The following is a 64132-nucleotide window of genomic DNA, read 5'->3' on the forward strand; positions in this document are numbered from 1 at the left end:
ACAGGGAAATTTCGATTGTAAATGGTTAAAGCAAATAAAACAACTTTCTCGCCTTGATCCGATTCTTCTCAAAAGGATCATGGGATGGCAGACGATCAATCCACAACGAAAAAAACAAAAGACGAACTCCTTGGAAGATTAGGAAAGCAAGAACCCAAAACCAAAAGGGGAAAAAAAAGAAAGATATAAGCGGAGGGAATGAACATGATGAAAAAATTTCACGGCTCGCAGAGGAGAACATGAAGAAGTTATCCCATTTTCTTCCTCTTAACTTATAATGCTTTATTTTGGTGATTCTAAATTGAAACTAGCTATTGAGGTGTTTTATATAGAATCATCTGATTTATACTAAAATACATGGACTTAAGTGGATTTTGAATCACTTTTTTAGCCAAATGATTTTTTAAAAATAGAATCATCATTATGGAAGCCGATTCTAGAGAATTGTAGAACCAAACATAGCCCAATGAATCCAAGGCAAAGGTACGAGTTTAAATGGAAAGAAGTTTGTGTTTCTCTCATATATATAATATACTTCTCTATGAAAGGTCCATTTATGAGTATCTATAATCCTGAGAGGATTTTGTCTCTCTCATATATTGCTATCCTTTTTAGCATCGTAGTTCTAAGTTTCTGATCTTCGACGTTATTGTTTCTAAATCGGACTTAACTTCTAGAGGTGTCCGACAAATTAAGCTCAGGTTTGTGAGTCGAAAAAAAATCTTATACGAAAAGAAATCATCAACTATTGTTCAACTCTTTAGCTCAATTTGTGATTTTTGTGATCTAGTTTTTGTTGTCAACCAAACTAGCTGGAATTTAAAGATTAAGGAATACAAGGCAAAATTATGAGCTTGAACGGGTATAAGATTGCATTCCCTTCACACCTCTTCACCACATTTTTTATAGAATCCACCTCCAAGCGTTTTATGATCCGCTGTATCAATGTGCAAATGTTCCTCTTACATGTGTGATGAAGGAATATGAGAAAAATACAATACTTTACCGCTATCCTTCCACATTCCTCCCATCAAGCGATGTTGATCTCAACTAAACCAATCATATACCTAGCTAGTAGACCATTATGGTTTGATGTTTAATGTATGTTTAGCCCTTCTAGAATTAAGAAGCCAAAAAATAAGGGAAAATCACGTGATTAGTTGCTTTCAAGTTTCCCCTTACAAAAATAGCCACTCAATGTTTCATTTTATAAAACTAGCTAAAACTGAGTTTGCAATTACAAAACTAGCCAAAGTAGTGTTTTTTCATCTCTTTGGACATTTTTACCCTTAAAATTGACCGTATATGCATAGGGGTGAAAATGTCCAAAGGGTATAAAAAAATAATGACTTTTTCTTTCTAAACAAAATAGTGATTTTCTCGCTCGAAGTGATCAATTTTAGGGGTAAAAAATATCCAAAGAGATGAAAAATCAATATTTTGACTAGTTTCGTAAATGCAAACTCAGTTTTGGTTAATTTTGTAAAGTGAAACATTGAGTGGCTAATTTTGTAAGAGGAAACTTAAAAGAAGCTAATTAAAAAATACCAATTTTATCCTTGTATTCTCGTCATTTTAGATTTCTTTTTTTTATTATTTTGATAAGAAAAGTTTAGGATTATGGTTAATCTTTTTCCCCCCTAATTAGTAGGGATAGTAATATAACTTAATATAAGTAATTAAGTAATTAAAGTTTCAAAGTTATTTTAAACTTTTGAATAAATCGAAGATGTCATGTCATCACTTAACTAATAAAATTTAATAGCAGTGGCATCATTAATTACAAACAACATATAAAATTGAATTAATAATTAATAAAATAATAATTAAGCTAAAGTACCAACAATAATTATCCCATAATTATATGGTGACCGCTGATGCCCGGTAACAATCCCATGAACTGAATCCAAGATCCAAATCCAAATCCCGGCAATTCCATATTTTTAAGTAAATAAAGTGTGACAGGAGTTGTGGATGGAGTCAAGCAACCACAGAGACTAAAACTAATCCATTGTGAGCAGTTATTGACCGTGAACATTCCAACAACCATTGTCATTGAGAAATCTTGGGAAACTTTTGAGACCTCTCTGACTGATGCTCTGCTGCATTTGTATCAGTGATCAAGGCTTGTTGAAGAGGGGAAGAAAAAAAAGGAGTTGTATCACCAGAGTTGCAGAAAATCAAAAACTTGGGTAGATTGGAGGTGAGTAATCTTTCATGATCTTTATTTACGTTCTACATATTATTGCATTACATTCTCGAAAGAGCATTCCAGCCAAAACAGGCTGATTTTGCACATTATAACTCTCATCAACCCTGCTCTTGGTGGCTGGAGTTCTCTGCATTAATGGTTTTCTTTCTTTCTTTCTTTCTTTCTTTCTTTTTTTTCCTGGATGCTTTCATCTTAGGGTTGTACAAGACTCTGGGCCAATTCTTGTCCCTGACCCTGAACCCTACTGAAACAAGTCAAGTCTATTCCTACCTTGATTAGACTGTGTCAGAATAGTTGGTCGTAGCCCTAATTGGCCTTATCCCCTGTCCCTAGGCCAGTCTTGAACCCTAAACCGATCTCAAAAATTGAAATTAAAACCTAAGCCACAACCCAACCTAGATAGCCTATCTCAAATTTTTAAGAAACAAATCAAGGAATGTTCTTACCAACTAACCAATCTTGCATTGATATTATAGTTGTGATCATTTTTCTAATCCAAGCCCACCCTCAGGTTTAAAAAATGGGGCTTAGATCAAACCAGGCTGGGTCATCAGGGTTTTATTGACACCTACTATATGTGATCAAATTTAAATCAAATAATAATTTAAATATACATAATCTAACTTGTGTTAATTTTGAATTAAAATGTTCAAATATGAACTATCTAATATATAAAAAAAATTAAAAAAATTAAAAATCTATTTAATGTAATATAATTTTTAGAATTGTACACTTTCATTATTCTAATTTTAAAATATGTCTAACCAATATATAATACATCGGAAAAAAAATCTTAATTTCTACCCAAGGAAATCTTAAAGAGGGAAAAAAGGATTTTTTTTTTTTTTTAAATTACGAACACAAGAGTCTATATGTTATTTGCCCTAGTTGTTTTTATCATTGATGACCTAAAAAAGAAAATAAATATGTTTTAATCGTAACATATTAAAAATGAAAAATAAATCATTTACTTTCAACATAAAAAAATATATGTTTTTATTGCAAAATTACAAATAAAGTAAAAAATAAATCATTTATGTTTATTAAATTATTAAATCAAAATGCCTTAGGGCCTATTTGGTTACTTTGAGTTTGAAGATTTAAAAAATCTAGAGATTTCAAATCAATGGAGTCATGTTTCATAAAATTAACTGTTTGGTTAACCTAAATCTTTGTAATGAAATATGTATATTCATCCTGAAAAAACATTTATGGAGTCATGGTTCAAATGTTTAATCCTTTGATAGTAGGGATGAAATTTCTGGATTTCACCTCATACCTATAAATCTACAGATTCACGGGATTCACCCAACCAAACGGGTATAAATCTCCCATTTTTAATGTTTGGATCAATGTTAACATATAGGTTAATATTAAGGTGAAAATTAGGATCTTGATTAGGGCCAAAATCAGAGTCACAAAAATTAAGACTAGGATCAAGGACAAAATCAAGGTCATAATCAAAATCTAAATCTAAATCAGAACTAATATTAAAGCCAAAATGGTACAAACAATAATTCCAAGCCCACCCTTGACCCTAAAATCTCGAGCCCAAGCACCATTTGGGCACAGGATGGGTCAGGGCCACCAGGACAAGACTTGCACCTGTGTAATTCATCTTGATTAGGTTTTTTTCCAAAATCATGGTTGCACCGCCATAGACAAAACATTCAGTGTAGTTGACTAAACCAAGATGATAGAATGTGAAGAGGAAAGCCATAAAAAAAGAAATAAATATGAAAAAAGGGACGAAGAAGAGATATACAGGAACATGGATGCATTAATTATAGGTCACACGGCCAAAAGGCCAAGTGCAATGGTGTCTCTCACCTCTCATATGCCAACTATCTCTGACCTCCTGAATCAGTATTACAGAAGTTATCCAAACTTTGTACATGGTCTCTTCGCAGATTCTTACATGCCCTCTTCACAGATTCAGAACGTTCTACCCATGAAGAAGATTAAGGGAAAATTACATGAGGAGCTAGTTTTAGCTTTGTTTTGACAAAGACAGCCATCCATCCAATGTTTCAGTTCACAAAACTGAACAAAAACAAGTTTGGATTTACAAAACTAACAAAAATGGCATATCTTCTTCCCCTTAGACATTTTCACTCTCATCCTCCACCTTCGCCAACATCAGAATCTGCCATCGATGGCCATCACATCACCGTAACCCAACTTTTTCATCGCTGAGGAGACGATATCGGGCTGCGCATCGAACATCTTTCTGTAGGTGATCCCGGTGAACCTAACCAGTGAACTAAGTAGATGAAGAAGAAAACCAAAACATAGTTTTGTAAATTTTACTTTTAGAATAAGAAACTCTTAATCAATGCAGAATAGTGTAAAGTCATCGAACACAGGCAACATTCTCATCCCACCATTTTCATCTGCTTCAGTCAAACACCAAAGGACTTGACATGTAAGAAATCAATGATATCAGACTTAACAAAATTGCTAATCTCATGAACATGAACCATGCAATTAATCCACTGCTCAAATCGTGTTTGAAGGAAGAGAAAAAACACTTGAAGAAGAGCAAGACATGTGATGTTATGCCTCCTATTGTTAATCCTTAAAGAACTAGATGATTGATAGAAGGAAGTGAAGAAAATCAAAACCCTCAATGATGCTTAGCATTTAGATTCTCCATCATTTGCATCGTCAAGCAGTGTTTGTGAACATCGGAAGGGAAAATCAATTAGCAAGGTCAAAAGAAGGAATATCTCCACTGGTTTTGTTAGTTTTGTAAACTCAAACTTGTTTTTGTTCAGTTTTGTTAACTAGAACATTGGACGGCTGCTTGTGCTTTTAAAAAATATATATATTAAAAAAAACAAAAAACAAAAAACAAAACAAACAAACCAAAACTAGCTAATCATGTAACTTTTTCACCATGACATTTCTTAAAAATGGGCCAAAATGGAAAGAAACTAAAAATAATAATAATAAGAGCATAATAAACACAGAAAATCAACCTGAGCATTATGTTAATGTTCACTTACTCTCATCTGCTGCACCTAGCCTGCTGTTCGGTAATCTTCCTCTTCCATTTATATGTCGTGGACTTGAAGGGAAATCACTTGCTTGTGAAACATTCATACTGCTCCTCGAAAATTCCTGATAATGTGTAATCGCAGCAACATATAGAAGGTTTTTAGTATCAGGAGGAGTCAAATATGACACATCAACTTTCGTGTTCTTATTTAGGGGGGAAAAATATTTTTGCATTGCCCTGCAACAGATTCTTTTATACCCTTCCCACATAAGTAACGGTGGGTCTTGTATTTATATTCTCTTATTCCAACATATGCAACTCACCCATGATGAACAGGGAATAAAGATCTTGACCATTATATTAAGGGTGAGAAGGATATTAACACTGTATAATAGAGGGCTCATGACGACAGAGAAGTCTACTCATAGGATCACATCACCCATGGTAAAGGAATTCTCTCTTCCCACAAAAGAAGGAAAGCTTAATAAAAAGTTTCTAGAATCAGTATTGGATAAGTTAGATTGGACAAAGCAAATCAGAATCGTCCAAGGCCTAATCCTGATTCTAGTTGATGCATATTTCCTGATTCCAATCTTTTAAACAGGGCTGAGCATATTTGGTCTGATTCCTCAGTGGAAGAATTCTCTCTACCCACAAAAGAAGGAAAACTCAATCCCATATTTCTAGAATCAGGATTGGATGAGTTAGATTGAACAATTCAGATCAGAATTGGCCAAGGCTTATTCTGATTCTAGTTGATGTGCATTGGTCAATCTGATCTCATTCCTGATCAATTTCCCGCTAACCCTCTTCATTTCTGATCTAATCCAAATTGGAAACGACCAAGAATGATCCTGATTTTGAGTCTGGGTCTTTTAAACCTAGATTTATTTCAATAAGTCTCACCTGAACCCTGGAGAATCTTGATGATGATTGGGTAATCTTTCTGTAAGAAGGTAGCCCATACTTGAGATCACTAGAAGAGCTAGTACCCCACTTGGTTTCAGTTTTGCAGGATCCGAGATCTCTTAGCCGGTTCAAAATGGGCAAAACCACAGCACCCAAGTCTGGTCTATCTTTCCTCTGAAGCTCAGCACACTTTAGAGCGATCTTAGCAAACTCCAGAGCCTCTTCTACAGGCCAATCTGGCACTGTTGGATCTAGCAAGTCTTTAAAGACTCCATTCTCAATGGCTTTCTCTACCTTATGTGAGAGACCCATGGCAGGCATAGCAGTGATGATCTGAAGCAACATTATCCCCAAGGAATAGACATCTGATTTGATACACAACATTCCTGTTTTCTGATACTCAGGATCTATGTAACAGAAAGTTCCTGCTGCTGATGTCATGCGATACTGGGTCACACTGTCAGCAACAGAAGGAGGGACTAATCGCGCTAGCCCAACATCACTGATCTTGCTTACATAGTTACGGTCAAGGAGGATATTTGCAGGTTTGAGGTCCCTATGCACAAGGGGTTCTGGTTTGGTTTGGTGGAGAAAGTGAAGCCCCATAGCAATTTCTGCAGCAATCTTAAATCGTAGGCCCCATGGGATTGGTGTAGTGTTTCCCTTTCGGAAAAGCCTGTCTTCTAAGCTGCCATTTTGCAGGTACTCATATACCAAGCATCCGTATTCTGGGCAGGCGCCTAAGAGTAGAACCATGTTTGGGTGCCTGATGCAGCTCAATACCTCTACCTGCATGTTCATATTCACAACTGTAAGAATCTGAAGATACTTTTGACAATGAATATATGAAAGCAGGACCATATTTTCTTTCACCCATGATGAAGAGAATCTTTGTCATCCACAATTTTTTATGCTTGGATAGGGTTCTTGGAACATCAATGAGCGTGGGAGAGATAATGAGATCACAATGGTGGGTAAAGGAGTCCTCCCCCAACCCAAATGGTACAAAGACTGAATTTTCCATGCCACAGTAGAGGAGGAATTCCTTCCCCGATGGCCATCATTGCACTTGGATGAACGCCTTTAAGGAACCCAGAAAGCTTTGCTTGACCTTTGAAGAAATTAGCAGAGTAACTATCATGGCAAATTCATGGATTTCCTTCACCATGTCACAGACAAAGAAATATGTACTCCATCATGTAAAGTTGAAGCAGTTTGATGAGAGGAAAACCAAACTGGATGATGAGTTATCCTGTTAATACAGTAATTACTATATGAGAAAAAAGGGTATAAATGTACCTCTTGTTGGAATTGCTGCCTCCCTTTTTGAGCGTCTGGCCTGAGAACCTTGATAGCAACAGGTGTGTGATCAAGCCTGCCTTTATAAACAGGGCCATATCCTCCTTCACCAATCTTAAAGCTTTCTTTGAAATGTTGAGTTGCAAGTTCAATCTCCTCAATGGTATATTTTCTATACCTCACATCATTGCTTTGCAATTTAGATAGTGCTTTCATCTTTTCCTCTGCTTCCTGTTTGGCCTTCAATTCTGCATGTCTTCTCCTACTTGCTTCCCTTTCTGCTAGCTTTCGTGCAGCTTGGGCAGCTTCAATAGCAGCTCTGCATTTTGCTTTTTCCATCTCAGCAATTGCACGAGCTGTTTCTCCTGCAAGCCTGGCTTCCTCTAATTTCTGACGTTCTTCCATCTTCCATTGATGTATCTCTTTAGCCTGAAATCCAAATATCAACTTAACTATTTGTTCCCCTCACTCTTTGCGTTGGTAAGACTACACCATATGACCAAAATGAATATTAATTATGCAAGTCCTCACCTCATATAAGCTGTGAAAAATCACAGTCCAATCATATGTAATATAAAATTAGTCTCCCATTTTTTTTTTGAGGTCTCTAAAGTCTAAAATTTGACATCCTTAAAGAAACCTATAAGGTAACTATGATGATGTTTCCATTACCAACATAAACTCCAATAATTAATAATACTGCAAGACAAGTGGTCAATATTTTCGCAAAGATGCACCCATCAACTTGCTTTATTAGAAAAATTAACACGTAAGAGAAAAGGCTGTACCCAACAGCAGGATATAGAGCACTCTCAAATAAATTCCCACTTTCTTTTGATACACTTTTTCATCCTCTCTATCCCCTGCCCCCTATTTTTGTGCCACCAACCCCAACTGTTATCATTTTGGTTGTAGACCATAGAGCATGGCTGTACAAGGTTACATTGATTCAGACAGAAGCAGCAATGGACTCACCAGGCCATACTTAAAACTATGCTACAGTAGCACTACTACTTCAATAATGGTGGGGAAGTAGGTTAATATACTTTCACTTCCTTCAAGTTATGCTAGACTCAAACTGTATAAGAGCCTGCCACTGAGGTAGAAGCTCATTCCCTTCAGCAACAAAAATCACAACAAAACTATCATTTTAGGACTGTTTGGTTGCCTACTGAGAAGGGTCCAAGTAGGGTGGGAACGTTGTTCAGCTTTTCCAGAAAACCCAATCAAATTTGGCAAAATATTGAACGGGCAGTATCCGGGATAAAAAAAAAAATTCAATGGACAAGTCTTTCCACACTAGAAACCTGGAAAAGTCTATTCCACCCCAAACATCCAAACATTCCAAATCTTAGAAAATCTTTAAAAAAAAATTTACACTTCCCTTCACTATTCATCTATAAAGAAGAAACCCAAAAAGAAAATACACATCCCCCAAACACAGTTTCTGTTAATAAGACAGAGCTTGAAGGTTGTAAACCACCGTAGCAGCAAACAGTTTGAGGGTGGGGGTCAATGTATGAGTGTGGATGTTAAACCAACCATCTTTTTAATGTGTGTGTGTGGGGGGGAGGGGGGAGTCAGACCATTAAAAGTAATTGCAAAATGCCAAGGTCAAATATATGTAATGCCACATGACAAATCAGATATTTGAATTTCTATTTTTTTCCTTTGTTTGGTCCCTCAATTTGATGAGTCTGAATGCCAAAAAATCCTACGAAATGTATCCGCAATGGAAATGCAACTGGGTTCAAGTCACGTGTTTTATTACCTATGAAATCACGTATGTTATCAGTGACAATTTAACTCATCCAAAATTGGGTTCCCTGCTGATGGTTTTGATTCTTATGTAAACAAAGGGAAAAGGTTCTCTGAGCTGCTGGGATAGGGTATGCTAGCACCTATGTGTGTAGCATCTTTCCCTCCTCTGCATCAGATGAAGTGACCTTGCTGTCCTCCAATGTACGATGTCATTTCTATGCATTCCTCTATGCCATGCTTGCTCAGAGAACCTCCTCCTAGGAATAAAAAGTAATTAAGTTCAACCTTTTGCTTCGCTGTGATTGCCTCTTTGCATGCTGTACTATACATGTCCATGGTTTGCTTTAGCTCCAGCCTTAGCCTTCTCATTTCAGCCTCTAAATCTCGCTGAAAAGGACAGAAAATTTATTTCATCATAGTTAAAATTATAACAAAATAGAGCAGTAAGGAAACAAAAATATGCTGAGACTTCTGGAAGTGAAAAAATTTCAACTATAATGTATTGAGATGATGAAAGTGCACTTGGAAAACACACAAAACCATCTGTTTTCTCATATTAAAGGGCTAACTTGACAGTCATGGTTCCAAAAATGATGAAACCCTCCGAATTGTTAGATTTCGATTTTCCCATAGTTAAGGTTTCCACTGTGGAGTCGCCACGGATCAGATGTTGATATCAATGGATATCAGTTGATATGGTTAAAAGTAGATCTTTTCTTTTATCAAATACTTTTTTACACTGAATCAGGTCGAACATAGACTTATACACTCAATTCATATCAGTATTGGTACCAGCAATAACTAATATCAGTGTCAACAAATGAACTAGAACCTCGAGAGCTACCTAGGCAGTTCAACTTTTTGAAATTCCAACTCTATCAGAATTGGATGGATTTATAGTCAAGAATCAGCCTAAACACTAGAAAAAGCCTGATACTTTGAAGTGGGAAATGACAAGAATCAGAATTTCAATCCAGCGAACTCGAACCCATACTGGTTATTAGGACCTTGGTTGAGCAGTAACCAATATGAGACTAGAAAATCCCTTTCCATAAGGAGTCAAAGATCAAACAATTCAGGGATTGGGTAAGGCAGATGCCAATGTACGATCAGGTAAATATCAGTGTTGGGCACGACCGATACCAATGTAGGTACCAACACAGATAGTCTGACTTTTAAAACATGGATTAATTGCACGCTGCAGCAATGCTTTACATCCCTGCAATGCAGCAGTTGATATATTAACTCCTTCTTTACCTACCGAGGAGCTTGAAGAGAAGGAGCTGCCACTGGCAGTGGGACTATTAAGAGCAGACCCCGTGCAGAATTCCAGATTTTCTGAATCAATGTCCATGGACCGGAAACCCGTGCTGCAGCTGGAGAAGTCACTTTCAAGGTACAAGGAATCTTGGCTTGAGTTCCTTGGCATAGGGGAGTTGAAATCCATGTTTTCCATTAAAAACACGTTCTCTGCACTGTTCCTTGTCCGTCGTTGCAATCTAATCATTAATTCGCGATCCATGTTCCTTTCCAAAACTTTTCTCCCAGTTCCAGTTCCAGTTCCAGTTCCTGTTCTCCTCCACATGTCCCTACCACTCGCAGAAGGTGATCTGGTGCACCAAATTAACAACAAAACCATTTGATCACTGCCTGTGACAATAAGAATCGATTATCCATTCTCTAGCAAAGTCGAATTTTGGACTTACCTGACACCTTCTATGACAGGAATTTCAGGTGGTCGAAGCTGTGGAAGAGCCCTGGGAGGTGGGTGTAGTTGCGTGGGCAAAGAAGGAGTATGCAAGACATTAAGAGGCGGAGGCCGACTAGCTGATCTGATCGATGTCACTTTCCCCTTTGAAATAACGTATACCGTACAGAAGTCTGGCGCAGATTTGACCAAGCATGTTCCCACATATGGATTCCTAAATCTCCTGCGACAACAAAAACAGAGATTACTAAGTATTGATCTAGACACAGAAAAACTTGAGTTAGCGAGTAGCTACAGACCTAGTGATGGCATTTCTAGTTGATGCGCCAACAACAATGTTCTGAATGCATTGTATGTTGAGATAATCGATGATAGCCTTAGAAACATCGAATTCATCAAGCACCACCTCCCTGATCTGAACCTGAAAATCCTCAAGGCTTCAAACGACCATGGTTTTATTGGATTTACGTAAGCTTTTAATATTACATGAACTACACATTAGTGAACATACCCCTTTACGAGTGCAGTATCCACGGTAGGGAAGGAAAAGCTGTCGGATGTCCTCAATTGACTCTCGGTATGCATCGGGGTTAGCCTCGTTCAAACCCAAACCCTCTGCAAAAGAAAAATGAAATATTTATCTGGGCATTTCATCAAACAATGTGAACGCATATCCGTAACTGATTATTATAAGCATCATCATTCGGTTCAGAAATGATAATGAGAGAAAGAAAGGGTACCTACGGTTTTGCCAGCAGCGATTGGTAACGTGGATGAGGATAATGTTGGCATTAGGGTTCAAGAGATTATCAATGGCCCATTTCACAGCATATTGACTGTTCCTGTCCTTATCAATCGCCACGGCAACGGAACCGTTCGAAGTGCCGCTCATAACAAGAACATCTTCGGTTAACGGGTGAGCCATTCAATTACAGAATGACTATTTCGTTAGATGGTGTGGTTTTCGATACAGTGTCCACTCTTCACGGTCACTTTCACCAACACCACCACCACCTCCACCAGGATGTCGGCCGCCGCCACCACCTGCGTGGTGGAATAATGCAGACGCCGCTGACTTACTGCACACAACGGGATGGGGAAGAAGACGAGAACGGATGGAGCAAAGACATAGACTACAAAACTGAGCCGTTCCCTCCACCTGCCGCGTTCGCTTTCTTCCTCCGCGAACTGCGGGCGACCACCTCACCATGCCTGAAGCAAGACACTTGGCGCAAAACAGCAACCTCAAATCATCTAACCAACTCTTCGTTACCAATTTTTTTTTTTTTTTTCTCTCTCTCTCTCTCTCTCTCTCCATCTAAGCTTTTGACTTAATCAGGTAAATCTCTAGTTTGACACCGTGACAGTAAAACTCACGCTGTCTTGTACCGAACAAGCCAACTGTGCTTCAGGGTGTGGATCCTCTTCTCCAAAGGAGAGGAACCGAACCCCCTGAGTTCACGTCGCACTTCTATATCAAGTATCAACATCAAATCATCCAACCAATCAACCTCCTCGTACCATTGTCAATGTCTAAATCCAGGCTTGCCGTTGGGAGAGCACTGAGCACCTACTATTTCCTAATGTTTTTTTACCCCACATTTATTGAATTCGGATCATCACCCCGTCACGGAACACTGTGTGCTCTCTGACAGCTTTACTACCACAAATCCTGTGAACCTTATGGTAAAAAATAATAAAATAAAGGTCTAATTATTATTGGCCCCCTGTACTTTGATTTTATTATTACTATATTCTCTGTACTTTTCAAAATTACTAATCCAACCTTTAACTTTGTCTACAATTACTATTGCCCTTTACCCGTTAAGTTCCGTTAGTTTACGATGTGACATCTTTATATTTTTTCAAAATATCCTTATACTTATCTCTTTACTTATTTACCTTTTTGTCAAGTAGTACTTTTAATTAATTGTGAAAAAAAAATAACTAAATCCATTTTATTATAAAAATAATAATAAATAAATAAATAACCCCACCAAATAAAGAAATAATGATTGAATAAAACTCAAATAGAAACCGAAGAGGAAGGAAAATCGAATTCAACTCAAATTGGAAATTGAATATCATCTAAACTATTTTCAAAATAAATGAAGTTTAGTGAAGGTGAGAAACCAAATTTGATTTGGATTTTGCTCATTTCTTTAATTCAAAATAAATGAAGTTTAGTGAAGGGGGAAACCAAATCGGATTTGGATTTTGCACATTTCTTTAATTCAAAATAAATGAAGTTTAGTGAAGGCTGGAAACCAAATCGGATTTGGATTTTGCCCATTTCTTTAATTTAAAATAAATGAAGTTTAGTGAATGTGGGAACCAAATCGGATTTGGATTTTGTCAATTTCATTAAATCAAAATAAATGAAGTTTAGTGAATGTGGGAAACCAAATCGGATTTGGATTTTATCAATTTCATTAAATCAAAATAAATGAAATTTAGGGTAAAATTAACATTTAATCTGGTTTTTATAAATGGGGTAGCATCGTCTTTTGATTTCTTAATTTTAATGAAGGGCAAATTAGACATTACATATTCAAACTTAACGACTACTTAACACCGTTATAAGGAAGGGGGCAACAGTAATTTCGTAAAGAACAGGGTTTTATTAGTAATAAAATCAAACTACAAGGGGGCAACAATAATTATCCTTAAAATAAAAGAATAAAAGAAAGATCACATCTACCAACCCCTTAGGTCCCCTTGTATTTATGGTGGTAAAGCCGTCGGGGAGCACTCTCTGTGCTCCCCCAATGGGTAACTGATCCGGACTCACATTTAGTACGGGACCAACATAGGATCCACTGGAATTATATTTTGAAGTTATTTTATTAGTATTCAAACGTGAGTTCTACGCTAAATGTGTTGCAAAGAAGCATAGATTAACAATATACGCTCCCTCAACGGGGAGGTGGTCCAAACTCCCAGCCAGCCCACGTATCACTTGCAAAACCCCACTAAAAACTTAGTCGGAATCCCCTATCTGATGGGTAGAGGATTGTTCTCTCCTTTGATTTTTACATCATATGTTTGTGAAGGTCTATCTCTCAGCATTTATGATCCACTTTATTAATGTTTAAAGGTAAGTCCATTTCTATGCATAGTGGAGGGTTGTAAAAGGAGCAGAATCATCTGCCCCCAACAAGTAGAGAATCTCACTCATCTAGATCCTCTATTGCGAAGTAAAAGATTGTTGTCCCCTCATGTCCTTCTATCATACATTTAGGAATGAATGTATTTTTAAACATTGATAAAGCGAATTAGAGATGGGCCCCTCTATTAAATTGTGATAAGAGAATGTGAGGAAAGCACAATCAAGGGTAGAGGATCTCGACTCTTAAAAACCAAATGCAAATGATGATACAATACACTTAGCTTTACTTCTATAATTGCTTTGTAATTTTATTTTAAATTTTAAATTGTGAAATTGTTGAAACTTTTAAACATTTTGCTTACGTAGTACATGCAAGATTTTCTTATACGAATTATGTGAATTGAATAAATATTTGTTGATAAAGTGCGCTATGCCCCCCCCCCCCCATATCTAGGATCTTTAGGTTTAAATCTTTCAATCTAGATTTTAGATCTAATTATATTTAGACACTAATTAACGCATTGTGATAAAATTGTATTTTCAGTCTTGACTCCATTCATTATAGAATTTGAACGAGTGGAAAGATGGACGAACATGGGGAAACAAAATACCAAGAACGATCGATCAACTAGATGAAGAAATGAGAGAGAATTGATTTTCTAATTTGGAGAGTAAATGCCACTTTTGCCCTCATAAATAGGGTCATATGAGTTGTTAATCAAAAAGGCAATATATAGACTCCCTGGATTTGAAATTAATTACATCTACTACTCCTGGAGAAAAATTAATTACAAATGCCCCTTTGTTGTCAAGTATTGGGGTTAAATGATGATATCATCGGTTAACAAATATATTAAATACCAATTTTACGTTTCTTTCTTCTAATGCCCTTTAAATGAAAATTTAATTATAGACCCCCTAGATTTTGGATCAATTATATCTACTATCCCTAAAATTTCTCAATTTAGTATGTTTTAAGGAATCTTATACTATTTTCTACAACCCAAAAAAAAAAAGTCTTATACTATTTCCTTTAGGTTAGTGTAATACACTTAACAGCAAATGAACATTTGTAATTGATTTTTTTAAGAGTAACATATGTAATTGGTTCATAATCCAAGGGATCTATATGTAATTTGCCCTCTAATTGGCACCAAAAGAAATAAAAGTAAAATGGGTATCTAATATATTTGTTAACTGATGACATCATCATTTAACCCCAACACTTAACTGCAAAGGGCATTTGTAATTGATTTTTTTCCAAAGGTAGTAGATATAATTGATTCAAAATCTCGAGGTCTAATTTGCCCTAATCAAAATAAAAAATAAAAAAATAACGCTATATGAGCTTATGCTTATTATTCCAAATGCACATTGACCAAACTGAACTTTTATTCAGACTTTAATTTTGGACTTTTTTTATTCTTTTAAACAAAGATAAGCTACAAAACTGATACCAAATGCATTAGAAAAACACAATATATATTGTGAGAAAATGAGAATGAAAAGTGATACCAAAAAGCCCTGCTAAACAATATCCGATTATGCATTTCCTCCTATGTTTCAACTTCCTTCCACTATTTTTGTTTTATAACCTAATGATACATGTGTTGGATTCAAATATAAGTAATCCTAAAAAATATAGATAAATGATGAGCAAACACTTCCCCTCGGTATATACCTTACTATCTAAGTTTGCAAAAATTAGTAAATTAAGATATCCAAAAAATTATACTTCTTATAGAATTTTATGATAATTCTTGTGTTAATAATATGAGCATTGTTGGATTTTGTGACTTTGATTTTTCTACTGACTTGGACAAGAGAAAGTCCTTGACTGGTTTGTTCACTATTGGAGGTAACCTGGTGAGTTGGAAATCTACACTTTAACATGTGGTGGCACTTTCAACTACAGAGGCTGAATATATAGCCTTGGTTGAAACTGTTAAGGAGTGTTTGTGGCTTAGAGGGCTCCTTAATGAGTGTGGTTTTGGTAATTTGCATTCTCTTGTGCATTGTGATTTTCAAAATGTTTTGTATATTTCAATGAACAGTGCATATCATGAAAGAACTTAACATGTAGATGTAAAACTTCATTTCATTAAAGATGTTATTGCTAAAGGTCTTGTTAATGTTTGTAAGATTGATACCTCTATCAATCCAGTTGACATTATAACTAAAGTGGTGCATGTTGGAAAGTTTAAGTCTGCCTTTAACATGATGAAGTTATTATCTTTCTAATCTAATTTTTGTTTTGTTATTTTTTTATGAGTTCACTGATTACTCACAGATTATTGCACAGTCAAAATATTAAAGTCAATGTGGAGAATGTTGTAATATGTTAGGGTCATTAGTGTCTTTTTATGTATGCTGGGGATATGAGGGTCTTATGTTATTGTTTGTAAGGGTAATGAGGTCTTTTATCTCTTTAGTATATATTGTATCATTGGTTCTAGGGTTTCATATTCCATTCAATTCATATTCTTGTCTTTGTTCTGTTTATGAGGAAGAGCTCTAGTTCTACTATTGTTGGAGATGCTCTGTTGATGCTCATTGAAGGTGTTCAAGCATGAAAATGGTGAAGTCTACTGGCTTCTAACGCATGGGAAACAGTGGTGTTTAGTGTTATTGGTTAACATTGAAGAGAGGAGTTATTCTTGCTGTTTACCAGGTATAGTCTTTCTTCACTTGTGTTGTCTCTCTTGGTTTATGTCTTGTGAGCACTTGATGGGTAGTTGTAGGGTTGTAACCTTCTTTTGATATTGATTAGTGCAAAGCTTGTTGAGTCTCTGTACTCATCCTTTGATGTAGGTCTTTAAGATCGAACCAAGTAAACCTTGTGTCTTGTTTTGATTGTGTTATCTTGCTTATTCCGCTGTGTTAATGTATAGTTTTCTTAACACTCTCTAAGTCACCATTGTTATCCATGGCATCAATATGATGGAGGAAGAAGATGAAAGAATATTGCATTTCCAAAAATACCCATACTGGTCAAGTTTAGCAAATGGGCCACCTAGTTGCTGAGCCTTTGCTTACATGGGCACCGTCTCACGGGTTGGGTTGAGCCTAGGAGTAATACTCTTAATGGGCCCCTGCATGGAATCTAGGTTCCAAAATTCAAAATATGAGTCAGTGGGCCTATGATGTATAGTATTAAAAGAATCGTTTGTTGAATTTGGTCGTTTCAGCCCATAATCCCAACGTCTGAAGCCCATATAATCCATAAATCTCATTTCTGCAACTTAACTCCTTAGGCCAGCGGCCATATCAGGTCCATTTCTAACAAGGAAATGGACCATCCATTTCCTTGTAGATGTGTGACATGTGTCACAACATCACATCAAATGGTTAAAATCCATTTATAAATCACATCAATTAACTTTTTGATATGACTTATAAATGAATTTCAACAATTTGATGTGATGTTGTGACACATGTCACAAGGAAATGGATGGTCCATTTCGACAAGGAAATGGATGGTCCATTTCTGACAAGGAAATGGACCTGATAAATTTCCAGTAGCTTGGCTCATCGGCTTTCAACCCAACCCAAAGCAAACCTCCTTGTCCTCCTTTTTTCCTTCTCCATTTCTCATATGATTCATACGAAAACTAGAGTAATCTTTTTCTAAAAGATTAATTAGATACATAGTCTGCTAACTCTGCTCTGATTTGAAGCATATGAAGCCTTTTATAGCCTATAATTGTCCCATGTTGCTGTTAGACTCCCATCAGCATAGATCCCATCAGCATAGATCTCATGGTTATTAATCCCCTATCCCAACCCAATTGCTTCTTGAATCCTAATTACATTGACTCTAAACCTTCACTCTTCCCTACAATTTCAACCCAATGGTCATTATGGGTTTCATCACTTGGGGCCCAATAAGACCACAAATGATCTTCATCAAGAATCTTTGGCTACTAGCCTTATTGATGCTTCCCTCTGCTAAATTAATGGAGAAAATGGTATTGATGGCTTGCTGGAATTTTCCTAATTGCTGGACGTCTTCATCAAATATAAGCCCAATTGAATTGAGTGGTACACAGTTTTTTCCAATAGAGTTTTAGTAAATTTCCAACAATTTGGTTAATGGGTTTGGTTTCTTCGATTTGTGCCAAAATCAACCAATTCTAATCGAAACATCACATTCAAGAGGAACCCAATCTGTACCTACTAGGTTACCTTTATTCTGATAGTTGCAATTATCACCATCAATTCATCATTATTGTTAGCCTTTTTCTTTTTTTTGGGTCATTTTCTATTGGAATCCTATAATAGAACTATTCACCATCAACGCTTCCATTTCCAATCTTTAGGTACAATTAATGGTGAACGAGCAAGTATTCCCTATAGACCCCATTTCATTGCCTACTTGTTAAGAAAATACATCAAAGACACAAGCACACAGACAAAGAATTTACGTGGTTCACCCGAATGCTACATCCATGGCCGAGCAAATTTGGACTTTCACTGTGAGGAAGAAGAATAAGATAGTATAGCGTAACCAATTTTCTCTCCCCACTCTCTACCTCTCTCAACCCAAATTAAGAGACTATAAATAATTACAAGAAAAATGGGCAATTACTCTGATTTACCCATGTACCTAAAAGGAATGTCTAAAAGTAAATACAAGAAATTTCATGATCTCCAAGACCCATTGCAAAAGCTTATTTGTGTGCATTGTCTATATATGGAATCCAAAGTCAATACAATCTTTCCAATTGTGTTCAGGCTCTCAAAACGAGTCCAGGTTCATTTCATCACATGCATATTCAACATTGGCAATAGTAGACCTTCCAAAATTTTATCTTGCCAAAATTATAATTTTTTTAATTTGTCGATACACCTCAGCTCTTCCATCTTTTGACGAACAATTCAAATTTGAACTAATTTTTACATATGATGAAAATTAGTCTTTACCACAACAATCTCCCACTTGAAAAGAATTTTCAACTCTTATCTCAAAGATCAAAACTACTCAAGTAATCAAACTGACCATCAATGTTGAGCAAAAGCTCAACTTCTTCCTGTTGACCATGTTAGTTTACATGTCTGCAAGGTTCTTGTTACCCTCAATTTTATCTAGTTTCAATAGGCCATGCCATCCTCTAGACTTGACCGTTTGAAATGATAGCTCAGCTGAATATGTTTTGTTATTGAATGAAATGCTGAATTCTTTATATGATGAATTGCACTCTGGCTGTCACTCCATAATTTGCTCTTCTCCTACCCTCTTCCCAACTTTTCTATAAACTTTTAAAGCCAAAGCATCTATTTACTTCCCTCTGTAACTACTAAATATTCTGTCTTCATGGTTAAAGCGCAATCACCTTCTATAGGTTTGAAACCCAACTTACTGCAGTTCCATCTACAATAAAAATATAACCAATTGGACTTTTTCCACTATCTCTATCGCCTGAATGATTTAAATCAACATGACCTTACACATTAGTGTTAGAACCTCCAAAACATAAAGAATAATGAAAAGTAGTTTTAAGAAATCTCAAAATCCATTGTAAAACTCTTCAATGTTCTTTTCATGGGTTATGCATAAATTTGTTAGTGCTAGAACCTCAAAAACATAAAGAATAATGAAAAGTAATTTTAAGAAATCTCAAGATCCATTGTAAAATTCTTCAATGTTCTTTTCATGAGTTATGCATAAATTTGTTAACAATTCCCCCTGCATTTGCTATGTACGCTATCTTACTTACCATTGCATGCATCAAATTCCCAATTGCTAAATAATATGACACATTTGCAATAAACTTTTTTTGCTCCTTTCTTGAATGACATTGATCATTTGAAAGCTTAAAGTAACTTGCCAACTGAGTAGAAATTAGTTTTGCTTTGTCCATGTTAAACAATTTTAGGACCTTCTCCACATAATTTTCTTAAGAAAACCATACCTAAACTCCTTTTCGTCCCTTCTTATGTGCATGTCAGTAATCTGCTTTGCTTCTCCCAAATCCTTCATATCAAATGCTTTAGATAGACTCTCTTGAGATTATTAATTCTCTCCATGTTTGATCATGTAACAAGCATATCATCTACATATAATGCAAGCATTAAGAAATCTTCAATTTCAATTTTTTGAAAATAAACACAGTGGGTCGATTGACATCTAACAAATTTTGTTTCTGCATGAATTTATCAAATTTCAAATACCACTTCCTTGGAGCTTGTTTGAGACCATACCAAGTTTCTTTTCAGTTTGCACACCATTTTTTCTTTTCCCTTCAATTCAAAACTTTCAGGCTGATGCATATAAATCTGCTCATCCAAGTCGCCATAGAGGAATTTTATCTTAACATTTAATTGCTCAAAATGTAGATCTTTTACCGTTATTATGTTCAACAAAATATGAATTGAAATCATTTTAATAAAAGGGGAGAAAATTATTGGTAATCAATACATTTCTTTTATGCAAACCCCTTCACCACAAGTCAGATCTTGTACCTTTGTGTCCCTCCAATTTCACTCTTTATTTTGTAAATCCATTTGTTGTATAGAACATTTTTCCAACTAGTAGCTTTACCAAAACCAGGTTTTATTTTGCTTCAATGAGCTCATCTCATCTTTTATGGCTTGCTTCCACTTAACTCTAAATTTATACTGTATAGCCTCATGAAAACATTCTGGCTCACTAGCATCAGTGTATAAAACATAATTTAAAGATAGAAAATATTTATTTGGGCATTTGATTTTTCTCCTAGCTCTTCTTAGAACAAGGGTTATTGGTTCCTGTTATTGAAGATCACCAATAGTATTTTCAAACTCATCATCAGAATTCTTATTTTCTCCATCTAAATTATCATCCAAATTTTCAAGACTTCTTGCACTAGGTGTAACCCCACCTAAAACTTCTTCAAGTTCATAAAACTTGGTTTCATCCTCCTTTTATTGTTGTCTATCTTTATACATGCAATTCTCATTAAAAACAACATCCCTTCTTCTAATGATTTTATTTTTCTCAAAATCCCATAAAAGATAACCAAAGTGAGCCCCATCATATCCAATAAATGCATACTTAACGGATTTAATTTCTTCATATTTTCTTTGTCAACATACTCATAGGCAATAAGAGTTCTCAGAAAAAATAGTTTACATCCTTCCCTATCTAGGCCTCTTCTGGAATCCCTTGCTCCAGTGCACTTAATGGAATCCGATTTTTCAAGAAAACGCAATATTAACTACTTGCCACGCAAAACTGAAGTAATAACCTAGCGTGAATCCTTATGCTCCTTGCACGCTCCAAAATTGTTCTGTTCATCTTTTCCGCCACCTTATTTTCTTTAGATGTCATTGATGGCATTTCTAATATTCTGATTCCATTCAAGGCACAATATTCCTTAAAGCCTTCATCTTTATATTCTTTATCATTGTCAGTTTTGAGACATTTCATCTTGTTTCCTATCATAGGTTCTATAAGTGCTTTCTACTTCTTAGATTATAAAAAAATTCAGATTTTTTCCTAATTGCAAAAGCCTATGTTTTTTAATAGCATCATTAGTAAATAAAACAAAATAAGACTTTCCACAAATGATTTTACTTTGAGCTATTTCCATATGTTTAAGTGAATAAGCTCCAAAATTTATGATTTTCTTTCTCTTCCTCCTTTGTGAAAACTCACCCTTTTTTAATTTTTTATGACCAAAATACCTTCATACCTATTCTTCCTTTACCACGTTCTTTAGTCCCGTGATCAATTAGAAAAAACTCCTTAAGTCTCAAGTAACCAAAGAGGCTAATAATCTTAATGGAAATACGCATTATAAGTCGGAAAAACCATAAAAGCTTTAGCTTTCCGGCGAAACGAATGAATCAAAAGGACGGAAAGATTGGGACAAAACCGACTGCAACTTTGACACAGTAGGGCAAGGCATCTGTTCCACGGCCGATTGTGGATCAGGCCAGAAGTAGAATGCAACGGTGCAGGTGCTGCCCCACTTGCAACACTTGTAGAGTTCACATTGGGCTCTAGTAGTTAGGATTTCTACGATGTGAGTTTGGTGGATGGGTATAATTTGCCCATGATGGTGGATGTTTGTGGTGGCATGGGTTTTTGGAATCGGCTGGATGCGCCTCAAATTTGAAATAGCAATGCTCAATGGAGTTGAAGGTGTGTGGCAGAGATGCTAGTAAAAGTGCCTGTGACGCATTTGGGAGCCCTGAGTACTGTTGCAGCGGCACCTTAAATGCGCCCACATCTTGCCCACCGCAGGTATATTCAGAGATGTTCAAATCTTCCTGTCCTAAGCTTATCTCGTTCTATGTAAGAAAACAAATCCCCCATGGAAAAGCATATTAAATCCGTCCAACTGAGAAATTATAACGCCGATTTGAAATGTGTAATCCACTTATGAGTTGTAAGCTTCGGCTTATCTTTGTATTTATTGCTTTTATAAAGAGGAGAATGAAGGACAAGAAACAACAGTTACAAAGACCCATATTGAAGTTTCGCGAGAGAGAGAGAGATTTCTGGGCGGCAAAGCATATGTTAGATGGGTGAAGGAAGAATACTTTCACAGTTTCACCTAGGCATGAGAGTGTTTAAATGGAAGGTAATTATGTCATTTGACTCTAATGATTATAATAATAAGTATGAGGGTATTTTGGTTATAAAAATTATAAATTGTGTTAATTAATTTTATTGGATACTTTTGAGAGGCAAATGTAAAGTGTTCATTTATTTGAAATAAAAATGACACAGATCAAAGCTCTGACTCCATATGAAAATTACCCTTAAAATTTTCACCTTTGCCGGGCGAAGCCTAATTCTCTGGTCATGCTATGAAGTTGGCTAAATCAGATTCCGGATTATTGGAGTGGGTTGATATTGATCCTGATTCGCTCCGCCAGTTCTCGCCAAAATTTCTAGGGTTCAGATTTCAGATTTCAGAGTTTAGAGTTTCCAGACGAGAAGAAGCTGGTGGTGGTGAGATCTTGAAGTTGGGTTTGACGTTTCCGTGCCTTTCTGGGTTTCTTCCCTATTTCCCAGTTCACGCAGGAGAAAAGCGGAAGACGGTGTGGTTTTTGAAGAGATAACCACATTTGTTGGACGGCGGCGGCGGAGGAGATGCAAAGTTCAGAATAGCCGTCATATCTAGATGTCTTCAATATATGTTTTAGAGCCGCCTACGAAGGGAAAGGTTGTGTTGCAGACCACCCATGGGCCAGTTGATATCGAGCTTTGGCCAAAAGAAGCGCCCAAGGCAGTTAGGAACTTCGTTCAGCTCTGCCTCGAGGGTTACTATGACAACACCATCTTCCACCGAATCGTGAAATCCTTTATTGTTCAAGGCGGCGATCCCACGGGAACTGGCACAGGTACTTCAAATGCATTTCGTATTTTAAGCTAAACAAGTATGAACTACTTTACATTCGTCATTGTAGATTTAATTATAATTGATGGGTAAAACGCGAGGGAGAGGTTTTATCAAGCTCCAATTTTGTTTTAGGACTTGAAGAAATTGGTCCTGGGGATATGTGAGGGAGCTGTTCGTCTAAATCAGCTGTGATGTGCTATTTCAAGTCGGGTCTTTACTGTGATAAACTAAACAGAGTCTTTGTGTTGGTGTATCTTATTACTTATTTATCATACATCTTTAGTAATTGACTGTTCACAGTAACTAAAATGAACTTAAGTGTGATAATTGGTTTCTGCAGGTGGGGAAAGCATTTATGGGGGTGTGTTTTCTGATGAGTTCCATTCTCGATTGAGATTCAAACATCGCGGATTAGTTGCGTGTGCAAATGCTGGGACCCCTAATTCCAATGGAAGCCAATTCTTTATGTCGTTGGACCGCTGTGATTTGCTTGACAAGAAGCATACAATTTTCGGGAAGGTAGTGATTTGTTCGCATCTTAATTATTTTTTGGCTTCCTCTGATTGCAAGGGAAATAAAGGGAACATAGGAGAAATTAAGTGAAAACCATAAGAATATTTTGTAATAATTGCCTAAATTGTGCAATTTACTCCAAAACATTTCAAATTTTCTTATTAAGATTTACATTCTGCAACCAAAATACTGGTATTAGGAATGAATATAAAAGTTCCATTTGAACTGTTTGATTACCTTATTCAGTAAGAGGTTGCACTAGTTACACTTTATGATTGCAACTTATATCTGTTCCTTCCCTTTGTTTTACATGCAACCCGATGGAGACTTCATGTTCATATTGATTGTTGCTGAAACTTCCGTCCTTTTGCAGGTAACTGGGGACTCAATATTTAATCTTCTCAGGTTAGGTGATATCGAAACGGAGAAGAGTGATCGACCCTTGGATCCACCTCCAAAGATAGTTTCTGTTGAGGTAAGTTGCTTCCATAACGTGTAGCTTGTTAGTTCTTTAGGAGAAATTTTCAGAAAATAGACATGCATGTATGATGGGTAGTGAAGTCCTTTTAACAGAGGCAGAAGGAGGGTTGGACTGCAGAGGCTGCAGACGGCTGTTCATGCTAGGTTATCTGACTGATACTTTTCTGATGTATACGTAAAGTAGTGAATCCAATCATTCAACTAGAGGAAGGACCTTTTTCAAATATTTCCAAGATTCATGTTGTAAACCACTTTAGCATCCCAATTTCCGAACCTCTTGACAGTCTGCTATTGGCCAGCATACTTAATGTCCTGCAGTAGGTACTTTAGCATGCCAACTTCTAGATAGTCGGCTGTCTGCCATCATGCTATACTGTCAGTTGCTACTCATCATGTGTCCAAGTGTCAATTCTCTAGGTATGCATGTTGGTTGATGAAACACTTGATTGATCTCCTCTCTCTTCTTTCCTCTTATCATTCAATCTTATTTTTTTGGATAATTAAATAATTAATTACTGAAGAGAATAAAAAGAAATACAAGAGCACAAGCGACAAAGTCCAAGCAAAGTGCCTTAACTAACAAGCAACCAAAGAGGCATTGAGCCAAGCAACCACGTAAGAGCAACAATTGAAGCAAACTCGATACACAAGCACAAGTGGCCCAACACCAAAGTAAGAGGTATCGAGCCTAACAACCATATGAGAGCAATAATAAAAGCAAACTAGTTATACAACACAAGAGGCCCATAGCCATACATAGAAAGGGCCCCAACTAACTAACGCGGTCTCCTGTTCTATCGTAGCCTTGAGAAGCCTCCCTTATAACAATGCACATGACCTATGCAGTAGCACCACAATTGCAGCGAAGGTAGCATCACAAGATTCAGACAAAGAACGAAGATAACAGATCAAAGTTCAAAACACATTCAGAGAGTTCAACAACGATAGTCCTCATGGCTTTCCCTCAAAGCTAGAGAAGCCATCAATGGCTAGAACCCTCGACAAATTGAAGCCAACCCTAGAAATAGGAAGGGAAGAGGAGAAGAATCTGGATCTGAGGTCGAGCTTGAAACGGAGAGATCAACAACAATGGCTCTCATGGCTTACCCCCAACACAAGAGGCCAAAGAGGAAAAGAACCCTCAATGATATGAAGCATATCCTAGAAACAGAAAGGGGAGAGGGAGAGTGGAGGAGACAGAGAGAGGAGAAGAATCCGTATTAGAGTTCGGACTCGAGTCGGAGAGAACGACAACGATACCCCTTAAGGCTTCCCTTGACACAAAGGAGCCATCGGAGCATCAAGACTGGAACCCTCAGCAAACAAAGATGAACCCTGAAACGGCCTCAAACACGTCTCTCTGTTATTTATTTATTTATTTATTATTATTTTTTATTACAGAGGCTGGGAGAACAGGAGAAGATGAGGAGAAGGGAGAAGTGGAGAAGCGGAGAGGGAGTTTGGATCACATAACTGATATGTAGCTCGACCTCTCCACCAAAAAAACAGAAGGAGAAGAAACAAAGAGAAGAAGAGAATTAAAGGGAAGAGAGCAAGTTCGACCAGGAACAATAGTAGTCAAATGGAGGTCCTAAAGAAGAGGATTGCAAATGAGTTGGCAAAACAGCAGGATTGCCTTTCCTCACTTGAAATTTATTAATAATACCGGCATTTATACTTTCTATTGTGATCAATTCTGTATGCACTTAATCTTCAAAGTTTTTTTGAATTATTAAAACTAAAGTTGTATCGTAGTTAGTGTCATTGGTAATCTCATGTTTGACCTCCAATTATTGGCTCCATTTGGATAAGGTGAGATGCGATTGTGAATGTCTTGCACAAGATGAAACCTAAGACCATAGTTTTTGATGTAGGAGAAACCCTAGAAACTAGGGGACCTACAAAGTGGGCTACTAGACTCTTAGAATTAAACGCCTATTCTTGACAGATAGTAAAGAAAGGAATTTTGCAGCACTTGTAATCTGATTTATCATGCATGTAAGACAGCTAAAGTAGATAAATAAACACGATAAGTCTTACTGGTAAGCACAACCAAACAATAATCAATAGGGAAACAAGGGGATGGGGATCTTGGCACCATAACACTAAATTGAATCCAAGACTATTAAGAAACTTAAAGAAAAATAGAGCTATCCTAATCAATATCAGATTTCTAACAAGGAATTCAACAATTAACAATGTAATGGGAGTCTTAGGAAGTTTTTGTTTTAAACAAATAAATGAGAAATATTTTAGGAGAGATAATGTTACCTGCTGATCTTGGCTGCAAAACAGGGGTTAGAAAGCATCTAGGAACATAAATAATAGAAAGAAACAAATATTTTGAAGAAGTGGGAATCCTAGGAAAGGAGGAAATAATATTTTGAAGTAATGGCTTATCCTAGGAAAGAGAGTAGGTGATAAGAGAGAGGGAGAGAAAGAAAAGAAACAAAGAGAAGGGAAAGGAGACTAACAAAAGACAACTAGACTAATAAAGAAGGAAGAAAAAAAAAAGAAGGTTTTTTTTTTGCCAGAAAAACAGAACGGTGGGTTTGGGGAAGAAGAAGAAGATTTCCAGGAAAGAAGCTAGGTTTTTTTTGAGAAAAAAGAGAGTAGATCTTTGAAGAGGAGAGCAAGGAGAAGTTTTCTAGTGGGAAACAAAGGTGAAAGGAGGAGAGAAAACTTACCTGGAGAGAGGAGAGAAAACCAGCACTGCCAGGAGAGAGAGAGAGAGAGAGAGAGAGAGAGGAGCAGCGTGAGCTTTTTCTAATTCTTTTCTTTCATTCATAAAATTGCCAAAAACGAATTTGTTCCTCACAACCCTACATGTTTATTTCCCAAAATAACCCTAAATAACCCTAACTTAAGTTGTATATATAACCCAAACTCAAAGTAATTCAAAATTGGGCCCAAACAGACTCTAGGCCCAGCCCATAAAGACTCAAACATGAAATCAAAATATTTAAATAGTAAACTACTACCCAACCCACTAAGACTAAGAAAAATAACATGACAAACTGCCTATGAGCAGTGTTTCTCATCGTCCATCCACATAGATGCTGTCGTGGGATGATCACTACGTCGGCGTCGCCGGTAAACTAGAAACTGCTCACTGATGTCTTCATCAGTTTTACAGGTGCCCCAGCTGGGAAAAACATGTTGGAAGTTTCATATTGGTAGATGATCCGACATAAATCTTTAGATTTAGTACATGGATCATCCCGTATTCGGCCACTGTTTTATTTCATATTTAATAGGAACGCCTAATATATGTTGCAATCTTATATTTAAATTAGTGTTTAAACACATTGTATGTAATTTGTCTAAAGTATAAATAATGTGTTTTTAAGTTTTTTTTATTTTTTATTTGGTCTTATTTAAAAAAGAAAAGTTTCCAATTTATGCATACCATCAAAGTTTTTGTTTCTTTTGTCATTGAAGCTTTTTTCCGCCCCTCCATAGTGCACCCATATATGATTTCAGCACCCCGAAACAGTGAGAAACAATGAAAAAGGGCTAGAGACAGAAAAAACTCTTTGTTACCTAGAAACAAGAAACAGACAGAGAAAAGTTGCCATACAAAGAGGAAAACCTAAATGTTGGGAGTGTTTTGCTAAAGATTTATCATTCAGATTTACAAGACCTTGATAGAAGATGTGCGAGAGTCTAGCACAAAAGTTGTCCAATTTCTGATAAAGTGTGTCATACTCGAAGGCTTAGAAGAGGAGTCAAGAGTGATAGAAGAGGTCAAGCTTATGCCTTAAGTCCTTAGAAAGCAGGTTACTTGCATTGAGGACTCCATGAATATGCTATTTGCACTTGACGTGGGTTCAAAGATCGAGCACATAGTGTTTGTATTCCACCTAAATTGTAATGCGGCAGTTGTTGGATGGTATGTTATTCTGCTTTTGGACAGTGCTGTGCCAAGCCGTTGGTCATCAAATTTTAACCCTCACAGTCCCTTGCTCCCCTTGCTCATGAAATCCCAGGCTGTCCGAAATCAAATCATATTGTCCTTCTGTCAATACAAGTCTGCGTATTTGTTGACCAAGTTTATCAAAGTCTTTTCACCTTTCACTTTGCAAGATCTTATTTTGGGTAACTATATTTAAGGCTTTTTAAAGTGGTCAAAGGAAGAATTCCTGAGTTTCAAACAGTGAAGGCGGCTTTCCTACTTATGTCCCTTACATGGCCTTCAGATGTTGAACTTTGAGCACCACCAATTTCATTCATGAATCATGATGCTTAGTAACATCTTTTCACAGTAGTCCTCACTGAATGAATTTTCAGTGGCTTGATTTTGTTCAGAGATACCATTAGCGTTACCCCCATTCTCCTCCACTGCTTCTCTCTGTTCCTTCTTTTCCTTTTCTGCTGTGGATGAAAATTTCTTGCATACATGGGCTGCAGGGAGGAAAGAAGATCTAAATGTGGCTACATCTAACATAACTTCTTGTAATTTATTTTTCAGGTATTATGGAACCCTTTCGATGATATTGTTCCAAGGCGATTACCTTGGAAATCTTTACCAGAGTCCACGACTGACAATGTGAGCAAAGATAAGAACAAGAAAGCTGTAAAGTGAGTTCTATTGATCTCTTAGTTTAGTGTCATCTTGTATGGCCTCTGGGGAGTTTCTGAATCATGTTGTTTGTCTGCTATAAACTAATTTTCAATCAATGAGGTCTACATGATGCAGAAAGCTGAATTTGCTTTCATTTGGAGAAGAAGCTGAAGAAGAAGAGAAAGAACTAGCAGCTGTGAAAGAGAAGATTAAGAGCAGCCATGATGTTTTAAATGATCCTCGTCTCCTCAAAGAAGAGACATCACAGATGGAACAGGTAATTAATTTATTTTATATCTTTTCATATCCCCCCTCTCCAGCTTAAGGATATTGAGTGGTGTGGTTGTGGTATAAGAATACTGTATGTACAGTTGCAGTTTACAAACGGTACAGAAATGGTTTTATGTGGTACTGTTTTAATATATGCCATTAGTACCGCACCCAAAACTGTTATCATAACGTACTGTAATATAAGCCGTTTTAGAAAAACCATTCCGTATCCTTTTTGAAATGATTTGAGACGGTATGGTTTTATACGGGCGGTTTTGGTGCCAAATTGACACCCTTAGCTCACCTCACCCCTCTCTCTCTCTCTCTCTCTTATCCTCTTTTGCTGACATCTTCTGGACAAGGTTCCCCGTCTCTTCTTTGTGGTTTTTCTTTTTTTCATATATAAGTTTGATATGTCCATCTAAAGGACTGAGGGCATGGGCTTCTCTTTGTTTCTCTGCTTAACTTTGAATCTATCGCTATTATCTGTTGATTTACAGTGTTAATCATATTCAATTAATTCACCACTTGTGAATGTTTGGTGATGAAACCTAATTCTTCAAAAATCATAGCCATAATTGGGCCTCTTAGGGTTCCACCCCAAACCAAAAGGAAACTCTAACAAGTAGCAATTCTGTTATTTATAGAACAGTACCAAACCCTTTCAAAGTAAAGCAAATTAACCAAATGGAAAATGAATTTGAAGAAAGGAGTGTTTTATTTTTTTAGATGGTATCAAAATTTGAACTAAGGAAACTAGAAAATAATTCTGGGAGGAAGTGACTTGGGGTAGATAACTAGAGAATTTGTCCTTACCGAACTATAACAGGACCTTCTTATTGATAGAATCTTCTTCAACTCTTAATGAAGTCATTTGAAAGTTTTATGGTTAGAAAGGTACCAGTGGACCACTTAGACCCCAAATATCAGCTTCATACATCAAGGATAAGCATTAGAAAAATTCATTGAAATTAGGCCTGATGGAGGTTATTGTTGCAGATCTTAAATCAAGGTTGCAACTCAAAACAGCAGTAGCCTTAAGGCCTTTCAAATTAAAGGATTTTGGTTTTGGTTGCCTCACAGGTTTTCTAGACCACCCAACATCTCAGATCAGAAGACCCAGGACAGGGAAATTTAGCTTCTTTAGTGATGTTACAGGGAAATTTAGCTTCTTCAGACACTCCCCTCCTATTTTCTTGAATTTTTTTTTCTTCCCAGAAATCTTGCGGCAGAATGCAAAAAAAGAAAAGAAAAAGAAAAGAAACAAAGAAAGAAAGAAGTGGGTAGAAATATCCATATCCTTGAAGTTCCAAGAACCCACCCCATACCTATCTGCAAACTTCCTCTTCCTTTTCCTTAACCGTAGACTTCCCAAACCTTTCCCACCCTTTTTCTTAATTAATAAAACCCTAATCCATCTCACCTATGGATTTTTATCCTCTGCAATGATCCACTTTCTCCCAGTCATCCCAAAACCATACCCATATTAGCACTAATTCATCCCTCCCTTTTCCTAGCAACCCTAAGTCATCCCATAGGGCCTTGGGATAGTCCCACAAGCCAAGATACATAAATAATAGTTCTTTTCTCCCAATCAAGCTTCAAGCCATCCCGTAGGGTATCCTATAATTTTTAACTATCCCATAGCATACCCAAACTATATCTTGATCCTTGGACAGTCCATTATTTGGTAGTTCTTATTAAAGAGGGTCTTGGAAGATTTAACCCAGACCCTGGGTTACATCATTTAGTCTTCAGCATAGGCCATTGGCAAAATCGAGTATGTTTGTTTTCAAGGTATAAAAATCTTGTTTCGTTTTGGTGTTCAGTCGAATCAATATATCCGAAATACCAAAATTTCAGTGAAATTCTGTCCATAATTTTATACTTACAGTGGTTTTCAGGCCAAATTAAGGCCTGAAACTTAATGAAAATCATATTCGGATGTTGAACACATTTAAATTATCATCTTGCAAAAGTAGTTAAATGGATTGGTATTTTGAATGTGTACCTTAGATTGGCAGTATACGAGCCCCTGATCTATAACTACACATATACACAATTTTTTAGGTTTTAATATTAAATTACACAAATATTAGGCTATTTAAATGAGAAGTTTAAGGAAATCATTCAAATTGGCAGCTTTAGATAGAAGCTTCTGTTCAGCATCCCCCTCCAAAAAAAAGATATCATTCAAACATGCTACCAATGATTCACAGTAATTAATAATGAAGTACTTAAATTTCAAGGATTGAGTGTTACTTCACGATCAATATGATGCCGGCAGGGGAGAAAATTCCGGCAAATGTGTTCTTCAAGGGCACAGCCTTAGACTAGATACAGTACTGGGAGAGGAGAATACCATTTGAAACATGGGAGCAGTTACAGGTGAACGTTTCGGCCATGCCCAATTGAAATCCCCTCGAGGAACTCGTTTCCTTACGACAAGTTGGATCAGTTGCAGATTACAGAGAGAAATTTGTGGCCTAATGGCAGCTATGGGACAGGTGGACTATGCATGGCTGAAGGGAGTTTTTCTGGCAGGATTTCAGCCGAGTTCAAGCAGAGACACGGTTATTCTCTCCCCACAATTTGGACTCCATTCAAAGAACTGGGTATTAAGCGGTCCAACCAAATTTTGTAACCCACGGCCCAACCATTTGGTAAATGGGTCACAAGCAGGAAATAACAAAACAGGCCCAAATAACCCATTTAAGGCAATAGTGCCTGGGCCCACCAAGAAACCCTTGATGGCAACCCTTTCATCTTCCCTAACCCCAACGGCGACCACAGAGGGGTGTCACCACCTCGTCGGCCAAGCTATACTGATGGCCAGCAGCATCAGAATTCACCCATCAGAGACCTACCCTACGCGTAATGGTGAACAAAGCTCGACAAAGCCTGCTTTTTCCGCTGCAACGAGAAGTTCCACCACAACCACCAATCTACAAACAGCTGCAGGCGGTGTTACTGCATGAAGAGTGAAGACAATGACAAGGAGGACAACGATGAGAGTTTAACACTAGAGTCACTAGATGCACCTGAGGGCAACGATGCAATTGAGCTCTCACATCATTTGGTTGTTGGGATTGATTCTCCTAGAACCTTCAAAATCAGAGGTGACCTGCAAGGTACTGAAGTTGTGGTCCTCATGGGCAGTGAAGTAAGTAACCCATAACTTTGTTGCTTGGGAGTTGGTTCAGAAGCTGAAACTCACCGTACAAGACAAGGGGTTGCGGGTGTTGCTTGGGAATGGACAACAGGTGTGTGGCGAGGGAGTGTGCCAACAACTCTATCTGAGGCTGCAAGGAACCATCATGATTGGGGATTTCTTCCTCTTTGAACTGGGTGATGTTGTTGATATCATCCTGGGAGTGGCATGGATGTCTACGTTGGTTGAGATCCAAAGCAACTGGAAATTGCAGACGATGAGTTCATTCAGCAGGGAGAAATGAAGAAACTAGTGGGGATCCAATACTGCTGCAGCTTGAGACCACCCTCAGAGGAATTCTAAAGGCTGTAGAGGCTGGCGGAGATGGGTTTTGGTTACTGCTATTACAGGCCAACAAGATGGAAGAGAATGACAACATCGAATTACCTTTAGCCACTTCTGGAGGAATACTAGCAGTTGTTTAGAGAGCCTAAAGGGTTATCTCTGCGGCAGGCTCATGATCACGCCATCCTCTTAGTTGCTGGCAGCCAGCCTTCGAGCGTACGGCACTATTGGTACCCACACTAACAGAAGATTGAGGTGGAATGCCTAGTAGGTGAGATGACAACAGCAGGGATTATCCGACCAAGTACCAGCCCTTAATCAAGTTCAGTTTTACTCGTGACGGAAGCTGGTGCTTTTGAGTTGATTACAGAGTCCTCAATAGCATTACCATCCCTGACAAGTTTCCGATACCTGCCATTAATGAAGTTTTGGATGAATTAGGGAAGGTCCAGTGTTCAGCAAGTTAGATCTGAAACCAGGGTATCATCAAATCAGAGTTGTGGAGGAGGACATTGAGAAGACAACGTTCTGAACCCACAACGGTCACTATGAATTTCTGTTCATGCCGTTTGGTCTTTCCAATGCTCCAGCCACATTCCAGGTGTGATGAATGATGTCTTTAGACAACAATTGCGGCGTTGGATCTTGGTGCTCTTAGATGGTATCTTAGTTTACAGTCCAAGCATGGAAGAGCATAAGCAGCATTTGTGCCTCATGTTCAACACCTCACTTCTCATAAGCTGGTGGTGTGACCAAGAAAAAATGTTTATTTGGAGTACATGAGCTAGAATACTTGGGCCACATTATTTTACGTGATGGGGTGGCAGCGGATAAGAAGAAAATACAATGCATGATTGACTGGCCAGTCCTAAAGACACTTAAAGAGATAAGGGGATTCTTGGGCTTAACCGGCTACTATAGAAGGTTTGTGGAAGGTTATGGGAAGTTGGCATCACTGCTCACACAATTGCTGAAGACTCCTTCCAATGGACTCAAGACACCCAAGCAGCCTTTGAAGCACTCAAGGCCACAATGACCACAGTCCCAGTCTTGGTAATGCCTGATTTCCCAAAAGGATTCCAGGTAGAGACTGATGCATCCGGCATGGGTTTGGCAGCAGTTTTGATGCAAGATGGACGCCCGATTGCCTATTGGAGCCAAGTGCTCGGTGCGAGAGCAAGGTTGAAATCAGTGTATGATAGGGAACTCATGGCCATTGTCTTAGCTTTGCAAAAATGGCAACATTTCTGATGAGGTGACACTTCAAGGTCAGGACTGATCAGAAGAGTTCAAAGTTTTTGCTTGAACAGAAAATCATAGGGGAAGACCAGCAAAAATGGATACTAAAACATATGGGGTTTGACTTTCAAACCATTTACAAGCCCGGAAGGTGAAAAATCATAGGTACATTTATGGGCTCCTTCAAGAGGCTCTGGAAGAGGTGGGAGTGAGGAACGTTGAGCAGATTGTGACGGATAATGGTAGGAACTTCAAAAAGGTTGGGGAGATGGCAAATAGAACTAAGACTCTATATATGGTGTCTAACTTCAGCAGCTTTCGGGTCCATTACGAGGGATGGAAATAGATGGAAGGAAGAACTTGCATAGTGATTGATTCAGATATTTGGGCTCAATTCTAGGAGACATAGATGATGTCGAACAAAGGGATTATATTTGGGTGGTTAAATTGGAGATTGGAATTTTAGAATTCAATACAATTATCATTAGACCAGCTATGGTGTAAGGAGCGAGGTATAAGGCTGTGAATATGAGTCAAGAAACTTCATTTTTTGGAGGAATGAGTCATAAAAGAACTTGGAATGGCAAAAACAATGGCGTTGAGATGGATGAGAAAACTAGAAAGGATTAAGTAAGAGAGACTGGGAGTGCTCAAACGGTTTGGTCATTTAGTATGCTTTTGATAATGTTTCTATGCTAGGAGCACTGTTTTTCACAAAAAAACGGTTTTTGGTGTTTCTATGCTCAAAGTATTTTGGGAATAGTTTTAAGTGTTTGATAAACAACAACAAAAGCAACAATAAGCCTTGTCCCAACTAAATGGGGTCAGCTACATGGATTCTTGCCTTCCAATCAGTTCTGTTTGAGGCCATGCTAGATACAAGGCCTAAGCTATGCATATCCTTTCTTACCACTTCTCTTAAGGTTATCTTAGGTTTACCCCTAACTCTTCTAGTTCCTTCAATCTAGATTATATCACTTTTCCGTACAAGGGCATTTATTGGTCTCTGTTGAACATGGTCGTGCCACCTCAAACGACTTTCTCGAAGCTTATCGGGGGCAACTCCTAAACCAACTCTAATATGATCATTCATTATCTTATCGTTCATAGTTTTGCCACTCATCCAGCTTAGCATCCTCATTTGTGCTACGATGAGTTTATCTAAAATGATTCTTTTTAATAGCCCAACACTCTGTACCGTACATTATAGCTGGTCGAATGATAGTCCTATAAAATTTTGCTTTAAGCTTTAATGGAATACGTTGATCACACAATACCCTAGACGTACCTCTCCACTTCATCCACCCTAATTTAATTCTTTGGGAAACATCCTCTTCTATATCACCTCTTTTATTTATGATTGAACCTAGGTACCTAAAAGAATCACTCTGAGGAATCTCCTTATCGTCAAGTTTTACCACCTCATCGTCTGCTCGATCATGACTAAATTTACAAACTAGATATTTGTCTTTGTTCTACTTAATTTAAAGCCTCTTGATTCCAAAGCTGCTCTCCATGATTCTAACTTGGTATTAATCCCCACTTGAGTCTCATCTACATCACAATATCATCAGCAAAAAGCATACACCAAGGGACCTCATCTTGAATTTCTTTGGTTGATTCATCTATTACAAGTGCAAATAAATATGAGCTTAAAGTTGATCGTTGATGTAGCCCAACTGTATTTGGGAATTCATTACTGTCCCCCATTGTTCTTACACTTGTCACTGAACCATCATACATATCCTTAACTATGTCTACAAATTTACTTGCAACACTTCTTTTCTCTATTACTTGCCAAATTAACGCTCTAGGAACTCCACCATAAGCTTTTTCTAGTTCTATAAATACCATATGGAGGTCTTTACTACACTCTATACCTTTTCGTGAGTCTCCTAATTAGGTAAATAGCCTCTGTTGTAGATCTTCTCGGCATAAACCCAAATTGGTTCTCCGTAATTGTGGTTTAAGTGTCTCAAACGGGTTTCAATTATGCTTTCCCATAATTTCCTAATATAGGTCAGTAGTTTAATACCCCTATAGTTATTACAGCTTTGAATATCTCCTTTATTTTTATAAATTGGTATCGCAATGCTTCTCCTCCATTCATCTAGCATATTCCCTGTGCTCATAATCTTATTAAACAACTTATTAAACATGTTCCAAAATATTTTCTTAAACATTTTCTAAACAAGAATATGTTTGACAAACACATTCTAGGAAATATGTTCTTGGTGGAATTTTTTAACTTTTGAACAAGTATTAACTATTAACAATTACAAAAGTGACATTATTAACATTCTATGAGCATCACCAATAATCCGGCATTTCCCATTAACATCAACCAATGAACTATCAAAAATCACATTCCAACAGAGGCCATATTTTATAATAAACCCATACACTTGCCTAAGAATAAAGACAAATGATAACATAGGACCCAAGAAAACTAGCAAAGCCTATCTCAGTAGGAGCAACTCCCAACTTCTTCATGCAGGAGAACATTTTCAATGCTTTCTTCCTTTGACATGTTGTGATGGAATGCAGTACTGTATTTAAGACAAAACCTATTTCTCTTCCAAGAATTTGAATGGGATTAAGACCACTTCTTTTATATTCAAGTAGTTTCTAAAAGCAACAACTGTGTCATCTCGAGGTTATGATGCACCTGAGTATGCAAAAAGCTGGGAGCAGCTTGCTTTGCAGTTTCTACTGAATGAAAGTATAGAAATTAAACTCATATGGATCTGATTTCATATAGAAATGAGTATTATACACAGCTCATAAACTGTTATAATTATTTTCATTATTCCTCTACAAAGGGCCTTCAGAATCAAGCCCTTTATCCACATTGTTGATTTTCATTATTCCACTGCATAAACTGCGCTGACTTTCCTGCTGAGTCTCCATGGATACCTAGATCACTGATCTGATCTTGTCTTCATGGTGAATAAGCGGTGATTATTCCATTCCATGACCCATCGTCTCTTTGAGGCATTTCTTCGAACAGTTCTCTTTCATCTTTCTTACAACCACATTTGCGTGCGTCAGGACTAGCTTCGGACATTATATCAAACACATGGAGCTCGATTGCTGCTCTCAATACCATCGATAGAACAGATGCGCTCACCATTTGCATGGCCAACGTTTGAATCTCTTCTTCTTGTTCTTCCACTGTTAAAGCCATATTTCTTCCTTCCCCTGTTTCCGGTGACATAACTGATGTGGTTTAATATCAAATACCCAATTAGAAGGGTAATTGGTTAAAATGAACAAGAGGATTTGTCGACAAATGAAACATTTATAGATTAATGGGGTCACAGATGAACTATTGACTTGTGCCTTAGCTTTAATTCCTGAATTCAAGTAATCGATTTGGAGGAATATCTAAGTTGGTTTCCACTTGGGGTCTTATCCAAAAATACTCTGCTTTCATCTCCAGTATATTCCCAGTCATCGATCTCTCATAATGGCCTCTGTAACCACGCATCGATCTTTCCATTCTGAGAAGAAAGCAAGATGGAGGACCTCCCTTTGTCTGTGGCCACAGAAGAGACCATAGAAGTAGCAGACCTTGAAGCTTTTCCAGCAGCATTGGCCACGGTCGGTTCTGCTAGAGACACTAATGGGCATCTCGCAGACCTCCATTAATGCCGAAACTGGCAACCTTGGCCGCAGTTCTCATGGCTCCTCCTTTCACCATCGTTACTTCTGAAACCACTGAGGAGCGAGGAATCTCTAGACAGAACAGACAGAATAGAAGAAACCGAAGATAAGAAGATACAACTTAGGGTTTTGTGGTGCTCGAAAAGAGAGAGATCACTGCTGCCAAAAGCTTACGATGGAGGAGATGTTGGAGTTGCAGAGAGATAACCGATTGCAGAGCTTGTTTGAGAGAGAAATGGAGTTATCGAATGGGTTTGGGTTGATGCGTTTCTTTTATCAGGCACATTTTCATCAAATTTGTTACTGAAACAGAAAAACACCTTTAGAGTTGTTTCGCAAAACCTGTTTTTTGAGCTAAATTTACCACCGGTCCGTTTTTCCAGCACACAAAACCGAACTGGTTTACCAAACGCATTTCAACTGTTTTCTGTTCTCACAGCACATGTAAACAGGAAAAACATTATTCGGCAGAGCTATCAAATGCACCCTTAGAGTTGGGATAAGGCTATGATTGTTGTTTCAAATCTCTGGATCAATTTAAGGCTTAGATGTTGGTTATGTTGTCCCACTGTATTTTCTTTTGTTTAAACATTGTTTGATCTTTCTGCTAACTTTGTTGCTACTGGTTTCAAGATGTGTTTGAGCATATCTCTTCATTTGAGCAGGATGTCCTTGCTGAAAAATAATGAATGATGTGTGCGAGCATCATTTTGATGCTATTAATATAATTATATATAACTGAGTTACTTTAGTTTTATGTATCAGTGAATCATTTGAACATTCTAAAATAGTGATGATTCACACGATGTTTCGAAATGCAGAGCTCATCTGATGCCAAGAAGAATAGGGATTTGCAGCTGTCAGTTAGAGAAGCCCTTGTCTCTAAGAAAGAAGAGTCACACAGAAGATTTGATCCTAATTCTTCTGAATCTCCTGATCTCAGTGATGAAGATGAAGCCAATTTTGATGTACGCATGCGTCTTCAAATTCTTAAGAAAAGGAAGGAACTTGGAGATCTCCCAATTAAACAGAAACCACAGAAAGGTATTCAAAATACTTGCTATGATTGTGAACTTCTGTTTATGTACATTTGACAAGGAAACTGTAAGTCATGCTGCTGTATCATCCTCGCTTGTTACTAACATATCCTCTGCTCATACGCTAGTCATAGAGTATATCACTGATAAATTTTCATTGATCAGATTCGTTTTGGATTTTGATTGTCAAAGAGTATATCAATGAACACTGAACAACGTGCATTATATAGATCTGCTTGAGATTTTAATGGTCAAAATTTATCTGAAGAATATATGTTTTTATTTTTTTTCTAATGAGTTTTGCTACATTGCTTAGATATGTAAGTAGATTAACTGTACAACAATATGGAGTGGAAATCAGAAGTTTTAACTGTTCTCTTTGGGGCTAGAAAGGACTAGTACGATTTGTGCTTAAATGGATCCTCTAAAATGACTTAGTGTCACATTCCAGTTGAGTGGCTATAATTTAAGGCATAACTAGGATGCATACCAGCAAACCACACAATCAAGATCGTGCAGTAGTCTCATCCCAGATCTCACGTCCATACCATATATCTCATACATCAATGACATGTGAGAATCCAGAGATCATAACAGCAGAAAGAAAGGGAATTAATCTTTAATTAGTATAAATCACTAACGATTCTCGGAAGCACAACCCATCTGTGTAAAGTAAACTATGTTTGTTACAACAAATTGTCCTTACATGGCATCAAACTGAACTAAATAAGTATTCAATAGTATAACTAATTTAAAGTAAATCAATGTGCTTCATGAGCACAATCTTCACACTTGTAACCAATGTTATGTCCATTCAGATCCTGACTTCCTGAGTAGATCACATATATTCCTCTAGAGCAAGAGTATCATTGGCAATGTCATCTAAAGGGATATCTACGAGGGGTAAGCTTTTACCCCCAAGCTTGAAGATGGGTGGGGGGCATGAGATGCAACTTAATGCAAGTTAATTAAATAAGGATATGCAGTGCTACAATGTTATGAACAAGACATTGCTGGTCTATGCTCCCTTTGGTAGAGTTTAAATTTTATGATTATTTGACTTATAAATATGAATAGATGTGTTTGGTATGGTTTATGATCCCTGTTTGTCATTAAAACAGATTGATTTAATCATAAATTCATGAAAAAGGTTGGTTATGATTTATCACCATAAACTGTTAATTTTTGTTTTGTGGGTAGCATTAAAGAACATGTGCATTACTACTTAAGTAGGTGTAAAATGATAACTTAAAAAAATTAGAATGGAACCTTTCTTTTCTCTCTCTCCAACCTCCACCTTGCTCTCATCTCCAATTTAATAATATATTAGGATACTAAAACTAGCCAAAACCAATAAAAGTGAACCAAAACCAAAATCAAAGGCAGTGTATTTTTTTTACAAGGTGAACCAAAGCCAACCTAAAACCAAATCAATGATACATATAACCTGCTGCTATTGAAATTACTGAATGCTGATTTGTCCCTAGTAACAGGGATGCTCTTCGCTAATTTTGCAATGTAATCACACTGCCATGCCTTAAGTCTTCTGCTAAGCCAATCATGCCAATGGTCCTCCACTAGTACTGAGTCAGTCTGTAATGCTTCTAATAGAATTGGGAAGATAAGAAAGGAAAATTGCAACAGAGTTTCAAACAATGGAACTATTAGCTATGGAATGAACACACAACATTAAAACCTCAATGAGACTACCTCTAGTTATAGGCAACTCAATGGGATTTATATAAGTGTCCTCCATCCAATGGTGGTGAACTGTTTAGCTCTTAGGTATTTTTCAAAATGTCTTAGATACTTCTAAACTGTGATTCTAGTTTTCTAGATATTTACAACAGTCATTGATATTTTTAGGAATTATCTAGTCTTTCTCACAAGTGTAGGACTTTCTAGTAATAGGCCAACCTTAGCTCAATATGCATCTTTATTGGTTAGGCCATGTGGGCCTTACAAGCTAAGCCTATGGGCCTTGAGGGTTACCCTGTGGGCCAATATTTGGCAGACTGTGACAAATGGTTACCTGCTGGGTGAGGCTGGGCTGGTATTTAAGCATTTTCACTTACAGACTGGATATTTAACCCATAAAGGTGATAGTGTAACCGAACCAATAAGGGTGGTGGGCTGGTAACTACTTTAACAGTTGACCTGCTCCTACTGAAATTACTGAAGTATTCATTTCACTATGTCAGTGCATGCTGTGTCTTTTATTATTGCCAAATTATTGATGTAATACTACAAATGCTCCATGATTGTGCAGATAATTCCAGTCCAAAGCGCGATGTAAGGTCCCCTGTGAGGTAACTAATTTGATTTAGTGGTGTTACTCTTGTTATACGTTCAACATTGCGTTGATCGGAGAAATTTAGAACAGTGAAGTTTGATATTATATTTATTTCGGTTCTGTTGTTTCTAGACACTACATGAACTGGATGTGGTGTTGCAGCTCCTATAATGCTCTGATATAAATATTGTCCTACCTTCTTTACATTTTTTTTAGTTATATCTTAAAATGTATGTGGCTTTGCGTGTTGTGTGTTATCCAGCTCTTTTCTATTGCTCCCCCCCCCTCTTGTAATGATTATTATTTGTGATAATATCATAGAATAATGTACTCCAGATTACTATGGGGGCATCCTGGTCCCTTTGGGATTTTAGTATTTAACATCATTCACATGAACAGTACTCTCAAGAATTTTATGATTGATTTTTTTGCTTCTGATGTTTATTTTGATTTGTATTATATATTTGAGGTAAGGAAATTGAGTTAGTTCACATCAAGTTGGTTGGCCAGCTAAGAAATGGTGGGAAACTACTGAGAATGACATGCAATATACTGGTAATGCCCCTATCACTTGGACATAGATGAAGTGTGACCTGAGTAGAAAATATGTACCAAGGTGTTTCAATGCTCATGTTCAGGAATTGTTTGGCACTCAAGTAGGGAAATCTCTATGTAGCCAAATTACATGCAGAAGTCTGATGCCCTAGCATCTTGCATTGGCTTCAAGGAGAATGAACTGTAGGTGCTAACTCAATTCCAATAGGGATTTGAGACAAGACACTAATGCTGGTCTTGGTATGATATTTCTGACATCAGAGACTGTTTTGAGAAGGCTCTCAGGGCTGAAAGGCTTAAACTCGTTCCACAGGTAGTAGATATGGTAACTACAGAAGAAACACACCTTCCACCAAACCATACACTTTTGGATGCACCTCCAGAGCCTCCACACAAAATTCTATGAATGAGGAAGTAGGGATAGATGCTGTCCAAGGTAAGCTTGGTATGGATCTCCAACAGGAATACTTGATTCCCAATGGATGAACCGATCTTCTAGAAGAAGTTGGGGCAAGAGATGCATATAAGAAGCAGATATTATTGATCTCCTAAATCATCGAAGTAACATGGTGGACCGAGGATAGTAACTAAATCGATTGATCACTTCATTAGGTGTTTTTGCCTTTTGAAAAAGAGGAGAGGAACCAAAAGAGAAAAGGTGAAGGTGGTAGATTTAGAAAGGCAAAAAAGATGAAGAAAATGGTGAAGAAAAGGTGGAAAGGGTGTTTTGTCACCATGTCAGAAATTTTGGGTCTGATGTCATGTTAACTTTTTCTTAGCAAAGTAGGTTCAAGTCAAACTTTTGTCTTGAAAAAAGCTGGGCTCAGGGTCTGAAAGAGCTTCAAACAATTAGGTTGTAATGCTTGAGTCAAGGTTCAAAGTATTGGTATTGAGTATCGCATAGGTACGGTGATTTTAAAAGACATATCGTCTCGTATTGAGTATTGTATCGTACTAGCCAATACATTTTGATGCAATCCAGTACATGCCCTTAAAATGAAAAAAAGAGAGATGAATAAATATGTATCATATCGGCTGTATCCAATATAGATATGTACCGACTAGTAGCGTATTGTATTGTATCGTGGGATATTTTAAACCTTAGCTTGAGTTTTTTCACCAAGCCAATTTATTTATAGTAAGAGTAGAGAACAAAACTAAAATGAAGGGCAGTATTCATAAGTTACTTTTCATGTGAACGGTAACCATGAACAGTGTTCAATTATAAAACTCTAAAACACCAGAGTAAATTGGGATTAATTAACATGCACAAATAAATCTGAGGCACTTGACAAATTCATAGACCAAGGATCAAGTTGAAAATGGGATGAGGTGGGTTCCTACTCAATGTACTCTTTCTCATTACTACAATCGGATAGTAGGGTTCAGTTCATGAGGCACAAATAAATAATGTGGTAATTGGCAATCCGTAGACTCCAACAATTAAGTTAGACAAAAGAGGTAGATTGATGTAACCCAGGTTCTAGGCCAATCTTCAGGATACTCTCAAATTGAACCAGCTGACAAATAATCAATTCCTGGGAGTTTATGTCAGATTCTGGCAACCCACAGGGAAAGGAAACTTGGACAAGGTAGCTATGGGATGGATGTGGAAGTTTAGGGTCTTAACAAGATGAGATAAGATTGTGGAATTAGGGTTTTAACTATACCCAAAATGGTTTTGTTGAAGAAAGTGGGAAAAGTTGGGGTAACAAAGATCCCTAGGTGGGTTGGGTTTATTTGGGGAATTTGTATCTTGGGTATGGAAAGAAGTAGGAAAGGTTAGGGTTTTAAGTCTTAACAAATTCCAATTTGGGATGGTGGATTGGGGAAGATATGGTTTTGGGATATCCAGACACATCTTAGGTAGGATGGGATGGGAATGGGAGACCTGCAGTTAGGGGAAAGGGAATTGGGAAGCTTCTTTACCTTCTTTCTTCTTTCTTTCTTGACCTCTTTCTATTTTTTCTCTTCTTTTTGATGCAGGGCTGAGGACATATGCAAGAAAAAAGAAGCCCAATAGCTCACTAGAGTATGACCCAAATCAGCCAATGATTTTCATGGGCAAGGACTATTTTGGTGGGTTAAAGTCAGCCCACATGTTATGATCTTCATGGGCTAGACCTAAGCCCAAGTATAATCCTTGAGAAATTCATCAAAATCAATAAAAGGGTATTGTAGTTTAAAAATGAGGAATTCATTGTCAAAAGAAGCTTTCTTTTGTCAGGAGTTAGCTAGTGGTTGATAGGTGGGTGTTAGCTAGTGGTTGGATGGTGTAATTAATGTTTGTCTTAAGAATAGCTACATAAAGGGACTCATGTAAGAGGGTGGATCACTCACTCATGAATTGAAATTAAAGTTGCTTTGCAAGTCCCTCTTCTCTCTAGAGAAACCTTGTGCTCAATCAAGGTAGGTTGGTGTTCGATTCGATCAATCCACCTTGCGCTGTGAAGCCCGAGTGTTGTCTTCTTGTCCTTAGTGCTCTCTCATTTTGTCATATTGTTCCCTCACTTTTTTTGTCAAGTAACAAGCCTACTTATAGTGACCATTTTCTGTTTTGGTTACCATTCAGATCTACCATCTACTTGATATCAGATCTTAGAACATCCTTCTGATGTCAATGGTAATCTACACTTACAGCCTAACTCCAATCTGGTTCGTAGTTCTGCCCCTACTTTGAAGAGCTATTCTACCCCTGTTGTTATGTTATTTTCCTTGTAGCATCACTCTAGTTTTTAGTCTTCTTTTACATATGAATTCTGTTTCATACTAAGTCTGTCAATCTGAAATTTATTCCCTGTGAAAAGATCTTGATTGGCTACTGTTCTGATCATTCAAATAAAGTACTACATTACTTTTCTTTTGTTCGTTTCTCTTTTTCTTTCTATGCTGCTGCAAGATCAAAAATGGGAAAAGAGGAGGGAAGTAAGAGGGGGCCTGGGGGGGGGGGGGAGGCGTGCAAGTGGAATAGAAGATGGTGAGGGATACTGCCACAAGGGAAAGAGAGGGGTGGGTGTGGGCTGTGCAGGGTTAGGGAATGGCATGGTGTTGGGAAGAGGCTGGGGTTGCACTTACTCGACAGGAGTGGGCCGGTTCACTCTTAGGCTTGCTGTAGAGGTGTTTGATAGGCTGTAGCAGGTTCTTGAGATCTAGGAGATTGAAGAAACGTGCAGAAAATTCACTCAGCCCTAGGGATCCTTCTTGGAACCCATGACTCAAATTCCTTCAATGCTCAATTTTATTAATCCATTCTGATTTTCATACAAAGTGTGGGGGTCTTTATATTGTATCTTACAATGAAGGAAAGACACTTTGAGTGAATCCAATCTGGATTGGGAATCCCTTGACAACTTAGCTAACGACTCAAATCACTCAACAACTAACAACTTAAAAAGGGGGTCCCTTAAGGACCACAAAACATTACCAAATAAAACAACAATTATCAATAATGAATCTTACTTTAAAATTAATTCCAACTGGGACCCCACATAGACTAATAAGACATTTGAATAACTTGACATATTCAACACAAAAACTGAAAATGGGTTCCTAGTCCTGACACCACAAGGTAGATCCACTAGACCCCAAAAGAGGTGTAGAAATGACCAAAATACTCCTTAGGGCATTGGGCCCAATTCTGAGGGACCCTATATGCTTGCTGGATCTGATTGCATCATGAATACTTGGTCTATGTTTGATTACTGTCTTGAGCATGGCATTGGAATGCACACATCAGCTGCTAGAGTACCATAACAAAATGATTTTGCCGAAAGGAAGAACATGGTAAACGGTATGGTAAATGGACAGGACAACACATATTTATAGCAACTTAGAAGATTTTTTAAATAAGCAGTCCACACAATAGTCCACATATGGAAGCTTAGGGTCATTTTCATTCTCTTCCTCTTGGGACCATGCCAACTGGATCTATGGCCAAACATATTCCAAACTCTAGATTTTTCCTTGCTCTTCATTATCTTTTCTAATTTGCTAATACTGTATCATCCTTCTAATTTAATTGGCTTGAGAAAATCTGCAGTCTCTATTTTAAATACGTATAACTGCTATTGACCTGCAAGAACTTTAGGATACCAAAAATTCAAAAAATACAGGTTGTTCTCTTTTCATTGGGCATTTGACCTTTCTTATTTTTAAACCTCCTTGAATGAATTCAAAGTATTCTTTTCTGCAATTGTTCATCTTTAACTTGCGTGGCATCTAATGTTACTTTGTATGATACAGAATTCAAAGGTTCATTTGATTGGATATGTACCACCTATATTTTGATTAGAGTATGCAATTTTGTTTGGTTTGGGGACTTTTTAAGGGTTTAGTAATAAACGAGGAAGGGATTAGACGTATGCTTACCATCGGTGGTATTCCTGATTCCTTAAACCTTGTGTTTATCAGGACCAAAGATGAAGACAGTGATGATCAACCAAAGATGGAGAAGCTTTCTCTGAAGAAAAAGGGAGTAGGCTCTGAAGCCAGGGTTGAACGTATGGCTGAAGCAGATGAGAATTTGCTTCTAATGGGCCATGCTGAGCGAGCAAGACAGCTGCAGAAAATGAAGAAACGCAGACTCCATGGCCGAGCTGAAGAAGTATGTTCTGGAGACATGTCATATATGACACTTCGTTTTCTTAACAGTACTTTTTTTCTTCGTAAAATTCCTTTCTATCTGATGGAAGAATATTTCTTATTTTGCGAAAAATCTGAGCCATTTCTTGAAAAAGGAAATTATTTTACCAACCTGAGCCTGATTCAGAGTTGGACATCTGCTATTCCATTTGGTTTCTTCTGACAAAGGACCATGGTTCGAGCATCTTGCAGCAGATCTGAAATGATTGGCAGATTAAACATGTTACTGCTGTTGAATATCTAAGGTTCTCTGTGACTTCCCTAATTGAGGAAATGGAAATATTGTCCAAATTACAATGATGTTTCTCACTTTATCTTCTCTTGCAATACCTCATATGATATCCTCTTCTTTTCCTTACCAACAATTTAACATAAACTTATTGCTTGTCTTTGAAAATTTAAACTGCAATACATATTAAGGTTCTAGACAATGTTTAAACAGTTGAAGGTGTGGTTGAGTTATTTGAGCCTCCTAAGCATTGGAAGCTAAAAAATATTACCGATGTTTTTTTTTGAGAAAGTCGTCGTGTTTAGAGGTCAGACTAAACGAAGTATGGTGCTCTTCAATCATTTACAGTTTTGTTAGTGAAATTCTTTTTGGGCCAAAAGCGTTATCTTTAAAGCATTCTATCAGATTAATGTGATGTTGCAATTCCATATTACCCTAGCCCTTCCCACTTCTGTGCCTCTATTTCTTTCAATCAATTCCATATAATGTTTCCCTTCTATAATGACTTATTATTGAGAACATTATTAGAAAAATGAAGAAACAGAGAAAATGTTGATGCTGAAGTTTGGTAACTTTGAATCACCATAAAGCTATGGTTTTGCTACTCTGGGACCATCTTCTAGTTAGTCAGTTGTAGTTGGTCTGAATTTCTTGGGATATGAATGGAGTATGTCATGAAGAGAGAGATTTTTTATTTTTTTATTATATTATTATTATTATTATTATTATTATTATTTAAGGTTTGGAATATAAATTTCCAAGTGGGAATAGATTTGGTTCTTAACTGTGTATTTTAGATTCCCAATCACAAAAACAATGTGCGATAGCAGGATGAATTTAGGGGTAAAAAGTTTTTGGTAGAAGTTTATTTTTTCTAGGGCTTGCACTTTGAGATGCTTCATGCCTCTTGCCTTGAGTCTTTCACTTCATAAAGCATTGGTTTTTGGGTATCTTAACCTATAATCATCCTGTCTTTTTATTTTGCATAATTCATTTCAATTGTTCTGATTTGTTTACTCTTTAGGTGTTGGCAAAACTGGATAAGTTCAAGCAGTCCCTGTCTGCAAAGTCCAGTGCACCAGGTGGCAAGTCTGGTAGTGAAAGAGAGGAGGATCTATCTGGATGGAGGGAAACTCGGTTGAGTTTTGCTCGTGATTCTTCTGTCAAGGCAAGTTCCATTTCCTTCTCTTCTACAGCACGATTTTAGAGTTTTCATGTTAATGAATGTGTGTGAATCATATGATACAGGATGGAATGACTCGTAATGAGGACCCAGATGATTATGTGGTGCATGATCCTCTTTTGGAGAAGGGGAAAGAGAAGTTCAACAAGATGCAAGCCAATTTGAAGCGACGGGAACGTGAATGGGCTGGTAAATCTATTTCCTGATTTGGACTGATAAGTGAAGAACCTGAAGCTCATGACAGGGCACAGATCCAGCAGCAAGTACCAATGTCTGCATTAAGACACAAGTCTCCTGGGACAAGTGATTGGTAACGAGTGCACATCCATTTCAACAGGGAAGTGTGTTCATCTAGTTTTGTATTGCTTTTCGATTGGAGATCTTCATTCTTCCACTGCTGGTTGCTTTTCCTTGCTCAGTGCTCCTCGGTTATCCTATATTCGTACAAATAGAAGGTAGTGTGTATATTAGAATGATCATTGATTTCATTTCTGTAGAAGAATGTAAGAATGAATGATCGAGCCAGCATTGAGAAAGCAACGAGCCACCTTCAGTCTTGCCTGGCAATACATGTGCATGTAGAATGGATCCAGATGACTTTTGCTTGAACAATTCATTCAAATTTTATCTGGATAATCTTCCCTTGGGTGATTGGAAAAGATTTTGATTTATGACTGCTTGGATTGTTCATTGCAACCCAGCCACAATCCAGATATGTGTCAACTGAATTTGTGAACAGAAGAACAGAGCTCAAAGATGCAATCTCAAATAAAAAAACAAGTCGACTATTGGCCAATTGGATGTCATTTTCTTGTGGCTGTGCCAGAATGGAACAAATCCATCTGCACTAAAAGGCTGTATTTGGGTGACACAAGTTGAATAAGTGACAAGAAAAAGCCTCTAAATGTTCTCAACTTCCCATGGACTGAAAGCTTCATTAGAAACTTCTAGACTCTTCTGATAGTTTCTGAATTTTATAGTGGGAGGGTCATGAATGGAGCCACCAATAAGTCTTGTCATCTCCACAATATCTGTTTTGAAACTTGTATTTATTTATTTTTGGGCAAACCATGCTTCTATTGTGAAAGTGGACAAGAGAGGAAAGGAAGGTAAACAAAGATTCACCAACCACTGACTGGAAAAAAATCATTCTTTTATACTACGAAACCAAAAGTGCTTTCCTGACTAGGAGATGTGTAACAATATTAGAACTCTTAGGAATATAAGAAGGGAAACATTGGACAAACTTATCCACAAGGAAAGCAATATCATGTAATAGTGGCTCCAGGATCGCTGGCAGTTGCTCCTCTTCATTGATAAATCTGATCAGATTTTTGCAATTTGTCTCAATAAAGATTGATTCGTAGCTGCATGATATTGCCTCCAACAAACCAGATTTGAAAGCTAATATTTGTCCCTCCCCGGTGGAATAAAACAGACCCGGAAAGAAGAAAACCCCCAAAGGGCCCCCCCGGGGGGGCGTAAAAAACCCCCCCCCCCCCTGCTTTGTCTTGTGAACCCAAGAAACATTGGTATTAATCTTTACAGAGCCATGTGGTTGAGGTTCCCAATTTTACTAAACTTCATCCCCTTTGTCATCATTTATCGGAGGAAATGAACCAGTATTTTTTTATTATCCCAAAATTATGTAGCAGCTTTGATAGCCATGTCAATGATTTATGATGGTTTCCACTTCTTGGTTCCCACAACCTTGTCGTTCCTAGCTTTCCACAATCATCATGCGATAAAGGAGCTTAAACACTTTAGATTTTCAGATTCTTGCTTTCCCTTCTTGTTGAATTCCTTCCACATTGTTATCCGCTCCATTAGAGAGTTGCAATTTTCCTCCATGAAAGAAGTGACCCAAACCACACCCTCTTTGCAAATTGACATTGGAGAAGCACATGCGGTTGTCTCTTCCGCTCGATCGCATTCACCGCTTATTGCCTGCACCCCAACCTTTTTGGAATTTAAATTTTTTGTTGTGGCTAAAAATTCATTACATGCTCTCATAAAAAAATTTTGATTTTGGATAGTGTTCTACACTCATATTCCATTCCAATGGTCTTACCATTTCATCCCAACAATGAATTTTTGATGATGAAGGGGACGCTTCTTCCTCAATTTTTTGTTGTTGGGCCAACAACTTATAGGCTTATTTAACAGAGAATTTTCCATTATAACTTCCACCCCAAGCCAAAGACTTTGTTGTGAGAAAAAGGCTTAACTTGATATTTAAATTACACTTGTTTCTGTTGGAGAAAACCATTTGATCACCTTAGTGCTGTTCCAAGTTTTTGATTGTTGATCAATCAAGTCGGACACTATTGATATCCCACAATTCTCATGTTTCTTTGTGTAGATTCTAAAGTTCTTAGTTTCCGGCACCCATAGATCTTTCCACAAATCAATTTGGTCATCAACACCTATTTTCCAAATTAAATGTTTTTTGAGAACTTGTCTATATTCTAAGATACTTTTCCATGCCCATGATAGGTTATTTCCTATATTAGCCTCAAGAAAGGATGAAATAAATTTAGCCCATTTTGTTTCGGGTTGTGAGAACAACCTCCATGCCACCTTGCATAGTAGTACTCTATTATGCATTAAGGGATCTTTAAATCCTACTCCACCCTTGCTCTTGTCTTTGCACAACCTCTTTTAATACATCCAATGAATTATTGATTTCTCCTTTGACCCTCCCCAAAAGAATCAAGCTGCTCTAACCTTCATCTTGTTATGGATGGACTTTGGGATTTTGAAATGCGAAGTCGGATAGATGGTTGATGGGAGTGCTACCGCCTTCAAGAGAACTTCTCTACTTGTCTAATTTAATAATCTCTTGGTCCACCTTATTTCCAGCTCTATTACTTAGTGAAATGGAAGAAAGAGACTTTTGATACCCAAAATATGTCAGAAGTCCAAGATATTATATAGGTCCCCTCCATAGGTTACCTTTGAGAATCTTAGAAAATCATCATTTCACTTTTTGCATTTATTTGGGTTGAAACACAAACATGACTTCTTGTAGTTGATTGCCTAACTAGAGGCTTTGCAATAAGCCTAAACACCTTTCTTCAATGCATATACACTCATTAGATTAGTCTGAGAGAAAAGCACACAATCATTAGCAAACATCAAGTGTGTAACTAGTTCTTCCCCTAATCCTGATACCCCTTATGTCACCACTCCTCTCTCCCCGCTTCATCATTTGTGTAAGCCCTTGGGAGCAAATTACAACAGTACTGGAGATAATGGATCTTTTTGTATAATTCCTCATTCTAGTGTCAACATGAATCTCTCAAAACCATTGATTATAAATAAATATTTTATGGAGGATAAAACATTTAATATCATATCCACAAATCAAACATCAAAGCCCAACTAGGAAAGGATAGTTGCGACATTCCTCCATTCAACCCTATCATAAGCTCTCTTCATATCCAATTTAAGAGCCAACATGGCTTTCTTTCCTTTCTTCTTCCGTCTAATAAAATGGAAAGCTTCATGTGCCATAAAGACATTATTCGAGACGAGACGACCCTTCACTAAGGCTAACTAAGCAAGTGGAACAATATTAGGGAGCAACATATGAAGTTTAATTGCTAGAACTTTGGTGGCCACCTTCATAGCTACATTGCATAGGCTGATTGGTTTGAAACCCTGTACAAGTTCTAGGCTTTCCTTCTTTGAGATAAGACATACAAAGTGTGTAGTTTGGGCATTCTAGGAGAAAACTTGAAGAGAAAAAATCATATACAAATTTGAATAGTTCCTTATGAGTTAGATCTCAAAACTTTTGAAAAAATGTGGGGGTGGAGGGAAACCGTCAATTCCAAGGCTTTTTAAAGGGTCCGTGGCATATAAAGCCTCTTTTAACTTCCTCCAAGAGAAGGGGCAACAAATAGCACATGATTTTGTTCCTTTGAGACCTTTGGTTGAATTCCTTAAATCACAAGCTCCAAATCACTATCTTCCACTTCCTTTGAGGTGAACAAATCTTGATAAGAAGATTCAAACATCTCATATATCTCCTTCTCCTCAGAACACCACTCTCCATCCCCATTATTAATTTTAAAGACCCTATTATGTCTTCTCTTGGCACTGCACTAGCATGAAAAACACAAGTATTCTTCTCCCCTTCTTGAAACCAATCAACCCTTGATTTTTGCCACCAAAGGGTTTCCCCACAGCTTAAAAAGTGCTCCAACTCACTTGCCACATTCTTTTCCATTGTTTGAGAAGCTTCCTTTGATGGGAGACTTTAAAGATAAACCAACTTTTTTTTTAGTTTTTTAATTTGTGTGTGAACATTGCCAAAATAGTCTCTATTCCACACCTTTAGGTTCTCCTAACACCATTCTAATTTCTTAAACAACAAAGTGGAAGGAGGAGTATCAGCTTCCCTTTGCCATGACTTCTCCACCATAGTCGCACAGTTCACATCTTTGAGCCACATTGCTTAAACCGAAATGGTTTGGGACCTCTACTTGGGACACCTCCTGAATCAATTGTCAATGGAGCATGATCTAAGGCTATGGCTACCTCTATAAAAATTGGTGTTTTAGGAAAATTACACAACCAATCTGCATTTAGCCAATGCCTTGTCTAGCTTAACCCAAATATTCCCCACTCCTTGTCTTTTATTGGTTAACGTATCGGTAGTTGCATGAGAGCCTAAATCCCTTAAACCACAGTTGTTCACCATCTCCTGGAATTGCCAAACATCTTTGATTTCCCATACATGCCCCTCCATTTTTTTCATGCCAAGAAAGAAATGAATTGAAGTCACCAACACAAAGCCAATTACCTTGTCTTCCTTCACTCAGATGAGTCAGAGCATCCCTAGACCTTCTTCCTATTGTATTTCACTAGATTTCCATAGACTACATTGTCAAAAATGAAGTCTTCTTTTTAAAGTTAACTTTGTAGTCCATAAATTTATTGTTTTATTTTAGCACCTCCATTTGAATGTTATCAGTCCACAACAGAGCCAAACCACCTGCTCTTTTAATAGGATTTCGCAGTAGCACAACCATTCATCCTCAACTTTCTTTTGATTTTCTCCACCTCATCAGTATTTACTTTAGCCTCCATTAAAAACAAAATGTCAAGCTTCCACATTTTTTTGGTGCTCAAAGTGTAGGGGAACTCGCCAACCCCTACAATTACACCAAAGAAGAATCATTGTGACCCATGATGCAGGGCTCCACCTTGCACCATGGGAAAATTCTGTAAAAATGCTCCTTCTATTCTTCCATTTCCTATTGGATTGTCGCTTCTCCATTTGGCTCTCCTTCGATGGACAAGCCGGACCGACCGAGCCCCCCGATCCGGGACGATGAGCCCAAAGGGAGATGCGGGCGGCGCGCCGGCAACCGCCCGAGATGAGCGAGAAGAGCGAGGCCGGACACACAAGAAAACCGGAGGCACCGGAAGGGAACATGCAAAGGTGGGGTACCTATGTATTTGGAAGTTAGCCGGACAGGGCGATGCTCCGGATCATGCTCCGCGGGCCCCAATCGGCAGAGTACCCATAACAAAGACGGCCAACGGGCGCACGCTGGTTATAGATGACGGCACCCCCTAACCGCATGTGGACCCACGGTCCGGACCGACAGTCATCGTGACCGGGAAACCCGCTAAATGACGAGCGTATATTGGGTTATACCCGTTTGGTGCCCATCTTTCCGTATCACTTTTCTTCTTTACAACTTGCTACCTACTCTCTATTCCTTTTCTTTTCTTCTTATTACAACTTGCTACCTACTCTCTATTCCTTTTCTTTTCTTCTTATTACAACTTGCTACCTACTCTCTATTCTTTGAAATATTAAGAGTTTCCATATGTTTTTTTTTGTGCGGAGTTTTGAATAGAACGGTCTTGTGGGTTCAAATAAATGGATGGGCTTGACAAGTTTACAGGAGTAGTGTATTGATTGGGTTTTAAGTGAGTGTGAGGGTGTTGGGTCTGGGTTAACTGTGGAAGGTGTTGGGTTTGAGAAGTATGTGGGTGTTGGGTTAATACATAGGCTGTTGAGGTACGTGGATATGAAGCAAAGTGAGGGTGCTCATTAAGGATTGGGCTTAAGAGAGAGTTATTGGTATTTGGGCTTTGTGGGCTAAGTGGTGGAGTAAATTGGGGGCTTTGAGATGGCTTGGGTTGTTGGTAATGGTAGTTAATTGAAGATGGGATGTTGGGGGAATTTGGTGAGAGGACCGAGGGTTAAAAAGGAAAACAGATACAAGATGTGGGAGAAGTGACAAAAGCAATCGCTGTATTTAGGGTTTGATAAGGATGTCATTGCCTCAGGCAGAAGTTGGAGCTGGGTAACGGCAGTTATGGGGTGGTTCAGAGGGATGCCATTGGGGAGAAAATCTGTTGTCAAAGGGATTGCTTGCAAGTGGTTTGTCGCGAAGACAATGGTGGTTTGTTGCTGGTTGCGCTTGATGGGGGGCCATTTTTTTTTTATTTTTTTTGGTTTTTTTTTTTTGGGAAATCCAAAAAAAATCCAAAAAAAACAAAAAACAAAACAACATGGGTCGTAGAGATTCGATCTCGACCATCACTTTACATCTGAACTGTAGGCAACTCAGTGTTGCGCATTGCATTAATTGCACAGCACTGAAGCCAAATGCGTGTTTGTGGTCTGATGCTATGGTTTAGTGTTCCAAAAAACCTGTGTGACAAAGACTAAGGGTGTTGTGTCAATGTTTGTCGAAGGTCTTCTTCCTTCATCTTCTCCACTTCCGACCATCTTCTCCGGTTGGTTCATTGAGTTGCGATGTTTAAAGAGCTTTGAATATCCAAAATGCAGTGAACCAGTGTTTCGATCGACCTTCGGTCAAGAGCAATAGCTCTCAAGTGAGGTCCAAGTCGCGTTCTCCTTTGGCGTTGATCAGAAGTTTTTCCCATTTTATTGTTATTTCGTCAATCTCTCCAAAACGCATGTGTCGGTATAACACTTTTCAAAGGTCTCCTAGGGTCCACAGTCAATCCGCATCTAAAGTAGCAAACCCTACCCCCAAATTGAGCTCCATGTATGATCATCCCTTGCCCTAGTTCGCTTAATTTTGCAACTAGGTTGAAACCCAAATTCTTGTTTGGCAAATCACTTGGTATCTCATGGAATTGGCACCAAAAATCGATGTGTGAATGCCTGTTTCCTATCCTCCCTCCAGGGTTCTAGCATTAGAAGTTTACCTCCGACCGTCCATGGAGACTCCTCAATGACATTGAACATATCCTGTGAATGCTCAAACTAGAATTTATATTGGTCGCTTTGCATCTATGTTATTCCTAGTGAACAAACTAGATTCCATGCTTTACGAAGAGCTTCAAAGACAGCCTGACGCCTGTATGGTATTCCAAGTAACACTCTTCCTATTAAGGTATATTGTTTCCTCTCCCGTGCAATGTCTTCTAATTCATCAGGGACATCATTAATACCTTCATCCAAAGAGAGTAATCTCCGATTGTGTTGATCTGGTGTGATGGGTTGGGGGGAGGGGGTCCGCCCCTTCCTCTTGCCTGTGTGTGTGTGGACATTGCCTACAATTCTCTTCACACTTTATACAACAACAACAATAAGCCTTATCCCAACTAAATGGGGTTGGCTACATGGATTCTTGCCTACAACTCTCTTCACACTCTATATGTTCTGAAAAATACCAGAGAACCCATTAAGTTCTTGATATAGGAGAAACCCAATCAATTCTACCAAAAGGTTAAGGTCTACACAATAGACTTGGTACTGTTCTACTAACACCCACTACAACAAAACCGAGTAGATGAACAAATACTCACTGCTGGAGGAACGATATCACTCACCATCGGAGGAAACAAAAACAAGACGGTTAGCAGACACTCATAAGAACTATTCGAACAATCATTAGTTGGGACTTCTATTTAAACCTTGAAGTACAGTACTTTCCTGGGACTCGCGATTCTGTGGTGATCGGATGTTAAAAAAATTGTTTTATTTTGTTTAGTATTATTAACCAAACATCAAGGCAAATCATTATTCCTATGTCAAAACCATCTTTCTCTCGGCAATCAAACATAGGCATGCTCATGTGTTGCTTAGGAGGCTTTCAGTTATGCAGGGTTTCAATGAGGAAATAAAATCCAAATGCTTTAATCCAGAATCCCTGTCTGAATTGAATAACTTGAAATGTCACCCAGGTTGATTTTAATCTGGTTAGTTGCGAACAGACAGTTCTAACTGAATATCCTCTTTGATCAACTTGAATTTGCTGGTTCTTAAATCTTCGGGGGTGGTTCCGAATGCACACAATCACACGAAAATCTAGTTGTAGTCTCTCGATTCATTTCACATCATTCTGTGGTTGTTCCTAGTTATTTGAAGTAGTTGCTTGATTCAAAAATGTTACAGATTTCTTCTTGTTGACATTGATCTTAGATGTCCTTTATGTAGTAGCTATTCTGAACTGTGTCATGATCATTAGTTGATTTAGTTCCATTTCTTAAAGATGAATCACAAAGCAATGGTGGAGTGGTTCTTAAAAAGGAGGGCTAGTCAAATCCGTGGTCAAGCTTCAGAACTTTCTGATCCTGTAAATATAGAAAAAGGGAAAAGGGTTCTCCTTCACTGCGTAGGAAGGCAAAGGACCCCCAGTCCTGGTGATAGGTTTTTGTGACGATCTCTTACTGAAATCTAATCATCTATTATGTGTTACGTCCATTGGTGATTAATCTTATGATTGCGAGATTGATAAAAGACAAGAACACAAAGAACACCAAGAGTTAGATGACAAAGTTCAACCAAAGGTCCACAATCTTTTTGGGGCTCAAGAGAAAGCCCGATTCACTAAGAAAAACAGAGGGTTTGACTTATAACATACATATGTATAACGATTACCATCAAAGGTAGCTTGCCAGGGATCTCAACGCACCAAAACCTTCAAAACGAAGCAATATACATCAAGAACAAGAGGAAAAATAGCAGAGGAGAAAGATGGAAATCAAAACTCTAATCCCAATGGAGAGAGGAGAGAGAGCCCCCAAAATCAAAATGAAGAAATTGCTAGTGTGATTTGAGCTCAACCCGACTCGACTAGCACCAAGATCAAGCCACAGTTCACAACAACACAAGAGGGGAAAATTTATAGAGTAGCACTCCAACACCCACCCCCCCCCCCCAACCCACAAAAAAAAAGAAAAAGAAGCCCCAGTCGATGATCCAACAATCCCCATGATCAAGGAGAATATGTGCAGAAAGCCTCAAATCAGACAGGAAAATAAGCAAACGTGTAGTGGTGGATCTTCCCTTTTGCTGACCTTCAGCTCATAAAATAATATCCATGCCTTTTGCCACAACTACATTAATAGCCAAGCAAAACATGGCTATGAAATATGGAGCTTTTTTATTTATAATGTATTGTGTATTATTTATTTTACAGCATCAGACAATGACCATGGAAGACCTACACTAGTATGTGATTTTTCTTTTTTGGAGGTAATTACAGTTTGATGTTTTGATATTCAAATAAGCTAAGCTTCAACCTGAGTGAATTCCAAGGCATTCGCATCCGGGTCTCGTGCAAATATTGCTGGCCTCCCAGACCGGCTGAGAGTGTATGGTACACCTATAAAGAAACAGTCATATTAGACATATGCATACAGTTTTAACAGAACCAAAGAAAATTGTTAACTGCTCAATTATTGCATTTGGAATTTCATAGTCAACAAATATGCTGGAGGGGCAGAACAGAATTGAGAAAAGCAAAGCAACACTTACACTTAATGTTGTTTGAGATGCTGCATTTCAATTACATCACTAAGAAGTAGCTAAAATTCCCCAAGTTTTCAAATCCAAGTTCCATTTCTTTGATATGGGGGAACAAGAAAGGAAATACCAGAATACTTAACATTTTTCAGATGGTCATGGGGCACAGTTTTGGCATAAACCCTTTTGCTCCTGGTGGATGCAGTGGTCTTTCAATATGCACTATGCACTTCTGTTAATGAATACTCAATGAATTACTTTGTCTGTGAGTTTATTTATCCTATGCAGAACTTCCTAACTACTAACTGAGCCCACCATATGCTGTGATAATTATGAAATGAGGTTTGAGTCTAAAATATAACAAGCTCTAAAAGGAAACTCCTCATATAAATACGATTCTGATAGATATGAGAATGACTGTAATCCTGGATCTGTTGTTAATGACTGACAAAGAACTAGAGACATACCAGCTCTATCAAAGATGGTTTTCAGCTTGGACACATCTCTGATTGCAATACAAGTATGACGATCGCGACCACCATGCTCAGGGCGCCCAGTTAAAGGGTCAGGATTTCGAAGCTCCATCAAATGAATCATTTCAGAACCCACCCAAAGCCATGCACCTCTATATGGAAGCTTATCATGAGGCCTTGCTTCATTTATCTTGAGACCTGGTTTTAAAATGAAAATCCATGATCTTCCCAGAGTAGGAAAATAGTATTTAATTATTGATATGGAAAAACTAACGTACCCAAAAGATTTTGATAGAACTCTAGAGATCTCTCGAGGTTTTCACACAGCAGACCAACATGGTGAATGCTGACCATTCCAATTCCTGCAAGCATACAATACTCCCAATGAATAAGATCCCTTGCAAGGGAGATGATGACGGGTAAAAAGCAACCAGAACAGACATTATATCCCTACTACATAGAAGTTTGGCTCACTCTTTTTTTTATTTTTAGTAGGTGTGTTGGATTAACTCATGATCCCATGGCTATCAACAATAGAATTTTCGACTTGACATTCTAAGTTTGTAGACGTGAAAACTAGTGGCTTCTGAAGCCTTAGAATTGCAGACTCATAAAATATAATGTATGATTGCAGAGATTTTTCAGAAACTTTGCCACATATAATACTGTGAGAAAGGTCGATTTCCAAGTCATACAGGTTGCAAGTTTCCAATGCCTACAAGCATATAAAATGATCTATGACAAATACTGTACATAGATGTTGAGAAGTCAGCTGTGTATCCATGTTGGTAATTTTGCATCTCCAAATATACAAATATTTTTTTTTTTCTTTTTCCCCTTAAGAAATGATGACCTATGCTTAAACACTTCAATGTTCTCATAAGTTTGACAGAGTCTCTAGACTGACCACTCAATATTCCAAATCCATCAATCTTTGGAACCTCCATCTTAGGTTGTTAGAGAAATTCTTAAATTTTGACTCAATAATCCATGACTATACCTAGCTTTGGGGTGTAAATTTCCTCTTGATTTACCAACTAAAACACAACTACCACAGCACCACCAAAAACACGAATATGACAATGCATTAATTATGGATCATCACACTACTATTTGATTAAGATAGAAATATCCTAAAACTCAAAAATAAAATAAAAAACCACACTATGTTTCCTCATGATTCCTTTTGTAAAATTTAGGTAGGAAAAATCATATTCATGGACTTACTATGTTGATTTTACTCAATGATATTTATCTGATGTTCCAAATGTGATTCATAGATACAGAATGGAAATAAAGAAACTGACCATCACTATCACCAGCATCAGTAGATTCTTTCACAAGTACTTCTCCTGCAATGGCTTTTGTCTGTAAGCAACACCTATCCTTCTTCTGACATCTTGCAATTTGAGGGTAACTTTTAGTTGATGGAATCTTCATAGATATGGCATTGACAACACCATGGTTTCTCTGCAAGAAATTATCCCATTATGAGCCATTTCATACACAACAAACAATCAGTACCAACACTGTTGCCATCCAAAAGTAATGATATTTCGATGTTAACAGGAGAATGAAAATGTTTTAACTTCAATGCATTCTCCTAGCTCCAAGCTTTCTACAACAAATTACCCAGTAGAATGACAATGATGGCTGAATATAAGATCTCAATTTGGAAACAAATGATATGACATTTCTCAGAATGATAATCATGGAACGGGAATTAAAAATTGAAGCCCTGTGGATGTAAATATTATCAAGAAAGCTGTACAGAAAACGCAAATCAGGGCCCGATACTAAATTCCATTAACAACTTCAACTAAACCTGCAGAGGACCAAACGCAAATAGTGACCTACATCCCCATCAAAAATTGCAGCTCAGTTGAACATCACCAGCATTAAGTGACCAAGCCAGATCACCCTAGTCACAAATTGGGATTCTTCCTAAAAAGAAAATTAATGACCCTAAGAAATCCAACCGTGGGTTTTTTAATTTCTCAGTTTCTGTTATCCTTAAACCACAGATTCGAACCCATTCCAACAAGGTGGTACCGGATCCCCTCGAGCTCAAAAACAATCCATTCGTAGGCAAAATTTTATTTTTTTTCCCCTTTCCCTGATTCTATTCATATCAACTACCGTTTTAAATTTATGTATGCTAAGATATTTTGATATAATAATCAAGGAGAAAGATAAGAAAAATTACCTTGTCTGAATTAAGAGACGGTATCAAAGATGGACAGAGAGAAGACGAAGCCATGGGAAGTGAACTCGATCTGTTTTTCTCTGCTTCTCAATCCTCAGAGACTCACAGCAGCAGGTATCTGATAACTGATAATTAAGCAACAAAATAACGTTTTGGCCTTTGCGGACGAGATTCTCAATCATGAATCACCCATTCTCTGTAAAAGACAACCTCAAGATAAATGTGGCAAGTACAAAGACTTTTGTGCCCCTTAGGCCACAGCTATTGGAAGACAAAATGCAATGGTTCCAATTCATTTTGATTAACAGAACCTCCGGGAGAATCTCTCGATCCATACATGCTGCTTCTATGGATTAAAATCAATATCATGATCTAAAGGTTGCTTAGTTGATAATGAATAGCATCTCTTCACTAAGAGGTTATGGTTTTAACATTCTCCACTGCTTACTAGAAAACTATCAATACCGAGAAAAAAAATTGAGATCAATGCAACTATCTATGGGAAGTGACTAAACAAATTATAAAAGAGTTTGGAGTGTCACAATTTTTTGAGAAGACCACCGGAGAGGTGGCTTTTGGGGTCGATCATGCGCATTAAATGCACAGGACCATCAAGCCATGCATTTGGGACGGTTAGATCGAGATTTCGGTTGAACTTTCGATCTCGAACGAGATTTTGGATCCAACGTTTGAAATCTTGGCTTGACGGCCATGCGCATGACCCAAGCTTTTTCCGGCTTTCTATCGACAACAATGGCTCCATGAAGGATGGTGTGGGTGGTTGAGTTTAGATCATCTCCACCCAAGCGGGCTATTTACCCATCCTCTCACTTTCACAATGAGTTTGACACAAATCTGCCTGTAATACACCTGTAAGGATCCATATCCTAACCGCCCAACTTGCTCGTGCCCCCATCCCCCCACACTCACATAGGCCTTGATATAGGACCTACCCGTGTTAGCCATGTGTGAGTGTGGGGGAATGTGAATACATGCAAGTTGGGTGAAGAGGATCTCCACACCACGGATAGGCCCATTTGTGAAAGTGAAGAGATGGGAGGACGAGCAATTGAGTGGGAAGGATCCACAGTAGTGGGTGGCTATGGAGGCGATAAGACGAAATAGCAGGGGAGACTTAACGAGTCCAGATTTGCACCCCGTCGGGTAGCACTTTGTGCTCCCCAACGCCTTTACCACCACAAAAACGTGTCGGGCCCACAGGTAAAAATAATAAAATATATAAAAAATATATTTAAATCACCAATCCCTGTAGGCCTCATATGTTTTGGTGGTGATAAAGGCATCGGAGAGCACAGAGTGCTTCCCTGACGGGGTGCAAATCTAGACTCAGACTTGACTAGTCGATGTGGTTATGACAGAGCTGTTGGGCCTGTATAGACGGATGTGTCATGGGCTTGAATAGGGAAATGAGGCATTCATCTATTAGATCTGACTCTATGCTCCTTCAGCTCATGCGTTTTTCAACATCTCCACCGTGAAGCTAACTCCTGTGCTGATTTCATATTGGGCTTCGTACATGGTGGGCCTGAGATGCTACTTTAATGGGTCCGATTTCACAGCCCATTTTTGGGCTTTGATAGGAAGTGACAATATATCCTATTCGGTGGGAGGTAAATTTGAGAAAATGGCCAAAAGAATCTAGCTCGCATAAGAAGTTTGAACCTTATATGTTGTCTTCATACCCAAAAAACCTTATATGTTGTCTTTCATATTTTGCTTTATTGTGTCATTTTAATGAAATTCATCCATGTTGACATAATAATCAGCAGTTAACATTCTTACAAAGATGTGTTGGTACCAAAAGCTTGAAAACTTTTTATGTATGTGATGTAGATCGAGCTCTTCCTTTTCAACCCTCTTAGGTAGATGATTCGAACTTCACTCTTTTGTTGTTTTAATAAAAGGTCAATGATCGTTCTCTTATCAAAAATTGAATGATTTTCTCAGTAACAATGACAAATAAGGTTTTCTTAGTAAGTCGTAGAAAAAAGACACACTGACGAAGTGTGACGACATCATACTTGAAAGATAGTTACATCATCTTATACAAGGAAAACACAAACAGACACTCAAACGCTAGCTCGCATTATTTACTCAAAAAAAGAAATTTTGTACCTAACAAGAGATTTATTTTCAGGTTTACTTAATAAAATCTTTTTTCAATTTCCCTTGTTTAGAGATTTTTTTCTATAGCCATGAATACTTTAGAAGGTATATTTTATGACTTGGTTAATTGTCTGAATTAAAACTTGGATTAACAAGGACATTGGTGTCTATCTATAATATATCATTCAACAAAGAATAATAGAATAATTATATAAATTATATTATTCTTATCCATGTAACAAAAATCTCTTTCATTAATCATTGTTTTTGTTTTTTTCAAAATTTGCGTTCACACTATAAAAATAAATAAAATTTGTGTATAAAATTGATAGTTAGATAGTTGACATGTCAAGAAAATGTGAGTATCATGAGGTGCTAAGAATTATTTAAAGATGTATGTACAATATTTATTTTTGATGAGTTGGGAAGGGTTCACACCTTATTAAATGTTAAAACAAATTAATATCTTTTCTGAAAAAATAAAATATATTAACTACACTTCTGAATTTTAGTATTGTGAATTACCAAATGGTATGAAAGGAATCTCCTTTTGTGTGCACGATGACCACCACATGATGGTCAATACTTATTTATTTATTTATTCATTTTTTTTAGAAGATATTAAGGTTTATTTGAATAAACTTTTTTATTTGAATAAACTTATGTTTATCTTGACTACATTCTCAAAAGGATAGTTTTCTAATGAAATAGACCTCAAAGTCTCCTGTTCATATGTGACCATTTCAACTAATCCAAGTGCTAAATAAACAAGGAAATAAAAAATCTATTACCATCAAGGGGGTGCTGGAATACAATTAAGTGCCGGGACATATGTAAAGGATTTTATCAGAGACACATATAAAATGATATTCTTGAATAAGAGTCACGACCTATGCCAATACTCCCAAGAAAAAAACATACACGGCCTTCTATTTTGAGGAGACAAATAGACACATGGGAGCATTGATACTCATAAACACACACTCCTACAAAGTTCGATTGCCTTAAAAAAATTTGGTGATAAAAGGAAAACAAAGGTACAAGGTACTGCCTAAGAGTTTACATGCATGTTGAGTATAAAAAGACACTACTACATGATGCTTTTGAAATCTAACAACTCCTAATGTGTTTTAGATCCCAAAAAAAATTAGAAAGTAGATGTAGAGGCCAATAAGAAGAAGAATTTGGTATCCAAACATTCTAGTCAAAATTGGTGATGATAGCCTGGATCAACATTTACCACCTTGAGCCATCTTACATCCTTCTAACATTGCTTCCATGACGAGCTCTTCTTCATCTTTCAGCATAATAGTGCTTTTCCTGCTAATATAGCATCGACCTTTACCTACAAGATAGAAAAATCAGTCCCCTTAGGTCACTCTTCCCTCAGGTATTCCTGCAGCAATAAGGGAGAGGTAAGTAAAAGAGGTCCAGTCCTTTAGCCTCACAGAGATCTGTCAAGGGAACCGGATTAGTTGCTCCTTCCTACATAGAACGCTCGTTAGTAGCATGAATCCAATGTTGGATAGTATGAACAAGTCATAGGGGATCAAGTTTTGCAACTCTTGAAGATAACAAAATTTCTTAATTGACATAAATGATAATAGGAAAACATATTAGTTTTTAAGAAACACTCCAACCTACTGGGTTCCCAACATACATCAGCCGCAATATTTATGAGGACATCTAACATAGAATATCCTTGAAGATATTCAGTAGGCAATCCAAAGGGACTTGCATACCATATTTTTTGGTCCATTAACATGATAAAAAAAAGATGCCATAAAGTTTCATCTTCCTTTAGATAAGTTGGAGCGTGAGCGGGCGGGGGGCTCACACAAGGTTGTGAAGGACCCTCGTAGGGCCTTTCTGAAGTGTGGCCCACACATGGCTTGGAGGAAAAGAAAAGGGAGGGGGGAGTAGAGGCAAAGGGTAGCGACCATTTAGAAGTCAAAGATATAAACGAGAAACCGTGGTATAACAGTCTCCAAAACAAAAATTTGTACCACAACAGGGTTTAACTTTCTAAAATACTTGCCACCATTTTCGATACCTCTAGGAAACATCCCTATAGGAGATAA

At 37.7% G+C, this 64132-nt stretch overlaps 3 protein-coding genes across 4 annotated transcripts; 1 reads left to right on the forward strand and 2 right to left on the reverse strand.

Annotated features, from left to right (window-relative positions):
• Nucleotides 1-4377: 4377 nt before the first annotated feature.
• Nucleotides 4378-12110, reverse strand: LOC149011786 (U-box domain-containing protein 35-like). The gene is made up of 10 exons (XM_089163124.1): nucleotides 11635-12110; nucleotides 11402-11505; nucleotides 11190-11311; nucleotides 10889-11113; nucleotides 10444-10792; nucleotides 9468-9569; nucleotides 7422-7850; nucleotides 6120-6911; nucleotides 5221-5335; nucleotides 4378-4463 (listed from the first exon to the last, which is right to left on the reverse strand). Exons 1-10 carry the CDS (start codon nucleotides 11813-11815, stop codon nucleotides 4399-4401), a joined length of 2484 nt encoding a protein of 827 aa, XP_089019250.1. The 5' UTR covers nucleotides 11816-12110; the 3' UTR covers nucleotides 4378-4398.
• Nucleotides 12111-22804: 10694 nt separating this feature from the next.
• Nucleotides 22805-48559, forward strand: LOC149011787 (Cyclophilin-like peptidyl-prolyl cis-trans isomerase family protein). 2 transcript variants are annotated; one of them, XM_089164297.1, is made up of 11 exons: nucleotides 23245-23332; nucleotides 23464-23550; nucleotides 23672-23850; nucleotides 24218-24319; nucleotides 28796-28905; nucleotides 29024-29165; nucleotides 38381-38603; nucleotides 40866-40905; nucleotides 45855-46047; nucleotides 47339-47482; nucleotides 47563-48559. In XM_089164297.1, the coding sequence occupies exons 2-11, from the start codon at nucleotides 23523-23525 to the stop codon at nucleotides 47701-47703; spliced, it is 1302 nt and encodes a 433-aa protein (XP_089020423.1). In that variant the 5' UTR covers nucleotides 23245-23332; nucleotides 23464-23522; the 3' UTR covers nucleotides 47704-48559. The 2 variants fall into 2 exon arrangements, with proteins under 2 accessions (XP_089020422.1, XP_089020423.1); XM_089164296.1 differs by lacking the exon at nucleotides 23464-23550 and having other exon boundaries at nucleotides 22805-23332; nucleotides 47563-48558.
• Nucleotides 48560-56958: 8399 nt separating this feature from the next.
• On the reverse strand, nucleotides 56959-60103 carry LOC149011788 (Lactoylglutathione lyase / glyoxalase I family protein). Its single transcript, XM_089164186.1, has 5 exons — nucleotides 59925-60103; nucleotides 59026-59188; nucleotides 57997-58080; nucleotides 57713-57916; nucleotides 56959-57105 (listed from the first exon to the last, which is right to left on the reverse strand). The coding sequence occupies exons 1-5, from the start codon at nucleotides 59976-59978 to the stop codon at nucleotides 57011-57013; spliced, it is 600 nt and encodes a 199-aa protein (XP_089020312.1). The 5' UTR covers nucleotides 59979-60103; the 3' UTR covers nucleotides 56959-57010.
• Between the last annotated feature and the right edge of the window lie 4029 nt (nucleotides 60104-64132).

The sequence above is a fragment of the Hakea prostrata genome, chromosome 7, assembly GCF_041222555.1.
Source record: "Hakea prostrata isolate BN-2017 chromosome 7, UWA_Hpros_2, whole genome shotgun sequence".
Taxonomy (NCBI): Eukaryota; Viridiplantae; Streptophyta; class Magnoliopsida; order Proteales; family Proteaceae; genus Hakea; species Hakea prostrata.

What these genes read in the sequence shown, in the direction of transcription:
- LOC149011788 (XM_089164186.1), bottom strand. Translation starts at nt 59,978, where the DNA reads ATGGCTTCGTCTTCTCTCTGTCCATCTTTGATACCGTCTCTTAATTCA. An exon ending in TGATGCTGGTGATAGTGATG is followed by an intron (nt 58,081 to 59,025) that starts GTCAGTTTCTTT and finishes GTATGCTTGCAG; the next exon opens with GAATTGGAATGGTCAGCATT. An exon ending in GTTCTATCAAAATCTTTTGG is followed by an intron (nt 57,917 to 57,996) that starts GTACGTTAGTTT and finishes TTTTAAAACCAG; the next exon opens with GTCTCAAGATAAATGAAGCA.
- LOC149011787 (XM_089164296.1), top strand. Translation starts at nt 23,113, where the DNA reads ATGTCTTCAATATATGTTTTAGAGCCGCCTACGAAGGGAAAGGTTGTG. An exon ending in AAGAACAAGAAAGCTGTAAA is followed by an intron (nt 28,906 to 29,023) that starts GTGAGTTCTATT and finishes TACATGATGCAG; the next exon opens with AAAGCTGAATTTGCTTTCAT. An exon ending in CTCGTGATTCTTCTGTCAAG is followed by an intron (nt 47,483 to 47,562) that starts GCAAGTTCCATT and finishes CATATGATACAG; the next exon opens with GATGGAATGACTCGTAATGA.
- LOC149011786 (XM_089163124.1), bottom strand. Translation starts at nt 11,815, where the DNA reads ATGGCTCACCCGTTAACCGAAGATGTTCTTGTTATGAGCGGCACTTCG. An exon ending in CCTTCTCTTCAAGCTCCTCG is followed by an intron (nt 9,570 to 10,443) that starts GTAGGTAAAGAA and finishes TGTCCTTTTCAG; the next exon opens with CGAGATTTAGAGGCTGAAAT. An exon ending in CAAGATTCTCCAGGGTTCAG is followed by an intron (nt 5,336 to 6,119) that starts GTGAGACTTATT and finishes ACACATTATCAG; the next exon opens with GAATTTTCGAGGAGCAGTAT.